The following is a 71,102-nucleotide window of genomic DNA, read 5'->3' on the forward strand; positions in this document are numbered from 1 at the left end:
GCCTTGGGTTGATTTACGGTGAATGACTTAGGCTGACCTTTGCTAGATGTGCTCGTGTTGTTTACTTCATTGTCTCTTTTCCTCGGGACCGACTTTTTGGTACTTTCTCCGGCTTCTATCTTGTCGCTCCTTTTAGTATTTTCGATCATTTATCCCGTCATTACTATATCAGAGAAGCTCTTGGTGGCGCTTCCCAACATATGAGTGATAAAAGGAGCCTTCAAGGTATTAATAAAAAGCATCGTTGTCTCCTTTTCTAGAAGTGGTGGCTGAACTTGTATGGCCACCTCCCTCCACCTTTGTGTGTACTGCCTGAAGCTTTCATTCGATTTTTTTTCCATATTCTGGAGAGTGATTCTGTCAGGGGTCATGTCTGTCACGTGATTGTATTGCTTCATAAAGGCCTAGGCCAGGTCCTTCCACGAGTTAATTTTAGAGCAATTTAATTGGTTGTACCACTTAGACGCCACCCTGACCAGACTATCTTGAAAGCAATAGATTAATAACTGATCGTTGTTAACATATCCCATCATTCGCCTGCAGAACATAGTGATGTGGGCTTCAGGGCAGCTCGTTCCATTGTATTTCTCAAATTCGGGCATTTTGAATTTGGGAGGAAGGACTAAATCTGGGACCAAACTCAAGTCTTTGGCATCAATCCCTTGATGATAATCCGCGCTTTCCATGGCTTTGAATTTTTCCTCGAGCCATCTGCATCGTTCTTCCAATTGTTTTTGCGAATCCATCCTCGCCTTTTCCTTTTCGGCAATTTCATCCAAGTCGGGAACGGGCGGATAGTTCGGGTTGTTGACAAAGTTAGAGCCTGAGCCGGTTTGGAAATTTATCGGTACCGAAGCTCCAGCCTGAACCTGCTGGGGCATGATCGTGACAGATGGTTTCGGTAAATTAATCTCGGGCTTCATCAGTACATGCATCGGAGTGAAGCCAGGGGGTATTGAGGATCCTCGTTAGTTTCTTCAACTTTGTCCATAGGGCCCTTTCCCTTATCCGTTCCTCTCAACCGCTTGGATAACTGACTCATCATTTCCCTCTAGGACTCCATCATTTGCTCTTTCATCTCTCGCTGAATCTTGGCTAGTTGCTCTTGCATCTGAGACTGCATTTGTTCTTGTATTTCTTTTTGCATCTGCTCCAATTTCTCGAGTCTCTTATCCATTGATTTTTTTCTTGTACCGTAGGGGTGTGTGGTTGGTTGGTTTTCGTTGGTTTACAGGTTACTGAAATAATTTTTAATTAATTAATTAGAAAACTCTTATGGCCTTTAATGCATAATGATATGATGCAAATGCAAATGTATGAATGCAAAGGAGACATCAATTTTTTAATTCAATTGCCCTTAGAAAGTTTTACTTGAAAATAAAATCTTTTACATAAAGTCGAGTTACAAATAAAATTTTGCTCTAACACTTAAAGTCTTAATTTTTTTAAGCAACGAGGCCAGCTCTTGTCCGCGATCCGACTCCAACTCATATTTCACGCTCAGTGTGTCCGCCTGAACCGCTAAAGTCTGCAAGTAGTCGGCTACCTCTCAAATCTGGGTTATGGCTTCCCCCATAAGATAATCTCTGTTTCTGACTTGGTCTTGCACATGGTGAAGCTGCTCTTTCCAACGATCCTCTTTTGCCTCGAAAAACTAGATCCACATCTCACAGTTCTGCAGTGATGCCTCTAACTCTCCTATTATTCCTTTCATTTCTTCTATCTTGCTCAAACTTGCCCTCAACTCTATTATGGTGTTACGATTTTGGTACTGATGCAAAGACTTCTCGAGTTCTGTTACTCTAGCCCTTAATTCACCTCGCTCGTTTCTATTTTCCGACAGACTCTTCTCCAAATCTTCGTTTCGTGCCTGAGCTTCTACGAATTTCCTTTCCCACCAGTCGGTATTGGCCTTTTCTTCTCGAATTTTATAGCGCCATTGTTCAGAAGTCTTACCTAAGCCCGCAGTCCTCATAGATAGGCGTAGCTTCTTGTAGTTCGTCTTCAGGCTGTCTAGGTTTTCTTCTGCCTTGGTTTTTTCTTTTCTCCACTTCTCAACCTCTGACCTCTGAACATCGGCGTCTAACCTTAAGTGCATCTTTTCTTTTTCCAATTGCTCGATCTTCTTCCTAAGCTCTAAACTCTTTTTCTCGAAATCTTGTTTTATAATTTCCAATTCTGATGGGGCGACTTGTAATTGTTCCCCGATAGGTCGAGCACTCTCTAAGTTTGGCCTAGGAATATTGTCATTAATCCTCTTCTTAAACCACTCATTGTTTCAGGCGTTACCATGGAACCAACGGCTAACCTTTTCATCCAACAAGTTTGCTTCCAAGCATCCGATAACTCCCGAACTCTCTTTTTATAATGAGCACCCTTAAAAGAGAATTCACTCTGAGCAAGTCCGTAGGTCATGGGTACAAACTGCCTCGACTTACATTGCCTCAAGGCTATCAACGGAGTATACCCGATAGCTCCTCAGATTCCTAACAGTGGCACCCACTCGAAGTTACCACATCGGTATATGATCTCGTCAAGGGCCATCCAATAAGCTCTCCATTCAATATCCCCCTCTTTGAGGTTTTGAAGAACATCCATCCATTTCTCCTCCGAGATATCCTCTCTCCACTGTATAGCTGCTTCTTCCTTCAAAGGGGAATAACCTTCGGAAAAGACTCGGTAGGAAACCTTGTCTACCTTCCAAAAGTGCCCATGAAACCATACCATCAATAGTTGAGCACATCCATTAAATCGCCCCTCGCCCGTCTTCCGACATGAGCTCAAAGATCTGAAAGTTTCGCCAATATCGCGCAGATTGGGTGATTCCCTTCTCAAGGCGATCAAACAAGTCGATGACCGCCTCGTCTACGTGCCTCAAAGCCTTAGGAAAGATCACTAATCTGTAGATACTTAAGGCAAATATATCGACCCTCTTTCTTTCTTCTGGATGAGTCAAGATCAAATCTCGCAAATTTTCCCAAGGGACACATTTGCTATCTCCTTTTTGCTGAATCCGAGCGGTGACCCAAGGCTCGCTCATCCCAGAAATGCTCATCAGTTTCTTCTCGAAAGCCTGACTACTAAAAACCTGGGCATAAGTCTTCTGGACCTGAATCTTTGGACACCTAAGTAGCGTAGTGTATTCCTCTATAGTAGGTACCAAATCCACTTCTCCAAAGGTGAAACACTTATATGCGGAATTCCAAAACTGCACCAAGGCTCGGAACAGATGCTTATCCACTCTAATGTCTAGTAGGTAGGATATATCACCAAACCTTTGATAAAACAACTGCTTGATCCTTTCATCCCAACTAGCCCAAATGTCTCTCAACTCTTGCAGCTCATTCTGTACTACATTGAAGCGAGTGAAATCCCGTAGCCCCGATACATGCCCTTTTGCCAAGCTATCCCCTCTCTCAGATTGTAGCCTTTCCGACCAAGCACGAATGGCCGCATTATCCTCGACTTTACTAAGAAATTCATTCTCCATGTCAAATTTTCTAACTTAGTAATTGAATGTAGATTAACGCCTCCTTTAGTATGCAATGTGTAATATCCTGATTTTGGGCCTAGTCGGAATAGTGGTTTCGTGACCACAAAATCCGATATAGAAATAATTATTTTATGATTATTTTAAGGTCTATGATATGATTGCATGATTGTGTGAAAATTTCATGAAGAAATTTTATGCATAAAGTGCTTAATTTGAAATTTGGGACTAAATTGAATAAATTGCAAAACTTGTGTTCTAGAAGTATTTTGTATAAAATTGAATTAGATTATTAATTAGAGGTCCTTAAAGAGTAATTTTACCAATTTCTAAGTCTATGGACAAAAAAATTGGACATGGATGGAATTTTGGAAAGTTTAGTAGTAAGGGCATTTTGGTCATTTAGGGGTAAAATGAATTAAAATACAAAATTAAAAGCCAATTTTGCTCATCTTCAACCCCATGGCCGAATATAGCAAGGAGAAACCATGGCTAGGGTTTTCAAGCTTCCAAGCTCGATTGTAAGTCCGTTCTAGCCTCGTTTTAATGATTTTTACGTTTTTGGAGTCCGTAGCTCGATTTAGCTTATGCTAGCAATAATTTAACCTAGGGTTTATATTTGGAAAAATACCCATAGGTGAAATTTGTGTATTTTGGTGTTTTATGATAGAATATGAGGTTTTAAATTATGTTAGACAACTTGTGCTACTCGGTTTTAAGTGAAAACGAGCAAAAGGGCTTAATCGGTAAAAATACCTAATAGTCATAAGTACATGTTAGAGTGAGAATTTGATGTTGCCATAGAAGGGAAAAATGATCAGCATGTCATAAAACATAAGAAAATAGGCTGAATTTTAATTTACGAGCTTTGGGGCAAAAGTGTAAATATGCAAAAGTTTAGGGGCAAAATTGTAATTTTTCCAAAATATGATTTTGGGTCAATTTGAATAATGTGAGTCCTAATTAGACTATATTTTAAATGATAGAGCAAGGAAACTTGAAATTCGGGCTAAAATGGGGAAAATACCAAGTTGTGGACGAAATGGTAAAAATAGCCATTTTCGCATACGAGGTAAGTTCATATGTAAATGTTGGTAACATAGTTATTATTTTAAATGTTTTAATGTTTTTTAAATGATATGATAATTATTATGAAATATTATACTTGTGATAATTGTTTGATAATATGTCAAATTATGTGATATACTTGGAAAATGTGAAATACTACCGAGTATCGTATCGGCATTCCGTAGAAGATGGTTGAGACACATGATTGGGAAAAAGGTCCCGTTGAACCTTAGGAATGGATTAGGATACAAGTGACATGTCACTGGGATATTTGGGCATCCGAACTCGTTGAGTTGAGTCCGAGTTCACTTATGGATGCGAGCGTCCGAACTCGTTGAGTTGAGTCCGAGTTCGTGAGATGTAACTAGGCATCCGAACTCGTTGAGTTGAGTCCGAGTTCACTTATGGATGCGAACGCCCGAACTCGTTGAGTTGAGTCCGAGTTCACTTATGGGCGGGTTACATGGTAGCTTGGCTACATATGTGGCACTTATGTGCAAACTTTCCATGTATCCAATTATATTCGATGTGTTCAACGGGTAAAGTTCTACTCAAATGGAGGAATACTCAAGATGAAAGGGACGATTGGTAAGTGTTGTAAAATGGATACTTTGAACAGGTATGTACTTAACCCTCGGGTTGAAAACTCAATATAACAACAATATGGTAAGATGATAAATGAAAAGGTGATATGAATGTCTTGGTGATGATTATGCAAATGATGTTTTATGTTTGCTTATATGGTTATGTTACTTGCTATTTGCATGTGAGCTTACTAAGCATTTATGCTTACTCCTCCTTTTCATTCCTTGTAGTGTTGACAAGCCAGCTCGAAATCGGAAGCGGTCGGAGGCACGCTCACACTATCCGTATACCATCTTGGCATAATGGCTTGTATATTTTGAGTATGGCATGTATAGCATTATAATCATTTTGTATATATGGTCTTATGATATGGTTATTGAGTGGTATGGAAATAGAAATGCTTGGTAATGATTAGCCATTGGAATGGCTAATCATGATCATATTTGGTATTATGTATGTCAAATTGCTAGCTAATTCATGGAAACCATGAAATAGGTAAAATTTACCATAAAATAGATTCAGACAGCAGCAGTGACGTGAGTTTAAAAAATCACTAAAAATAGTAGAAATGGAATTAAATAATGAATAAGTTATGGAATCGAAGCTTGATGAGTCTATTTTCATATGGAATAAGCGAAACAGGTATATGAGCTATATTTTATGAGATGTTTAAGTTTTTGTGAAACAGAACCAGAGCGATTTCTGGATCCCCTATTCTGACTTTGGAAATTCACCATAAATTTTACAAAGATAATTAGAAATCACACTTTATATGTACAGATTCCTTATTGAGTCTAGTTTTATTAGAGACAAACGGCATAGTCATTGAAGCTCTGTACAGGGAGATATCTGATTTGTAATACACAGAGGTCAGAGTAGTTGAACCCTGAAACAGGGAGACTTTAACTAATAAACTGTACTAATTGGCCCAACCAAAATTCTAGAAAAAATTAGTAGATATATATATGAGTCTAGTTTCAGGAAAATTTACGAATTGGATTTCAAGTTTCAGTAACTCGAGATATGATTTTTAAAGCGATCGTGATGCGTTAGCCACTTGTCCGAAATTTTAAAATGAATTGTATGAGTGTTTAATTAATGAATTAAGTCCGTTAACACCTCGTGTTAGACTCCGGCAACGGTATCGGGTATGGGGTGTTACACAATGTCATGCAAAAAAGACAATCAAAACAAAACATCGGTTAGTATCAAATAATAACGATAGAATGCAAGCACATAAACGGTGATTATAACACATATACAGGTAAGTACTAAGGCTCGACGCGGCCCCACCCAAGGATAGCTCCTAAGGTTCACTATATGTGGTTTAGTTCTAGGAAAAGGGCACCAACCAACAGATTCCTCAATCCTCACCCATTATAGGCTCATATAGATCGAGTTCGGTTCGGGGATACATTTCCCTATGACCATGCGAGATGAAAATCTCACGAAATCATAGGTACGGATGTACCCCGGAAGCAATCCACTAGCCCATGCGGAGGTGAAAACCTCACGAAAGCGTAGTTTCTTACTCCCACTTAGAAGGTGTGACCATAGTGACCATGTAATGAAATGCAGTGCTATTCTACAAGACCCGCACCAAAACAATCATACAATCAAATGCAATCGAAAGATAGATGATTTTTAACATAAATTTTTGGTCTTTTAACAAAAGGACAGTAGATAATCGATTTTTATGGCTCGACTCTCAAGTTCAATCCCCAGTGGAGTCGCCAAGCTGTCGAAACCATCCCTTTTTCGAATTTTACAATTTTAAATTTAATGAAAAATGGGGGAATCGACTTTTGAAAAAAACAGAAATAAGGGAGTCGCCACCGATCTTTTTGTTTTGGGAGTGATCGGATCACCTAAGAATTTGGTTATTTTAATAAAACATTTGCGATTTACTAAAACAACGACTCTGGTCTACGAAAATTTTAGAAAATGGGCTCGGGAGTCGGTTACGCATGAGGAAGGATTGGCACCCTCACTACGCCCAAAATTGGTACCAAATCAATTAAATACTGTCCTTATGTCTAAAAAAATGTTTTTGGAATGTGGCTCTTTTTAATAAATGTTGAATAACCCGAGTTGATTGTCAAAAATCTTTTTGTTTCGACGTCCGAAATTTTATAATTTGAAATTAACAAAAGGATGCCCAGTTATTTGGTCCAACGAAAAACCGAAACCCAGCACGGTAGGGCACGATTCCTCGAATTTCCGAACATTGAACATTGCCTTTCGAGTGAAATTTCGAAGGGATCTTCGATTGTTTTGAGCAGATGAAAAAGCGCAACCCTGCACGATAGGGCTCGATTTTCAAACCGCCAAACATCGGACATCGCCTTCTTTTTGAAAGGTTTTTAATAAACATGAATGAAAACCTAAAGGAATATTAGATTGTTTTGAGCAAACGAGAAATCACAACCCGGCTCGATAGGGCATGATTCCTGAATTGTTAAACACCGAATATTGCCTTCGTTTTAAAGGATTTTTAGAAGACACGGGTGAAATTCTAAAGGGACCTTCGATTACTTTGAGCAAACGAGAAATTGCAACCCAATACGTTAGGGCACGATTCCGCGAATTACCAAGTATCAAATATCGCTTTCGTTTTAAAGAATTCCTAATAGTTGTGAAGCTAGCTTAAAACACATTAGTTTGACTTGAAATATGATAGAATAATTAATTAGAATTTTTCAAAAAAGGAGGCTGAAAATTGTAATCCGACATTTGTAGGCTAAAGGGAAAATAGAACTTGGGGTAATATGCATACATAAAATGCAATACCAATTAACAAACTTATAACTGAGCATAATTGATCAAGAAAATATAATCAAACTCGTAAACGTGGTTGACAAACGATTTATATAAGAAATAAAACAATAGATAGATGATATACGCCAATAATAAACATGACACAATATAAGTCAATCAACGGATCATATACGAAAACAAAATGGAGTTTAGAGGTCGATATGGTATAAGACATTTTCAAAATAGATGGGTGAACACATGATATATGATATAAGATAATATATAAAGTAAATTTATGAAATCTTTATATACGATAAACATTGGGTATAATTATTGATAAAAGAATGAAATTAATATTGTATAAAAAAGAAGTAAACATATACGTTATATAATTAACAAAATATATATATAAAAAACATAAGGATAATATAAGATACAATAAATGATTTAAAAATATTATTCACATAAATAATTTTAAAAGAGGATATATATACATAGAAAAATATTTACATAAAGTTATATGAAAATAATAACATGTACCATAGCAAAAATAATTTAATATGTGCCCTATACAAGTGAAAAATGTAAGAAGTAAATATATGTCAAAATATCATCTAATTAAAATATGAATTATAGGATTAACCTAATTTTATCATAAATTATATACCTAATAAAATTTAAAAAAAACAATTAATCACAAACTTATTAAAATCTATATGTATAAGAATATTAAAACTTTACTAATGGATGCAAATTAAATATAAATACAAAATATTTGTTTAATAATAATTTAAATAATATACTAAATACCAAGAAATAATAATTCATGGTAAGGTATTGCACATATTAAATGTATTTAAAAATTAACCAATCGTAGAATTACAAGGCCAAATTAAACTTACAGTAAAAATAAGGAAGATAATTTGCAAATAAAGCAATTACAAAATGAATTAATGCTCAATGCACATAAATGTAGGAGGACTGAATTTGTAAATATCTCGCATCCACAATGCATTAATGAACCGCGGATCAAAATGAAATGATGCACAAATTAGCAGGCCAATTTTTAAAATACAAGGTAAGCCAATTGGGCACAAATTGAAGACTCAAGCAAGAGGGGATCTAACGTGCAAATCGCCATTTAACAAAATGGTGCAAATCCATTTCACTTTTTGGGCCAATGCGCAGACCTTTATCGCTATAAACAGTGCCGCTTGGCTTTGTGAATGATTTTAAACCCCCTTTCCTTCAAACATAACCTAATTTCAACCATTTTTTAGAAGTAACAGAAGCCATTTTCATTTGGCTAGCAGACGACGAGCCAATATTGGACTAATGGCCGACGACTTGCGATCAACAACCCAACCTTTGCCTGTGAAGATTGCAATCATGGATATCTGGTAAACCAATCCATCTCATTTCCTTTTTTTAAAAAAAAAAAACTTTAAATTGTGCTTTGCTTCTTTGAAAATCAAACAAAAAACAGAGAAGAAAAAGGTTGAGAAGAACATTCGACCCTCACCCAAATCTCTTCATTTCAGAGATTGTTGGGTTTTCCTTGGTGTCGATCCATAAATTAAAAGAAATCTAGCAAACCAAAAATAGATCAGAAAAGAAAGAGGGAAAAAAACTAGAGATCACCTTTATACTGGATTTTTTTCTTTTTTTTTTGTTTATGTATGTATGCATAAACGTATATTGTGCCCAGTGAGCGTTCGTCCCCTCCCTTCTATTCGTTTTTCATGCGATAGATAAATCAAAGAAAACAGAAACGAAATCGAAAGAAAAATGAGAATCAAATCACCTTGTGGAGACTTTTTTGTTAAAGCTTTTCTGTATTGATTTTTTTGTTTTTGTGTCTGTATTCGTAAAAAGAAAGAAGCCCTCCTTTACAATTGAAAATAGTAGGCTTTATATCCGAAAATGAAAAAAAAAAGGAAAAGAAAAAATAAAAATCCATTTTTATTCTTCTCCATTTGCTGTTCTGTTGTTTTGTTCGTGTTTGCTGCTATGTGGATTGTCCTTCTTGCAGGTAGAGTACGGGTGTCCGCTGGCCCTTGGCGTGAGGCCTACAGGGCTGTGTAGGCGTGGTTGCTGGAGACTGGAGCGTACGGAGGCGCTGAGGCTTGGCTGGTTGCGGCTCATGGGAAAGAACCCTAGAGTTCTAAAATTTCTGGGCCATTTGGGCCAATGTGATTTTGGGTCTCGGGTTAATTTGAGGATTGGGTATTGGTTGTGGAGCATTAGTTATTGGGTTTAGGTATTGTAAATTTGGATTTAAAATTGGGTTTTGGGTGATTTAAAGTTTTGTCTTGTGTTTGGGCTAGATTTTGATTAGGGCTGTGCACTGTAAATAGACTGTAAAGGGACATTTAATTTTTATTTGGGTTTTATACTTATTTTTGGTTTATTTTGTTTTGTTTTGTATTTGCAATGGGCCGGGCAAATTTGGCCTGCTACACTGAGTATCCGATACCTTTACATGTAATTACTTTTTGTCTCAATCTGCTAATTAGTTCACTGAACATTGAAGGTAAATTCAAAATTGTTAACCTTTCACTCACTATATAAACTTAAATATGTAGCCTTTTGTTTTCACATTAATTCATTTTTCAAGTTGTTTGCTAACAGTAAGTGAGCAACCAATTTTTAGTTTCTTGTAGTTTAAGTAATTAAGTTTGGTGTTGTTTTACATTGGGTTTTTGCTCTTGTTATTCAATTACATGTTTTAATCTCAAGAAATCAATGGCACCAACTTTAGCTTCAGGCGATCAAGCATTGAACAAAGATAGCTGGGATAGTGGACGACTAGCACGCAAGCGACAACTACTTATTGAAATTGCTTTGAGGAACAGGTTGATAGCTCTTGTGGTTGATGGTGTCGCGACGTGTCGGGTTCTAGAGTAGGGACTTCTTCGTTCTTATGGGGCTAACTCAAGGTGTTGACAATGGCAAGGGTGCAGTCGACCTCATTGCCTTTGGTGCCAAATTCCATCTCATGATGACCGACATGATTCTTCTTGTCCTAAATGGCCTTAAGGTAACCTTACATATAAAAAAGCAAGTGTTTCATGTTTTGTGTAGAATCAACATGTGTGATCATCTTATTTTTTTATTATTAATGGGCAGGCAACAAGGCTGATTCGTGAAATGAGGGTGCGTTGTTAGATGCCGGGAGTCACAACTTGCTCAGAAGAAAGTGGAAGACAGGCATTTCTGTCGACTAGTGTTGATGTGTTCGTTGACAAACCGTTGGATCCTGCGCATCTGGTTCCCATCTTGAGGGAACTCGATGGGTAGTGAGTGAAGATCCATTTTGGAACACAAAAATAAGGACTTTCCTGTTGTTGTAGTAGTTGACTACTAACTTTAATATATCTTTGTCGTTGTTTTTCATGTTATTAGCTTTGAACAATAATAATACTTTTTTTTTAAGTTTTTTCGTAGGCTAAAGTATATTTGTCGAGTATGATCCCATGGTAATATACTAGTAATGCCATGAATAAGATCCAACTTATATATATATATATATATATATATATTTTAAGCACGGAATATCATCAAATGGAAGTCTAGCATTGAATTTTCTATATTAAGTTTATCCAACTCGATAAAAATTGTTACGAATTTTAAAAATACATATATTTTGGAATATTATTTCGGAACATAAAAGTAAGAGAATTTTTTTATATAAGATCTTTCGGTATCCATTAATCACATTGTTACGTCTTGCTAGGAACCAACAAGCAATCACAGCCCAAACAACTCCTCGTGATGGCTCTCCTCAACTAACTACTTGCCAAATAAATGTGTTCACTCATTAGCTGTCCTACAGAGTTAGACTGAGCCATTTAAGATGCAAGTGGGACCACTTAAAGTTATCACAATGCCAACCTATCTGGCATGAAAGAATTCAATTATTGGCTTCTGACCTTTCACCTACTAATATTGAATCACCGTATGACAATTCAAAACAAGAGATGATTTGTATATAAGGTTAGTAGCTTGAGAAGAGGGGGAACACAACCTTTTTCCCTCACCAGACTCAAATTCCCATTTTTCCCTCCTTATATCTCCAATCACCATATACACTAACCCCTATAACACACCTAACCTGTATCCATCGCCGGAACCGGGTTACGAAGCATTACCGGAGTTTACAGAAATTTCAAACATTTCATGTCATATAATATTCAAGTCATAAACCAATCAAACTCATATATATTGTCCCTTATTGGAGCCTTTGAGACCCAAAATACGTGTTAGAAATAAGTCGAGACTAATTCAAAAACTCAGAAAATTTTTCGGAATACATTAAAAATTTTCAAAGATGCAGGGTTCACATGACGTGTGGCCAAGCTGTGTGACTCACACGGTCAAGAGACACGCCCGTGTCTTAAACTGTGTGAGCATTCGAAATAGGGACACACGGTCATGTCTCAGCCTGTGTCTATACCCATGTAACTTTTTGACTTGGGTCACACGGCCAAGCCACACGCCCATGTGCCAGGCCGTGTACCTTTTCGAAATGGCCTCGCACACCTGTGTGCTAGCCGTGTGTCTCACACGACCCAGTCATACACTCATGTGCCTGGCCGTGTGGACTCGAAATATACCTTAAACAACAAGTTTACCCTTCCCTGCAAGCTTGGAAACTAAATAATTCAAAAAACATTCATTTAACCAATTCGAAACACAATCAAACATATTCAAATCATATCAAAGCAATCATCCTAGGTGTATAACCAATGTACCCTCATTGGTACCACATTTATATCATCAAAACATATCATCAAAGCATTATTCAGGTCCAAATTATAAACATACCTAATTTAATCCATTTTACCTAGTTTATGAATATTTAAACATCAATTTAACATGCCATAATATAACTTCAAATACAAACATATATTCATATGTATATATCAACCAATATTAAACTTATAACCTCATTTACAATTAAACCACAAAATAATTATTACTTAGACACCTTAGGTACATGCTGACACAAAAGATAGACATCACCACATTTGAGTTCAGGATTATTGTTGGATGTTGAATTGGCGATCAAAAAGTAAAGTACCTAACCTACGCACAGAAAACAAAACCGTACACTGAGTAAAACTCAGTGGTATTTTTATAATCTGAATATTTAAATACAAAATAATATAATAGGCATAATTAAATATTAAGCATAATTGAATATTTAAAATCCACATTTATATATATAATAGCTTTAACAATTCAATACTCAAATAATAATTACATCATTTTATACCATACTCAATTCTCATCACTTGCTATATAATAGCTTTTCACAATTTGATCCAGAAATCATTTGAAATAATAATAATATCCAATTCATGAATACATAATTCATGTGTCTCATTTTCATGTTTCAATTCACTATTCCATTTTCAATTCACATACAACATCATCCAATATCAATCATAGTACTATTTTATTTAATTACCCCTATTAATACGACTCGGACTCGGAAGGATACACGGATCCAACCAACACACCAGTTTGGCACCCAGAGCATCATCGGATAAATCCAAAGTAATAACTGCGCCCAACGCTATATAAATTTGACACCCAGTGTCTCATCGGTTAAATAGAAGTAAATTGGCACCCAGTGTCTCATCGACTCGAAGTCGAAGAAATCCTTAAATTCTTCCAATCCTGTCGTATGCCATTTATATCCGAGTCAACACGATACAGTTAATAGGGTTTCAATTCACTTTCCAAATACAACCAATATCCAATATCCAAATTTCACATTAACACATATATTCAATTCAATTCAATTCAATTCAATTCAATCAACTTTAAATCAATTCAATAATCAAAGTGTCATATACTCACCTTAACCACTTACCATATACGTTAATTTAAAATACAACAATTAACAACTAGGTTCAGATTATAGAAATACAAACTAGAAATTTCGAGCTATTCGATGTCGACTTTATCTTTCCCCTTTTTAGTCGAGGATTCCAGTACGAAGTTAGCTACAGAATTAAAACAATTAAATTCACCAATACGACACAATTCAATTTCATATTGAATATTTCAATTTTGACTCAATATTTGCCTAATTTCCAATTTAGTCTCTAAATCGAGACTAATTTTTATTCTTCACAATTAATTATATATTTTCATACAATTTCTGCTTTAAACTAAATTTAACTCTCTATTTTCACTTAAATCCCTAAATTTCAAATTTTCACAATTTAGTCCCTATTATTCAAAATTTACAATCCATTTTTCAATTTAATCCTTTTTCATTTCTAACTAAAAAATCTATCAATTTAATCCCTAATACAAAATTATTCAACATTAACAACACTTAAAAACTAAATAATTGCTAAAATTTTGACATGGGTCGGGTAGTACTTAACACGAGGACTTCAAAAATATAAAAATTACAAGAAAAAAGACTAAATTGACTAATCAAGTGAACTTGAAAACTTTTGAAACCTCTAACCCTTGGATCTTATTGTTTCTTCTTTTCTTTTTCTTTCTCAATTTTGATTTTGCTTTTGTCTTTCCTTATTTCATTTACTTATTTGTTTTATTATATTTACTTTATTATTATATTATATATATTTACTTAAATATTAAGTAAAACATATTATAATATATATATATTTTAACTTTAATTTATTAATAATATATATAATAATTTTACACTTATGCTGCCTCATTAAAGAACAATGGCATAATTGCTTCTTTAGTCCCTAATTTTTATTTAATCAATAATCCAACTTTCACCCTTTATGTAATTTAGTCCTTATATCTAATTACTCTTAATTCATGCAAATTCACTTAACCAAAATCTAATTAACTACACAACTTTGTAAATATTTATTAAAAATATTTAAGAGTCTGATTTATGAAAACAGAGTCTCAGGAATGCACTTTCCGACACCCTTGACTATCGAGTCGTTACAACCTTATCTTAAATAGGGTGAATAAACCATTTTCACCACTTTCTCTTCTTTATATCAACACATATTAAAGTCATGAAAAGAATAGAATTATTATATTATTTTATATACTTATAATAATTTATTTATAAAAAAATAAATTATTATAAGCATATTAAATAAGCAATACTTAATTAATGTTAGTAGAAGAAGATTAGAGATTCAGAAATATTTTTCTATTCAAAGTTAAGGAAACCTGAGCTTGTCTGTATTTGATACTGTGAGCGCCACAGAATGTCTAAAACCAAAGAGTTCTTTAGTTCTTTTATGGTTCCAACTTTTGGCTGCTTCTCTTTCTGGCAGTATTTTTTTTTTTTGTCTTTAATTTACATTAGGTTTTGTCCTAATCTACCTTTATTTCAAAATTAATTATTAAAATATCAATTGTACAAAGAGATATAAAAGGTGTAAAATTAAAGGAGTTTTATATCAGTGTAAACAAGACCTCCCTAATGATAAATTTAATTTTTAAAGTCAATTTGGCAACTATTATTATTATTTGCTAAATTTGACTATTAATTTTTAAAGAAATAATTTGACCTTCAATCTTTCAAAAATAGTCAATTTGTGGTTTTTCTACAAGAAATAAAGATTAAAATATTAAATTTTCAAATACTGCAACCCACCATGGCAATTACATGTACTTCATGACAACTTTTTGAATTTTTATGATTTTTATTTTTCAATAAATAGTGTCATGTTAACATGAAGTACATGATAGTTTGCACTCCAATATTGTTAAAATATACATTTCTATTAAAAAATAATTTGATTATTTTTAAAAGATTAATAGTTAAATTTAGCTAACAAAAAAAAAAAGAAAGAAGAAGAATGAATAAAGGCCCAATTAACAAATTGTAAACATTAAGGGATTAATTTAGTTTTAAATATGCCAAAGGTCCCTGTACACTTTGAAATGAAAAATTTAGTCTCTATACTTTAGTTTTGAGACATTGAGCCCCTGTACTTTTTTTTTTAAAGTATTGGTTTCTCCGTCTAATTTTGCCATTAAAGTTAATAGTGTCGAATGTAAATACATATCGAACAATTTGTAAGAAACGTAACAAACGATAGTTAGAATGTGTTACATATAATAAATACATATAGATACTGATAAATAAATCCAATTAACTGCACATAGAAAAGAAAATATGGTTTCCGGATTATGCATCACTTCAGCTATCTCAACCATAAACACTTTCGTGAGAATCTCGTGCCTTTACTTCATATAGCATCCTAGCTTCTTTTACCGTAACATTATTAACTTTTCCATATGAAATTCATAACGTTGATGAATGTATAGACATAAAGGTGGATTGTTGAATTTAAAGGAATTATGAAATTTACAATGGATTATGAAAACCAAAAATATTGTAAATATCAAAAGTTATTATTGCACTAAAACAATTGTAAGAAATGTAATAGACAATAATCAGAACTCATTACCTATATATATATATATATATATATATATATATATATCTCAACTAAATCCAATTAATGACACGAAGAAGAGAAAATCTAGTTTCTAGATTACACAATGCTTCAACATATCTCAACAATAAATACTTTCCTAAGAATTCGATCCCTTTACAGCTAATTTTTTTGTCTCAATATGCAAATTAGTTCATTGAACATGGAAGGTAAATCCAAATTTTTTCACCCTTCACTCACTATATAAACTTGAATAGGCAGCCTCTTGTTTTCACATCAATTCAGTTTTCAAGTTGTTTAGGCAACAACATTACCTCTTAAAGGCATAGGCATAAGCATAGATTCTCTTTTTCTCTCTGTTGGTGAACAATTTGAGCAAAGTAGTTTTTAGTTTTTTTGTAGTTTATGTAATTACATTTGGTCTTGTTTTACATTGGGTTGTTGCTCTTGTTATTTAGTAACATGTTTTAATCTCAGGAAATCAATGGCACCGACTTTACCTTCGAGCGATCAAGCATCGGATCAGGATAATTGGGACAATGGAAGACTAGCACGCAAGCGACAACTACTTATTGAAATTGTTCTGAGGAATAGGTTGACAGCTCTTGTGGTTGATGGTGACACGACGTGTCGGGTTTTGGAGCAATTACTTCTTCGTTCTTATGGGGTTCAAACTCAAGGTGTCGACAACGGTAGGGATGCAGTCGCCCTTATTGCCTCTGGTGTCAAATTCGATCTCATCATCATCGACATGATTCTTCCTGTCTTGAACGGCCTTGAGGTAACCTTACTTATAAAAAGTAAGTGTTTCATGTTTTGTGTAGAATCAACATGTGTGATCATTTGGTTATTTTTATTATTAATGAGCAGGCAACAAGGCAGATTCGTGACATGGGGGTGCATTGTAAGATGCTGGGGGTCACAATTTGCTCAGGAGAAAGTGAAAGGCAGGCATTTCTGGCAGCTGGTGTTGATGTGTTCATTGAGAAACCTTTGGATCCTGAGCATCTAGTTCCCATCCTAAGGGAACTTGATGGGCAGTAAGTGAAGATCCATTTTGGAACACAAAACTGAGGACTTTCTTGTTGTAGTTATTGTTGGCTTCCAGCTTTAATGTTTCTTTCTCGTTATTAGCTTTGAACAATAATGATGTTTTTAGTTTGTTGATGTTTTTTAATAGGCTTTAGGTTGTTTGTCGAGTCTGGTCCTTTGGTAATGTATTGATAATGCCATGAATAAGATTTTCCTCTTTTATTAAAGCCTTTTATTTTACCCCAATATCTCTTCATTTACCCCATGTTTATGCTTACTTATATATATAACTGCAAAATAAATCTTGATTCAACTCAGATTTTTTTCTGTTTTAAGCATGAAATGCCATCAAATGAAATGTCAAGCTTCGAATTTCCTATATTAGTTTATTCAATACGATAAAAAATTATAATAATTTTAAAAAGAACTTTCAAAAAAATTATTCTGAAATATAAAAGTGAGAAAAAAATATTTTCTTCTCTTTTTGGTATGAGATCTTTCAGTATCTCATAATCAAATTATTACGCCTTGCTAGGACCCTCCGAGCAATCATAGCCTAGACAACTCCTCATAATGGCTCTTCTCTACTAACTACTTGCCTAAGATATGTGTCCACTCATTAATTGTATTATACAATTAGGTTGAACCATCTAAGATACAGGCAGGATCACGAGTCATCATAGCACCAACCTACCACACTTGGAAGTGTTTGGTTACTGATTTTTTACTTTTGACTCACTAATATCAAATTGCCACATAGCACCTCAAAACAAAAGATGCTTTGTATATAAGGTTAGCAACTCGAGAAGTGGGGGATACAACCTTCTTCTCTCACTAAACTCAAATTCTCTCTTCTCTCTCTCTTTATATCTCCAATCACATACACACAACTCTACCCTAAATAGGGTGAATTTACCATCTTAACCAGCTTCTCATTCTTATGTCGAACAAATTATATTTTGATGTTAAATGGAAGCCAACACTATCCCCAACAAGTATACTACAAGTAATAACACAATATAATTTCTAAATTTTTACATTATGTTTATTCTTTACATATTTAACCCTAATCTCTTCATGATTCAACATAATTGATCATTTATAATGTGTTTAAGTTAGATCCCACACTTGATTTGAGAACAAAATAACTCTAGTTTGGAGATGAGATTGAAGATCCACTTGAGGGAGAGGGATGATTTTTAAAACTTTAACTCCTTTTGCTTTGAAAATTGATTTGAAGAGAAAAGAGCTTGAGGGGGTTTTTCTTGAAAATTTGCTAGATAAAATTCTAGTGTTTGCATAAAATTGGTTATTTATAAAAACATATTTTATCCTAATTGAAATAGGTTTTCCTAATTTATGTAGACTTAGGACAATTTTAAAAGAAGGACTAGATTGGAAAAAAATAGTTTTTGAACTTGGGACCTATGGGTGGGCTAAAGTCTTAGCATTAAACCAACAAACTCATTTTTGTTAATTTTTAACATAAATAATTTTTAAGGCATTATAATGCTCTTACTATGTTTTAAAAGGGAAAAAATCTTAAACCTACCTTTAATCCGATTTCTTCTAGGCCCATTTTTTATATGTGACATTGAGCTCCTATACTTTTTATTTAAAAATATTGGTTTCTCCATCTAATTTTGACGATAAAGTTAACGGTGTCGAAGGTAAAATAATTTTATTAACTCTTAACATTTCTAGTTTTTGTCAATTTGGTCATTACCTTTTAAAAGAACATAAAAATTTTATAAATTAACTTTTTATATTTTAAATAAAAACATAAAAGCTAAACAATATTTTTTTACAAATTAAAACATTATGAAAAACTAAAAATCCTTAAAATTCAAAAATAAAAATAAAATGATTTTAAAATATAAAATAAGTCCAAAATTCATTGTTATCTAAATTGGACCATACTTGCCAATTGGATTGGGGACTGATTGGTTCATCGATCCAACGTGAGGTAAAAAACCAATTGACCTACGAACAGGTACGGACTAGTTGAACCAAGCTAAAAAATCTATTGAACCGACAATTGAACTAATTTCGAATTAGTCTTACCAATTGGTTCCTAGAACGACTAGTTCAAAGCAAATAAATTATTAAAAAATAAAAAATATAAAATATAAAAATTTGTCCAACTACTAGTTCAACTAATTTTACAATTCGATTCAACCAATCTGTTGATAGGTGCTAAAAGTAACATGTTTTTAGCCTCATTCTTAATGTGTTTTTTGGTGATTATTCGATATTAATGGTGAATTTTATTCTTCTAGTCTTTTAAATTCATGTTTTTATACTTATGAGAGCATTTGAGTGTAAAAAGAGAGAAAAACGAGTGAAAACCAGAAAATTGGAGTAAGGTATAGGGGTTACCTGGGCTGGACCATTCCACATGGCCTGGACACATTGTTGTGTGAGCCACATGAGCTACCACATGACCATGTAGCAGGCAGTGTCGATTTCGCAAATTTCACTTTGAAAAACGGAAAAACGTGTTTTTTAGGGTTTTCTAAGCATTCTAAGACCTATATATGACAAAAATAAGAAGATATGAGTGAGCAGTATAGAATACTTAAGAAAACAACTCAAAAAACACAATTGAACTAGATTCTGAAGCAAATTTCCATCATGATTGAAGATTCCCTCTTAATTTATTTGGAGATTATTATGAGTTTCTTTGTTTCTTTTGAATATACTATCTTTTGGATGCTTTTATTTTCAAGCATTAACTAATTTTCTAAATATCTAGGGAGATGAACCCTATAATGGATCCTGTCTTTCGATTTTTATTTTACATAATAAATATTAAATCTTGTTCTTAATTATGTGGGTTTAATTCTTGGCTTGATATTTCTAGACCATTAATCCAGTTTTGATGTGCTTAAATCAGAGGAGGAATAGAACCTGTTTAAGAGTAGATCTAGCGTAATTGAGTAGAGTTACATGCAATCCTAGAAATAGGACAACATAAATCTACCGGATTAGAGTCAAATTATAGCACCCCAAACCCAACCCAGAAGTTATGGCCGGATCCGGCATGCCACATCAAAAACGTAAAAAACAAATTTCCATTCTAAGTCTAGAAAATCGTACTTGATGTTCAAAAGATTAATTTCATTATAGGTTAAAGTGAATGGAAGTTGTGCACCAGGTAGGAAACTGGAAAAGATGTGGTGAGTCCATCGGATCGCTATACCAAGCTCCTTCGGATCCAATCCTGAGACATGCATACCGCCATTGCCACACCTTAACGTCATGGATATTTCTAGGAAACCGATTTGATTAAGTCATTTTTAGGAAAAGTGGTTAATTTTGGAAAATACTTTCATTGCGGAAGCTTTGCTTGTTGTCGTGTTATTTTGAAATCAACTGTTGTTTTTGAAAACGCGCCCTAAAGCTATCCAATTTCAACAGTTAAAATAAGTAATACCTATCTTAGTAATACATATTAAAACCATTAAAAATAATTAAACGGCCTTATTACATTTAAAAACCCAAAACTTTAGACGTAAATAAAAGGATTTCTAGTTCACCAGAAGAAAACCAAACTTTTAGAACGGGTGGCCACTCCGAATTCCCTCACAGCTCCAAGCCCACTATGGTTAGGGATTTCTGCGTGGATGAAAATAAAAGGGGTGAGTTTGGGAAACTCGGTGTGTAAGGAAACCCATTCAAAGCCCAAGTCAGCTCAAGCCTATTGGGCCTAAGCCCATTCAGTAATGATGGTATTGGGCGAGCCCTTTTCACAATAAAACGGGCCTTAGCCCTTATTCAGATAATGATGGGCCCATAGGCCCATTTCAAAATACATGCAACATCAATAACATATGCAAGCCCATTTGGGAGACTACTCAACCCACCAACCACTACACTCCACCCGTACCAGCCATACACTCCATGTGGGAATAGCTCAACCCACCCAAATTTAACACTCCACATTCTTGACCTTGTTTGCTCGCTTAACGATAAATTGAGGCAAAGCTTCCAAGACGTAGACAAGCCACTTTCAGTACTTCCTCCGTCAATATCCCAGTCCATGCATCAGATAATAACAACATGGCATGCAGTAAATAACAACAATCAAACATGCATTTAGGTCAATTTAACCCTAGGGGTATTTCTGTAATTTATCTCCTAGGGGTAAAATTGTAAATTTTCCACTTTTAAAGGTATTTCAGTAATTTATCTATTTTAGGGTTTTTTCATGCATATTCCTACCTTTTACGTACTAACAGAATCACTACCGAGGGTTCTTACCGAATTGGGCCCGTTGGCCCATCATTCCAATTTTGACCCATTAAGCCCAAAAATATCGAGGGCACAGAAATCATGTACTTTGTAGTCCAAATTTTGCAGCTTACCAAAAACATTAATCGATTTACCTCACGAGCATTCGCACACTCGCAAATCTACAAAATATCGGTTTTCAGCATTTCGGCTTTTCGACTTTTGCCGATCCAGACTAAGAAAGAGGGTGTTAGTTACACACCTGTTTGCGACGATATGCTGACGAGATCCACACACGAACCACCTACAATTGGATTACTAACATGTCAATCTAACTATTCAAATACAAACTACGTATTAACCCCTTACAATATTCGGCCAACGACACCTACAGATCATAGTAAGCTTATAAGAAAACAATAAGCAACTCATTAACAAATTTTTTGTCAATGTTTACCACATAATCATAATTTCACTGCAAGCTGTCTTCCTGAGCAACAGTCACTAAATTATTTATAACTGGAGCTACGAAACTCCAAATCAAGTGCCGTTAATTTTCCCTGAAAATAGACTCATATATCTTCTATCCATAAAATTTTCAGAATTTTTGGTTTAGCCAATAAATACCAGATTTTTCTCAAAGTTTCCCATGTTTCACTGTTTGACTAATCTGACCACTCTTCATTACGAATCAAATTTCTCATTGTACAGAATTCAAAATATGTTCTTGTTTATTTCATTAGAAACTAGACTCAATAAGCTTTAATTACATTATTTATTCAGCTTCTAATTCATCTCCCACAATTTATGGTGATTTTCCAAAGTCATGTTACTGCTGCTGTCCCAAGCAGATTTATTACCAAATCACTCTTTCACACATACCTTGCATGCATGTTATTTAAACATGTATATCACCAATCAATCATCACATATCTATGATTTTACTTAAGAATAATCTCCATTTCATCATTTTAAAGCACAACATGTTAGCTGATTTTTCCCTTTAACATCTAAGGCACATGCATGCTCATTTGTTTGGCTCAACTTCACCTATCGTCCATTTTTTTCATCAAAAGAACATGAAACAACAACCATTTCCTTCATTTTAATTCATGACTAAATGCTCACAACACAACTAAAAATCAAAATATACTTCAAGAGTTAAGGTAGAATCAAGAAGAACTCATGAACCTCAAAATAGAAGCAAGATACCAAGAACTTACCTTCAATTTTCCTCCTCCTAATGACCGAATACTCAAGAGCTTTCTCCTCTCCTTTCTCTTCTCTAACTTTCAGCTATGATGAACAAAGATGGACAAAACTTTGTTCTTTTCACCCTTTTTTCTTTTAATAAAACTTCATATTTCATCCATTTAATTCTTTAATACAAAAGACATGAAATTCTTATCATGAAACATTTACCTAACCCATTATCATGAAATATTTACCTAACCCATTATCATGGAACATTTACCTAACCTATTATCAATTTGTATCAATTTGTACCATAAATTATGGATATCAAGTGCACATTTTGTCTACAACAACATGATGGTTGGCCACTTCATGTAAAATGGGAGGTTTGTCATGCAAATCCTCCTATTTTGCACTCCTATTTATTTGGCCACTTCAATTTAGCCTATAGCATTTTCAAACATTTTCACATAGGTCCTATTTCATAATTTCACTCCCTTTTTCTTATGGAACAAAAATTAACTAAAATTACCGGGTTCTATCTTAAGCTTGGGCCTTCTAGAGGCCCACTAACATAATTAAACCTATGCCAACATTCACAGGATTCCCGAAAATTGGGGCGTTACACAAATCTAGTGGGAGAATCCAGAGGTCGAGTTAATGCGATAATAAGGTTTTAATTAAAAAAAAATTCAAGTAATCAACCTAGAGTCATTTGCTCTTATTCTTGAAGAGAGATATTAATTAGCATAATTTAGGATTTTTATAGAACAAGATACTAAGTGAAGAAAATGTGTAATTTAAATTGATATTGATAGATGAAGTCTAGGTGAATTATTTCATGGGTATTGTTTCACTTATTGGTTGTTAATCGTTTATTTTCCTAAATTATTTTTTGTCATGTTCGTAGTTAATTAATTTAGTTAATTTTTTTAATCAATCACTCGAATTTATTGGTTAAATAATAGAAAGACGGCAATTACTAGTACTTTTAGTCCTTGTGGGAATGATATATTTACTCACCGTAGCTATACTATTAATTGATAAGTGCACTTGCCTTAGTCGAATTTCTATTTAGTTTATGACTACACCATCTGTACTAATTTGTGGGTTAACCAGTTTTTTACCTCTCATCGGATCATATCTCAATTGGTTCTTAATCTAATCTATGCAGTCTGGTTCAGATAACATTGAATTTTAGAATTTTTATATATAAAAATATTTTAAAAATCTTCTTTTATTTTTGAATTTTAATGAGTTTTATTTTTTCATATTTTTAATTTTTAAAAATTTATGTTATTCTCTTAAAATAAGAAAAAAATTATTTTTTTAAAATGTACATACTTTTTAAGGGTATGGACAGATTAACAAAAATTATAAATGTTGAGGGCTAAATTTTTTTTTAAAATTTAAAATTCGATTGATCCCCAAACTAGTATTGACTAATTGAACCAGACTAGAAATTCAGTTGTACTAGCAATTAACCGATTTTGTTTAATAATTTATTTGCTTTGAACCATTCAAACCAGTCGTTCCAAGAGCCAATTGGTTAGAACAGTTCAAAATCTATTCAATTTTCTGTTTAACCAATTTGTTTAACTCGATTCAACCAATTCATATTGGTTTATGGGACACTAATTTTTTACCTCTCACCGGACCAATACTCTAACCTGTTCTTGGTCCGGCTAGCCAATCCAATCCAATTTAGATATTATTGAATTTTGAATTTTTGTTTATATTTATATTTTTATTTTTATTTTTATTTTTATTTTATTGAATTTTAAAGAGATTTTTCATAATTTTTTAATTTTAAAATTTTATTTTTTATTTAAAATATGAACAAAAATATTTTTTTAATTTTGTATTTTTTTAAAGAGTAAGGACCAAATTGATAAAATGTAAATATGAAGGTTAAAAAGTTATTTTACCTTTGATATTGTTAACTTTAACAGAAAAATTAAACTGAAGGACCAAAATTTTTAAATTAAAAACTATAATGAGATAATGTCTCAAAATTGAAGTATTAAAACTAAATTTTAAGGTTTGAAAGAGTATATAAAGACCTTTAACATATTTAAACCATAAATTTATCATTATGCCTGTATTTTATCATCTCTACTTTTCAAATCAAGTTGGAAAAATAAGTAATAATAAACAACATTTGAGGACACAGGCACATAGCTATTGTAAAGGCTTCATATAGCATCCTAGTTTCTTTTACCATAATATTTTTTTAGCGTAGTAAATATTAGCTATACTATGTGAAATTCATAATGTTGATAGACGTATAAAAATAGAGGTTGATTGTTGAATTTAACAAAATTATAATCAACCATGGAAACTAAAAAAATAGTGTAAATATTGAAAGTTATTATTATACTCAACAATTATAAAAAAATGTAACAGACGATAACTAAAATGCATTACGATAATAAATATATATAGATCTTGATAAATAATTCAATTAAATGAAATTTTGATTTCCAGATTATGCATTACTTCAATGTATCTCAACCATAAACAATTTCTTGATAATCTCATACCTTTACTTAATATAGCGTCTTAGTTTCTTTTACCATAATAGTTTTTTAAGGGTTAAGTATAAAATTAGTACTCGAACTTGTTCACTTCTTCCAGATTGGTACTTATGATTTTTTTGTCCCAAATTGGTACCCGAACTTCTTTTCTATCCATTATATTGGTACTGGAGACTAACAGTGGTAATTTTTGCTGATGTGACAGCACTAGCCAATCGCACGCTACCACCTAGCATCCTCTCATACCTCTTTTTTCTTTTTCTTTTTTTGTTTTCCCTCCTCTTTCCTTTTTCTTTTCTTTTTTCTTTTTCTTTTTTATAGGTCTGTTTCTTTGTAACATTCTAAAAATCGAGTTAGAAGAAATTGAGTTGTGAAACGAAAAGTAGTTATCTCTTGATTTGTGAATTAAGATTTCAGAAATTTTGACAAGTAAGTTAATCTTGTTCGGTGGTTAAGTGTTGTGTTTGAGCATGCGAGGCTCTAGGTTCGAACCTTGTTTCTTGAAATTTTTTATTTCTAATTAAACTCCTACCTCTAAACATTTGGTTTATAGGTTAATTGTGTACAATTAATATCAAGAAGAAGCTTGTTGGTTCAATGTTTAATCGTCTATATACCCTTTGGTCTTGTGTTTCAATCTTGCTGAAAACTATGGAAATGTTTTTACTGAACAACCTTGTGGGGTAGTTTCATTTTGTTAGTTAACTAAACTTGCCCCAGAAACTTCCCTTGCTTGGATGTTCATTTCTATTTTTTTTTCTATTGTTGTTCTTTGTTTTCTTCTTCCTTGTAATGATTTTGTTTCTTCAAGTTACCTTTCTTTTAGCTATGTTACATTAAATTGATTTCGTGCAGAGCGGGACTTCTCATTTCTGGTTCAATTCGTTTGCCGGTAAGTTTTGATTTAAGGTTTTATGTCAAAATTTCTTCTATGTAACTTTGATTTTGGACGCTAACCTTAGGGATTTGATTGTGAATAAGTTGTCTAAATTGTCGTTGTAATGTCATGTTAGGGACAGAAATTTATCATTATTGCTTTTGCATCAAATCCGTATCAGGTGGGCACCAGAAACCCAAATTTTTGTAATTTGCAAACGTCGGAAACCATGGCCTTCGATGCCACACGGTCATATGTCAGGCCATGTGGTAGGCCGTGTGTGCCATACAGTCGTATGTTAGGCCGTGTGAGGCACTGTTTAGGGTCACACAGGCTAGGAATACGAGCGTGTATCCAGGCCATGTAACTCACTATTATGGGTCACACGACCATGTGTCAGGTTATGTGTTGGGTCATGTGTAATAATAAAAGAGCATACGAACGTGTGCCAGGCCGTGTGGATCTACACAGGTGTGTCGATCAAGATTTTAGAATTTTCTTTAGGGTTGTGATCGTCGTTCAGATCGAGCGTAGGACTACGTAGGGTCTGTATGATTTGTATTAAGCTATAAACCTCGGTATTTGTTGATTTGTTAGTGTATAATCTGCTATCGGTATGTATGTCTATTCTGATATAAGCTAAGTAATGATGACTTGCTAATGTATAATGTGCCTCTATTTAGATGCGGTAAGGTATGTGCCTTACCTAGGTACGTTTCGTATTCTGTTAAGTTTGTTGGTACACCTCTGCGTCGCTCAGTTGATTAAGAATATATGATATTTGAATGTATGAAATTGATTGATAATGATTTCGATTTTCATTCATAATCATGCATATGACTTCATGGCAAATCTAATATGATCTGTTGAGGTTCAATAAGTCTGTTTTACAAAACATGGACTCTCATGTCTACTGGTTCTGTTATTGAATGATTTATGACTTATATGCTCATCACTCTGATTCTGTATATGCATGCCATGACACATTTTGGGTTGATGTGAAAGGAGAAATTTCTGGCATTTTAATGATCTGCATTATCTGGTGGTTTATCCACAATTCAGTTCTGGCAACTTGGCTGTAATATAGTGGCTTGACCGCATTTATCTGGTCTGGCAGTTGTGACTGCATATTTAGGTGGCACTGTCCACAGTTATCTGTTGATGTAATTTGGTTGAACGAGTTCAGGGGAATTCTATTTTGGTGTCTAGTGGAGTTAGGTAGGATATTTTCTGATAAATCTATATTCTGAATTGTTTTGAAAATACTGCATCGATATAAATATACATATTGTATTCTATGCTGTTCTGCTCTGTTCAGTTCTATTTTGTCCTGTTTTGGTTTTGTTCTGTTGTACTATCATTATGAAAATCTCTGAGATATTCCAATTTGTTCTCTTTTGGTTATACGATTTGTGTCGTTCTGGTTATGTGATCTGTGTCATTCTGGTTATATGATTACTATTAAGTTCTTTGCGTTATTTCAATTTATATGTTTTTGTTCTCTTTATTTGTATTTGGGGTTGGTATTACACTGTGCTTTGTAACTCACCCCTTTGTCTTATTTCTGTCTGTTCAGGTAAACCTTTGATTTAGGACCAAACGGCATGTAGAGCTTGGATTGTTTTACATTGATATAAAAATGTTTTGATCCTTTCAATTTATAATACGTTTCTGAACTTGTCTTGGTTTTGATAATCTTGTCAATAGTTGATAATCTTTAACGTGAAACTACAAAATCACTTAAGTCGACTAAATGGATTTTGGTTTTCAAAATTAAATCCCAAAAAGATTTTCTGTTACCAATCAAGTAATAGTTTGAATGTTTTTTGAATATTTACTGAAATCAGTTTTCAATATGTTGGGATAACTCTTCCAGATTCAGCTTAAACTTCTAGGTTAGATTTGGGGTATTACATTCTTCATCTTTATTCTTTCCTAAAAAAACCGCCCAAAATTTTCCCTCACTTTCCCGCCATCTAATCACCACCAAAATCTCATTTTAGCTATTGTGTGCTCTAATTATATCCCATAAATTAAATTCAAACATTCCAAAATTTTCAAAAACTTTCGATGATTAACAATAGAAAAATCGAAAGTATGCAAAAAAACTTACTTATCCAATGCTTCAAGGTACTTCTACTTTCTAATCTCAAAAAAGATTTTCATCGAATTTCAATTATCATCAACCAGATAAGTATTTCTCAACTTCATCCCAATTTCCATTATGTACCTCATTCTCAAAATATTTTATATTAAAGAAAAACCAAGATTCCTGTTCAAGCCTATTTAAATTCAAAGTAATAATCACATTTTAAATTTTATCTGTTAACAACAAAATACTAATTAAAATCAAATGTCATTTAATTTTCAAAAAAAAAAAAACCTGTGAATAGTCTCTTTAAACTTTTCCTCATCTAGAAACTGTAAGATCAAGAACACAAGCTCTCTACTTAGAGACGATGTCATATCCATCGGATCCACCTCCAATTTCAGTTCCCAACGATGAAATAAAAATCACCAAATAAAAACACTAGATCTACAAGAATATTCCCATGATTTAAAAAAAAATCAGCTCAAAATATCTTAAAATCCAAATTAAAAAACCCCCCAAAAGATCATTCAACCATCTTCAAATGAGGAAGAAAAACAAAGGTAAATTAGGGGAATTTTTTTTTTTTGGATAAAAGAAAGGGGAAAACAACTTTATACCATAAAAATAAAGCAAAAGACAAAAAAAAAAACCTACATATCGTAAAGTAAGAGATTATTAAACGCAAAAACAGGAAACATTCCTTAGAAGATGATGTTGTCGTTTACAGAAAACAGAAAACCAAAGAGAGAAAAGAAGAGAAATCGAGAGAAAAAGATTAGGGAGACTACATTTTCATTCTAAATTTTCCATATTATTTTACTCAGCCATTGGGAAAAACATAAAACAGTAAACGTTGCCATTTTATTTACTACTTAGAGGATGACTCGTATCATAAGTTTATCATCTGAGATCGATTTTCATACGATAACAAAAAGAGGATTTTGGTGGTGATTGGATGGTGAGAAAGTGAGGAGAAATTTTGGGTGGTTTTTGGAGGAAAAATAAAGAAGAAAGATGCAGTAGACCCCGAAAAAGAGAATTAAGGAAAAAAAGAAAGAAAGGGAAGAGGAGGGGAAATAAAAAGAATAAGAAAAAAATATATAAGAAGAACGCCACATGGTAGCATCCAATTAGCCAATGCTGCCACATCAGCAAAAAATTAACGTTGTTAGACTCATGTAACAATATAGTGGATGGAAAAAAGTTCGAGTACCAAACGGGGACAAAAAAAAATCATAAGTACTAATTTGGGAGAAGTGGACAAGTTTGGGTACTAAGTTTATATTTAACCCATTTTTTAATGTTGCAAATATTAGTTATGCCATGTGAAATTCATAATGTCAATGGATATATAAACATAAAAGTCGATTATTGAATTTAAAAGAATTATAATGAATTATGAAAACAAAAAATATTGTAAATATTAAAAGTTATTATTATACTCGAACAATTGTAAGAAACGTAACAGGCAATACTTAGAACGTGTTACGTATAATAAATATATACATATACTGATAACTAAATCCAATTAATGACAAAGAAAAGAGAAAATCTAGTTCTAGATTACGTAGTACTTTAACATATCTCAACAATAAACATTTTCCTGAGAATCTGATACCTTTACATCTTTTTTTGTTTGTATCAATCTGCAAATTAGTTCACTGAACATGGAAGGTAAATCCAAAATTGTTCACCCTTCACTCACTATATAAACTTGAATATGTAGCCTCTTATTTTCACATCAATTCAGTTTTCAAGTTGTTTAAGAAACAACATTACCTCTTCAAGGTATAGGCATATATACTTTCTCTTTTTTCCTCTATTGGTAAACAATTTGAGCAAAGTAGTTTTTAGTTTTTTTTTTTTTTGTATTTTATGTAATTAAGTTTGGTCTTGTTTTACATTGGGTTTTTGCTTTTGTTATTCAATAACATGTTTAATCTCAGGAAATCGATGGCATTGACTTTACCTTTGGGCGAAGCATCGGATCAGGATAAGTGGGACAATGGAGGACTAGAACGCAAGCGACAACTACTTATTGAAATTGTTCTAAGGAGCAGGTTGACAGCTCTTATGGTTGATGGTGACACAACGTGTTGGGTTCTGAAGCAAGAACTTCTTCGTTCTTATGGGGTTCAAACTTTAGGTGTCGACAACGGCAGGGATGCAATCGACCTCATTGCATCGGATGCAGCATTCAATCTCATCATCATTGAAAAGATTCTTCCTGTCCTGAATGGCCTTGAGGTAACCTTATTTATAAAAAAACAAGTGTTTCATGTTTTGTGTAGAATCAACATGTGTGATCATCTATTTTTTATTATTATTAATGGGCAGGTAACAAGGCAGATTTGTGAAATAGGGATGCGTTGTAAGATGTTGGCGGTCACAGCTTATTCGGGAGAAAGTGAAAGGCAGGCATTTCTGGCAACTAGTGTTGATGTGTTCATTGAGAAACCTTTGGATCTTGAGCATCTGGTTCCCATCCTAAGGGAACTCGATAGGCAGTGAGTGAAGACCCATTTTGGAACACAAAACTGAGGAGTTTCCTGTTGTAGTTGTTGCTGGTTTCCAGCTTTGATGTTTCTTTCTCGTTGTTTTTCATGTTATTAGCTTTGAACAATAATGATATTTATTAATAGGCTTTAGCTTGTTTGTCGAGTCTGGTCCTTTGGTAACGTACTGGTAATGCCATGAATAAGATTGTCCTCTTTTATTAGAGCCTTTCTTTTTAGCCCAAATATCTCTTCATTTACCTCATGTTTATGTGTATATATATAACTGCAAATAAATCTTAATTCAACTCAAATTTTTTTTATGATTTAAGCATGAAATACCATCAAATGAAAGGTTAAGCATCGAATTTCCTATATTAGTTTATTCAATCCGATAAAATTTGTTAATAATTTTAAAAAGAATTTGCAAAAGATCATTCTCAAATATAAAAGTGAGAAAAAAAAAGATTTTCTTCTCTTTTTTGGTATGAGATCTTTCAATATCTCATAATCACATTGTTACGTCTTGCTAAGACCTTCTGAGCAACAACAGCCTAGGCAACTCCTTACAATGACTCTTCTCAACTAACTACTTGCCTAAGAGATGAGTCTACTCATTAGTTGTATTATAGATGAACCATCTAAAATACAGGCAGGATTACGAGTCATCATAGTACCAACCTACCACGCTTGGAAGTGTTTGGTTATTGATTTTTTACTTTTGACTCACTAATATCAAATTGCCACATGGCACCTCAAAACAAAATATGCTTTATATATAAGGTTAGCAACTCGAGAAATGGGGGATACAATCTTCTTCTCTCACCAAACTTAGATTCCCTCATCTCTCTCTCTCTCTCTCTTTATATCTCTAATAACCATACACCTGACTCTATCCTAAATAGGGTGAATTTACCACCTTAACCACCTTCTCATTCTTATCTTAGTACAAATTAAATTTTGATATTAAATGGAAGCAAGCACTATCCCTATAAGTATATTACAAGTAATAGCACAATATGATTTCTAAATTTTTACATTATGGTTAAATCCAAAAGAAATATGAGGGATTTTAAATGAATTTCTACATTATGATTTCCTAAATATTTTCTTTTGAAAAATGATTTCTTAAACATAAATAAATATTCAATCACATAAATTCCTTTTATCTTAGTTTTTTCTTATTCTTTTCTATTATTTAATTGTGATTATTTTTAAAAAATTTAATTGCATTAGACATCCCCAATCTATGGTGGTTATTTTAAATTAGCTCATAATTTTAAAATATTTTAATTACATTTTAACCTATCGATATTATATCAATTAGTTTCTTTCGTTCTGAAACTGTTATGTTATAACATTTTATTTTATAATATCAATATTTTATCGTTCATTTTATCAACCTATCGATATTATCAACCATAAATATCAACCTATAGTTCATTTTTTATCAACCATAAATATCAACCTATCGATATTATTGATATTTTATCGTTTATTTTTTAAGTTATTTGACAACATTTTATTTTTTAATTTAAATTTTAAATTATCACGTATAAAATTTGACATATCATTTAATTATTAAATGATTTAAAGTTTGGGACTAATTTAAAATGAGGGTAATGGTTTGAGGATATATGGTGAGATTATCTCATACCATTCTATCAATTTCACTAATCAGAATTCAATGTAGATTTGAAAATCCGAAGTATGATCAAAGAAATTTGTAAAAAAAGAAAGTCCAATCCTAGCTTCATCTGCAATTCCCTTTCAAGTTTCAATCTTTGGAATCTTTCTCTCACATTGCCAAGCCAGCCATGTCTGCTCCTTTGGATCCTTTTTGTAAAGGTAATTTCACCGGTTCTTTTCGAATCCCTTTCTTCATCTCCTCGTTAAATTTGCTCTAATTTAAAAATCTTAGAAGCTTCACATTTGGGTTGCGTGTATCTGTAAATTCCGGTTAGGAACATCATGTTTAGATGTTTTGATCTGCTAGTAAGCTATTAGATTGTTGCTTCTTCTTTTCTGGTTCACATTTCAAAATTCATAGCTCTTGGGCTATTAGCTTACTTATTTCGACAAAAGATTCACAAGATTAAGTAATTCAGTTCAATTTAAAATGTCCCAAGTGTACTGTATGTTGCTGTAGCGATTTATTGCTTTTTCTTTTTCATCTAGGATTGTATTATTTGTGATTCAAAAGAACTGAGATGAGAGCTTATAATAGAGTCTTTAATGGGAAGTGAGGAAGCTAAAGACCCATTGAAAGGGGTTGATTGGAAAGCAATTGGTAGTGAGTTGCAGAAGGACCCCAGTGCCAGTAATAAACCTGTTGTAAAGAAACGACTTCCTAAGAAGATTAGACAAATTCCGGACTGTTATTTCCTTCCTCGAATGTCCATGCCTTCCGCTATTGCCTTCTATGGAGCCTGCATTGCTGGTGGAATCGGTGCTGGGATGCTGCTGGAAGTCTGGATAAACAACAAGATTAAAGGTATATATATGCACACAACATATATTCTATGTGTTTATGTGTGTTCCTTCTTTCATTTAGAACAAGTGAGGTGAACAATCTATTACTCAGTGCAAGGAAAGTGTCGGTGCATGTCTTGTTGCAACAGAACAAGCAACAACTTGGTTGATTTTTTGTTTGGTTGCCGATTTTGACATTGTAATCTGTTTTAGACTGATTTAGATGCAGCAAATTAGGTCTTTTAATTGCATTAAGAAAACTAGACGATTTAGGCTTTTGCTTGGTAGAGTGGAAAGATGGAAAATTGAAGGGCTACATAGAAAGACAAAAAATATAAATTTTCTTTCCATAGGTATGTGCTTGGTAGGAAAGACCAATGGAAAGAAAAAGTATTTCATTTTCATCCATTGCTTGGTAGGGTTGAAAAATGAAAGGAAAGAAAATAAGTCATTTGAAAATTGTATGATTTTGAACTGACATACACATCTCATTTTCTTTTCTCTCATTACTCCAATTTGTAAGGATTGATTTTTATCCATTAGGATGGAAAATGATCATATTTCCTATTTTCTTTCCTCTCACTTTTCTTCTCTACTAACCACATTCAAAATTTATTTTCTTCCACTTTTCCACCCAACCAAGCACACCTTAGAGTTCAAATAATTCAGAAGATCTCAAGACACTAATCGAGGAGATTAGATTGAGTGGATCAAGGGATTTTACTGCATCCTCCTCATTGAGATTAAGTCAACCTTATTTATCCCACTTTTTATGGAGAGTGACGATTAGCCTGAAAGTATTAGTCTCACTGGCCAATAACCTTAAGAAGCTAGTTGTTAAGAGTTCTATGTTGGCATTCAGGATCCAGGGTTCAAGCCCTAGCAATAACATCCCCCTCCCCCCAATTTGTAACTTACCGAAAAACACAGAAGTCTCACTGAGACAAAAAAATGTAATGGCGAGCAGTCTCCAAGGACTGAGGCCAATACGGAACTCTCTTTGTTCGATGATATGGTAGGCAAGTGTATCTTGAGAAAATAGGGAGCCCAAACATGAGCTTAAAAGGACTTGAGAAAAAAGGGAAGGTGTTCAGGCTGCCTCACACCTTATAGGCTTATACCACGGGGAATATGAATCATGAGAGGGATTTCCTTCCTCAAAATAACTCCTTTTTCACAAAAACGGTGAGAGGGATTTTGTATTTTGTGGAAGTAAGTTTAAGGGGGTGACTCATGATCTGCACAGGCATGCATTTTTGCAGATTGAGATAAGGAAAAGATTATTGCTAATGTATGTTTTTCCCTTTAAAATTGCAGAGGATGGAGGTTTTATATGGGAGTTTGACAAATAAGGTATGGTGAGTTTCCCCATCGTTCTCTTGCTGGCACTGTTTCAATATAATAAATTTATACATATACTGGTAGCTAAATCCAATTAATGACAAAGAGAAGAGAAAATCTGGTTCTAGATTACGCAATACTTTAACATATCTCAACAGTGAACACTTTCCTGAGAATCCGATACCTTTACATCTAATTGTTTTTTGTCTCAATCTGCAAATTAGTTCACGGAACATGAAAGGTAAATCCAAAATTGTTAACCCTTCACTCTATAAACTTGAATTTGCAGCATTTTGTTTTCACATCAATTCAGTTTTCAAGTTGTTTAAGCAACAACATTGCCTCTTCAAGGCATAGGCATAGCTTATCTTTTTTTCTCCATTGGTGAACAATTTGAGCAAAGTAGTTTTTAGTTTTTTTGTAGTTTATGTAATTAAAAGAGGGCAATCTTATTCATGGCATTACCAGTACATTACCAAAGGACCAGACTCGACAAACAACCTAAAGCCTATTAAAAAACATCATTGTTGTTCAGAGCTAATAACAAACAACGAGAAAGAAACATCAAAGCTGGAAGCCAACAACAACTACAACAGGAAAGTCCTCAATTATGTGTCCCAAAATGGGTCTTCACTCATTGTCCATCGAGTTCCCTCAGGATGGGAACCAAATGCTTAGGATCCAAAGGTTTCTCAATGAACACATCAACACTAGCTGCCAGAAATGCCTGCATTTCACTTTCTCCCGACCAAGCTGTGACTGCCAACATCTTACAACGCACCCCTATTTCACGATTCTGCCTTGTTACCTGCCCATTAATAATAAGAAAATAGATGATCACACATGTTGATTCTACATAAAACATGAAACACTTGGTTTTTGTAAGGTTGGTTACCTCAAGACCATTCAGGACAGGAAGAATCTTTTCGAGGATGATGAGATTGAATTTGGCACCGGATGCAATGAGGTCGACTGCATCCCTGCCGTTGTCGACACCTAGAGTTTAAACCCTATAAGAACGAAGAAGTTCCTGCTCCAGAATTTGATACATCGTGTCTCCATCAACTACAAGAGCTGTCAACCTGTTCCTCAGAACAATTTCAGTAACTAGTTGTCGCTTGCGTTCTAGTCCTCCATTGTACCAGTTATCCTGATCTGATGCTTGATCGCCCGAAGGTAAAGTTGGTGCCATCAATTTCCTGAGATTAAAACATGTTATTGAATAACAAGAGCAAAAACCCAATGTAAAACAAGACCAATGTGTTTGTTTACCTGTAAAATATTTTACAGAAAACATTTTCATTCTTTTCCGCTGTTTGTTTGGTGGAAAATGACTTCCTATTGTAAAATCATTTCAAAAACACGGGAAAAGAAGCCCTTTATTTTAGGAAAACGTCTTACCGTTTTCATTTGTTAAGACATTTTCCAAAAATTTTCTCTTCACCTGCAAACGAATCCCCCTTCATTCCCACCCCGATTTAATGCTTGCCGCCAGCCAACAACAGTTTTCAGCACCAGTCGCCGGTGTGGATCTTTGATTTACCCCTTTTCACCTTTCGTTGTCGAAATCTGCACTGACCAGTTGGCGCTGGCGTTCATCTTCATCTCTCGAAGGTAAGAAAGACTGAAACTTTCATGGATAGTTTACTGGAAAAAAAAATGAAAGAAAAAAAAACCAACCTAGAAGGCAGAAGAGGCCGTCCCAAAAATGAATCCCTTTGGGAAACTGGCTCTGCTAATATTCTGTGAAGACCCAGCCTGGATTCCCAAAGCTAGTAACAATGTAATAATTGGCAAAGCAATGGCCTTTAGCACCAAGTCTTTAATTCGACTATTACAGAAAATTGATATGAGAAAGAGTGAGACAGAGATATATACCTTTTTCTAAGTATAATGTTTTCTTTTTCGCCAAGTTTTTCTTTGATGAACTGAATTTATGGCACAGGCACTTGTCAATGTGATTAGCAACCCTGTCAATTCAACCGTTCCAATTGCAGCTGAGGTTTTCAAGAAGGCAAGGACATATGATGAAAAAAAGCTGTTTGGCGTCACTACCCTTGATGTAATTAGGGCTAAGACTTTCTACGCTGAGAAGGCAAAAGTAAACGTTGCAGGTTTGTTCAATCCTATGCTTATCAAAGGCCTCTTATAACAACCTCATTGGCTGGAATATACTGCTATAAAGGGGGAGAACAAAGGAAATAACTAGTTCACCTCTCTTCAATCACACTTTTTTTTAGAATTGCTGTTTCTGAAGAATAAGCGAAATTCTTAGTTGAGGTGGCCCAGAAATCAAGTGTTTTAAGTAGATTTCTTTTCTCCTTTATGAAAATCGTTTTTGTCCAAAGTGCATAAAATAAAGAAAGAGATTATTAAGAAAAAAAGAGAATTTAATCGTTGATTTTAGCATAAGTTTACGTTTGTTTGTTGGTCTGTAGATGTATTTTGATTCAATTGAATAGTAGTGTTTAATTTTGTGTCCTAGGTAATCACTCCCCTTTTTCATATGTTTTTGGATTAAATTTCATGCCAAACATGTCAGCTTGTTTTTCATGGCCTAATCTGCAAATTCAAACAGAGAAGGAAAAAGATAATGAAAAAAGGAGGGTTATTTGTCATTCCACTTTAATTAAATGTTACTGGGTCTAGATATTCATATACATGGAGGAGTTTAGTTCAAGAAAATGGATGGCATGTATTGCTTGATGCAACTGCATTAGGTGTTAAAGAAATGGAGACTTTAATGCTTTCATTGTTTGACCCTGATTTCCATATTTGTTCATTTTTCAGAGTTTTTTGTGAAAACCCATCAGAGTTTTGCTGCTTGTTTATCAAGAAATCCATTGGTTTATTTGTTTTGAAATGTTCAACCACTAATGTTGGGATCGTGAGCCTTGTTCCACCATTGAAGCTTGAAGCACCCAAAGGAAAGGCACCATTGTAGATTCAAGAACCGGCAACACCCTACAATGCAAGGCCTTGGACCATGCAGATTCATTAGGTCTTGTACTAATAAAAGTAGCAGAACAAGGAGCTTGATTAACTAGTTGGTCAATGCATTGATGAGTCTCCAACATCCACATTCAGAAACTGGAATCCATGCTGTCAAAATCTATGGTCCAAAAGTAATGTTTGATCGAGGTCCAACAGTGGCTTTCAATGTATTTGATTGGAAAGGGGAAAGGATTGATCCTGCATTAGTGCAAAAACTGACTAATAGGAACAATATTTCATTGTGCATTGGGTGTTTACAACACATTTGGTTCAGTGTTAAACATAAAGAAATGAAGGAAAAAGATGAGTTTTAGCCTGGGATAGATGCTACAGCTACAATTGGGTTCCTTACTAGTTTTGAAGACATTTATAGGCTTTGGGTATTTGTTTCAAAGTTCTTGGATGCTGATTTTTTAGAGAAAGAGAAATGGAGATATAAAGCTATTAATCAAAAAACAATTGAAATTTAGTCCAAGAACTTGTTAATTCTTTCATTCTTTATATATTATTGTCTGGTCTGAACTTTATTTGTATATTATTGTCTGGTTTGAACTTTAGTCCAAAAATTATGATCAGGTATCAAAATTTGTAATATTAATTGTGATTTATCTGAAAAAGTGTTTGACGTTTATCTGAAAAAGTGTGAATAGACTTTGGTTGTTTTCAATTTATGACGGTTAATATTTTAGCTTAATAATTAAGTATTATTATATATTAAATTTGATTTATTTATTTATAAATAAATCATTGTAATATATGTAAAAATAATTTAAATAAATTTATTAATATATATAAAAATAATTTTTCCGAAAAATATTTTCAAGAAATCTGCCAAATAATAGAAAATATTTTACACAGATTCATCTAAACACCAGAAAAGTAAATCATTTCTAGAAAAGTAAATTATTTTCTAGAAATCATTTTCCAGAAAACATTTTACTGGTAAACAAACGGAGCTAAAGTCTTTCATTTTACCCCAAATATATCTTCATTTACCCTATGTTTATGTTTACTTGTATATATATACATAACTGCAAATAAATCTTTATTCAACTCAGATTTTTATTTTTATTTTCTATTTTTATTTTTATGTTTTAAGCATGAAATGCCATCAAATGAAACGTCAAGCATCGAATTTCCTTTATTAATTTATTCAATCCGATAAAAATTGTTAATAATTTTAAAAAGGATTTTCAAAGGATTATTCTAAAAAATAAAAGTGAGAAAAAAAATTTTCTTCTCTTTTTTGGTATCTCAATATCCCATAATCACATTATTACTTCTTGTTAAGATCTTCTGAGCAATCACAGTTTAGGCAACTCTTCAGAATAACTCTTCTCAACTAACTACTTGTCTAAGAGATAAGTCCACTCATTAATTAATTGTATTATAGAATTAGGTTGAACCATCTAAAATGCAGGCTGGGTCACAAGTCATCATGGCACCAACCTACCATGCTTAGAAGTGTTTGGTTACTGATTTTTTATTTTTGAATCACTAATGTTTTACTTTTGACTCACTAATATCAATTTGTCACATGGCACCTCAAAACAAAAGATGCTTTGTATATAAGGTTTTCAACTCGAGAAGTGGGGGATACAACCTTCTTCTCTCACCAAACTCAGATTCTCTCTTCTCTCTCTCTTTATATCTCCAATCACCATACACATGACTCTATCTTAAATAGGGTGAATTTATCATCTTAACCACATTCTCATTCTTATGTCAACACAAATTAAATTTTGATATTAAATGGAAGCCAGCACTATCCCCAACAAGTATACTACAAGTAATAACATGATATATTTTTAAATTTTTATATTATGGTTAAATCCAAAAAAAAAAAATTGTGAATTTTAAATGAATTTCTACATTATGATTTCCTAAACATTTTCTTTTGAATGAATGATTTCATAAACATAAATATTTAATCACATAAATTCCTTTTTATTTTGATTTTTTTTCTTATTCTTCTCTATTATTTAATTGTGATTATTTTTAAAATAAAAAATTAATTGCATTACACATCCCCAACATTTGCAAGTAAAGTGTTGGTGCGGATGTTTGTTATCTGCGTCGTTGCATGTCTTGTTGCAATAGAACAAGCAACAACTTGGTTGATTATGTTTTGTTTGATTTAGATGTAGTAAATTAGGTCTTTTACTTGCATTAAGAAAACTAGCAAGTGGAAAGATGGAAAATTGAAGGGCTACAAAGATAAATATAAATTTTCTTTCCATAGGTATATGTGTTTGGTAAGAAAGACCAATGGAAAGAAAAAGTATTTCATTTTCATTCATTGCTTGTTAAGGTTATTTGAGCTAACATACACATCTCATTTTCTCTTCTCTCGTTACCCCAATTTGTAAGAATTGATTTTTATCCATTAGGAAAGAAAATGATCATTTTTCTTATTTTCTTTTCTCTCACTTTTCTTCTCTATTAAGCATATTCAAAATCTATTTTCTTTCAATGGCCAATAACCTTAAGGAGCTACTTGTTAAGAGCTCTGTATTGGCATTTAGGGTCCACTGAGGCTAATATGGAACTCTCTTTGTTTAATGATATGGTAGGCAAGTGGATCTTGAGAAAATAGGGAGCCCAAACATGTCCTTAAAAGGACTTGAGAAAAAGGGGAAGCTGTTCAGGCTGCCTCACACCTTATAGGCTTATACCATGGGGAATATGAACCATAGAGAGGGATTTCCTTCCTCGAGATAACTATTTTTTTTTTGCGAAAACGGTGGGAGGGATTCATGATCTGCACAAGCATGCATTTTTGCAGATTGAGGTAAGGTAAAGATTATTGCTAATGTATGTTTTGCCCTTTAAAATTGCAGAGGATGGAGGTGTTATATGGGAGAGTTTGACAAATAAGGTATAGTTTACAAGAGTTCCCCCATCATTCTCTTGCTGACACTGTTTCAACATGTTATATGTGTCTGGTAATTTTGGTAGTGTCCTGTGTCTGAAACACAATGCTCTTCTTATTTTGCTCTGGCTTTTAACATTTTCTTGTGTCATCTAAGTTGTAATTACTTGATTTGCATATGGAAAATTCATTATCAACTCCCTGTATTGTGTTCTTATATTTTATCATGTCATAATTCAAGAACAAATCATACTACATGGATTTGAAACATTAGTATATTCATGTCATATCGTGTTTTAATTACTTTATTCCTTTGTCTAATATTGTTATGTCTTTGATATTTGACATACAGTCCATCTACAGCTTGGCACTGTATCCATTATATGACAAACAAATAGAGCCAAGATTGCCCATGTAACAAATTGCATGGTTGCCCATGCTAATAGTTCCAATTATTTGATGGTTAATGCATAATTTTTTTAATTAAAAACCTTATAAACTAAAGGTGGGTATAGATGGGTGGGAGGTAAGTGTATTTACGGTTAGTGTAAAAATAGTGGTAGTAGTAAGATTAGATACTGTAACGATATTACAACATAAGACAAAAAGCAAGTTAAACGTACCACACCGCACTCCACCACCCATCCAAATTTACCTTAAGGCTCCAACCAATCTCTTCTTTCTCATTACAAAAATTACAAAATTAAACGAAAAAGAGAATAAATGTTTTACATAATTAACTTCAAAAAAATACTATATAAGATTTTCTTTATACATATATATATATATATTAATAGATGCTAGACTTGGACGATATACACGATTAAATGAAGTCCTTTATAGAGCTATTCTAACAAGTCAATTAAACACTAACGTAATTAAAAAAAAAAAATTTCTGAAAGGTTATGATAAGGTTTAAACTTCGGACACATGAATAACAAACTTTTTACCTTTGCCATTACACTAAAGCATCATTTAATCTTGGTTAAAATATATCATAGGTCCTTATACTTTTCACAAATTTAAAATTTAGTCATTGTACTTTTATTTCTAAGAGTTTAATCTATTTACATTTTTAAATTTCAAAATTCAAGTTTAATGATTAATTCTATTACTTTCTAATTTTTTAATTTATTAGTGTGGCATTTTGAAATTTTAAAATACTCATTTAATAGCAATGTAACTAAAAATAACGTTGAAATGAATTTAAATTTAATAAAATAATTTTAACTACGTTAATAATTAAACTTAAATTTTAAATTTATAAAAATAAAAAAATTCATAATTTTTTCACTTACCATAAGTTTAATAAATATAAAAAAATTTACCAAATTTAATCAACACACAAGTGGAGACAGTTAAATGCATCAATCATTGTTGTTAATGCACATAGGCATTTATAGTTAATAGATCCCATTGTCTTTGATACCTCCCTTTTTTTTCTTAATGTTTTGTAAATTTGATAAATCTAGACTGTGTTCTGATCAAGTGTATTCAACATCTCTTGGCACACGATTGGCATTGGCGATTTCGATATGCCCCTAAACAGGTCAACAAAACAATTGGTTGTACGATTAAACTGAACATGGAAGGACAAAACAACTTGCAGGTGTTCGATAAGCTTCTAACGGAGATGATAGCTTTCCTCCAATCTGATAAAGTAAATGGGGTTTTTACCTGTTTTTCTTCTTTTCACAAAAAAAAAATGGTAATTTTCATCAATTAAATTATTTGAAAACTTAAATTTGGTATATTATCAATAAAATTTTTAAACTCTATAAATAAAATTAAGGGTTGACAAGTGTTTTATAAAGTACAAAATTATTTATAGAATAAAAATAATATACTGCTAATGTATCAAATTTTAACCCTAAAATAATACATATAAGGACCAAATTAAAAAAAAAAAACATAGTTACATAGAAATTCTAAAAGTGTAGTTTTACTAAGTGAGTCCTTCAATTAAAAATATATATTTATAAAAAAATACATTTTAATTATTTTATTTAAAGATTTGAATATAATGATATTTATTTATTGATTATAAATATTTAAAGAAGGAAATGAGAAAATAAAACTAAAAATAATAAATAAATGAAGGTCATATGATGTGCCCGAAAGTGAAGGGACAGTGCATATGAGGAAGATATCTTTTTCTATTCATTCACTAATCCATCCCAACTGCCCTTATTTTCAACCACTCTCATTCATTCATTCAGACTCATTGGACTCTTTTTTTTTTTTTATATATATATCCAAAAAAAAACCAGTGAAAATATCTGCCCTACAAAATAAATACACATACATCATCATAATTCATATTGTTATGATTTTTTTATGAATTTTATAAAATTTGACAAATTTATAATTATTTTATGATTTTTATATTTTTCTATTTTTAGTAAATTTTAAATATTTTTATATTTTTATTGAAATTTAATAATTTTTATTGATTTTTATTTTTATAATTTTTTGTCACATGTGATGCAATAGTTGTAACACGGGGTAGCTTTAAATGGAAAAAAATTAAGCACAGTTAACTTTAATAGTCAACTGTTAAAGTTTACAGTCAAATGGCCTTTTTAATGCATTTTGGCAATTGAGTGCAAAAAAAAAAAGGGTTTAATTGCTTTTTTTGAAAATTTTTAAGGTCTTTTTTTATGCACTTTGACAATTCAAGTACCCAATTAGGTGGAAAAAAATGAAGGGACTTAATTATTTTTTTTTTGAAAAAGTTTGAGGGTGTTTTTTATGCATTTTAAAAATTCAAATACCCAATTGGATGTAAAAAAAAAAAAACAATGGCTTAATTGCTTTTTTTAAAAAAATTTGAAGGTATTTTACACGATTAAACCTAATTAAATCTACTCCTTTTTAACAGTTGTTTTTCTTTTTTTCATATATATGAATGGGATTTTGACAAGGATATTATTTTTTTATTTCTTAATATATTGTTTTTATATATATTATTATACACAAATATAATATTATTGATCTCATAATTTTATATATATTTATTATCCACAAATGTAATGTGAGTGGAAGAAAATATAATATTTATATTATTAAATCTGATTGAATTGATGTTACGAGTTAATTAGGCACCAATTCAATTAATAAAAAAACTGAGTATCCACCAAACTGGAGAGGATGACAATAAAATCATCACTAAAATCATTTGCAAAAGCAAGACTAAAAAATATGCTACAAAAACAAACAAAAACTTCTAAAAGTGAAAACTTATTAAACAACATAAAGCAAACAAAAAATATATATAAAAAAGTTAAAGACAACATTGGTCTAAACCAAGACATAAAATTATTTATTATTCTAAATACTCTCATAACAGGACATATTAAAAAGCCGACGGAAAGGCACCCATTTTTCAATAAAGTTGGTGGCTGGTGGAGTTTCAACAATGATAGATATTATCATCTACTCATCATAACTTGTAAATATAACAAATATATCTATAAAATAGATATGTAAATTGAAAAGAGAGAAGACCCGTAGAGTGAATGAGAAGAGAAAAAAGAGAGAAAAGGTTGGAGGAGGGAGAAAAAGGTCGATGGTAGTCAGCTCGGAAATTAGCACCACTGTTGGATAAAACAAAAAAGAAGAAGCAAACGACTTAGAAAAAAAAAAATTCGAGACGTGTAACTCTTAAAAGTTTATAAAGTCTAAAAAATTCACTATAATGCATCAAATAATTTTCTCAATTTAAAATATTTTGTAAAGTTAATTGATATAATATTTATTAATAACAATATCTATAATCTATACTACTACATACAAAAATGACTAGTGTTCTTTTTACATTATCAACATAATGAATAAATTTTAACTTTGGTCCTTTATTTTTAGATTGTAGAAAAATAGTTAAATTTTAATTTCAATCCCTACACTATACTCAAATTTGAGATTTAATATTTATCTTTTAATTTTTTTACATAACTTGGTTCCTCAACATTTATAATGTCATTAGTTAATTTAAATATTTTATTCTACTTAAAATGCTAACACGGATTTTAAGAATTGTTAACTATATAATTTAGCCTAAAGATAATTAACCCAATACGACGCATGCATCGAAAACCAAACTAGTATATTCTACCAAAATAATCAAACAAACTAGTATAGAGTTTAAAATATATATATCATTTATTGTTTAATATATTATTGATTTCATAATTTTAAATATATTTTTATTATTTATAAAGATTTATCACATTTATACGTAATAATTTTAATCATATTAAAATATTTGGTTAATTAAGCTCGGTTTGATGAAATATTAAAAAATTCAATCAATTAAAATTAATATTTTCAGCAATTTTTTTTAAATACGTTTGATAAGCGACATGATTAGTCTTTGGATACGACAATTTTAGAAAGAACAACTATAAGCCCTAAATATGAATCATAAAATGAGCATGAAAAATACTAAAAATCATCTTCATAAATAAATTTTTAATAGAATATGAATAAGAATTCTAATTATGTTAAAAGTCATTTATTTCCTTTTAAGTTTTAAAGGACCTTTATTAAATATTTTATATAATAATGTGTAAAAGATTACATTTTATATTAAAAGTAAAATATAGTATTATTTGGTTTAAAATATATATTTATATATCCTAATATAGTATAGGTTAGGCTTTGGTGTACTGACAATAAATATATTTTAATTTTATAAGCAGGGTTAAAAAATTTGTCATATGTTTAGACTTAATTATGGGTTAGGTTGGGTTGGTGTAAAAAATTTTAAGCTTGTTTTTTAGGCTCGGGTTCTACTCAGCCTATCATCACCCATGTAAATAGTGTAAGTTTTTTTGTTAGATTGACAATATGATAAGACGTGACATCATTTAAAGGCCAGTGAATGACTCTTTCGTGAAGTGTGGAGGAACCTCTTTAGGGTATTGGCTCAAATTATTATTTAATAATTAATACACATTATTTATTTAAATTTATATCTATAAAATAAAATATGAGTTTGATTTTTAAAATTGATAAAATACTTTTTATTATTTAATATATTATTAAATTGACATTAGAATAATATTATATTTTTATTATTACAAATTGAATGTTTAAAAAATGAAATTGTAATTTACATACATATTAAATTACACTTTTACTATGATTTAAACTACTTCAATTTTAAATATAGTATTTGATGAATTAAAAAATACACATAAAATTAATAACTTTATTCAAATCTAATTGTTCTATTTTCCTTCTCATATGTCAATAAAATAATATATTCAAATTGTTAAATATAATTAAAATATATTAACTCTTTTTACTATCAAAATGCTACATCAATAAATTTTAAAAATAATTAATTAAATATAATTAAAATTAATCTTAATTTCCTTTTATAAATTTTATTTTCCTTTCAATGTCTTGACACAAAATTAATTAACTTTTACCATTACCTTTTTATCCCTTATATCATTTTACATAATTATAGATTTTACCTTTTATCTCTTAATATTGAAGTATTTAAGAATATAGGGTTGTTTAAGATCGAACTCAAGTTCTCATGCTTACAACATAATACTCTTGTCATTAGGCTAAAATGTTGTTAATTTTGCTTATTAATAAAGTGATGATATGTAAGGGTAAACTATCAAAATAATTACTTTTGTTTACCTCATATTACATTTTAATCATTTATGTTTGAAATGTTACGTTTTAGTCGCTTACGTTAATGTGTAGTAACATTTTAGTTACTGAGTCGTTAATTGTTATTAATGGTGTAAGGATAAGTTGACGTGACATGTTAAATCATTATTTCAAACAAAAAATTTAGGTTAAATTATACAATTGGTCCCTATATTTTTTCATTTAGAGCAATTTAATTTGTTTCTTTTATGTTATTTTAGCTTTCTTTTTTTCTTTGTTTTTCATTTTTTTCTACTTCTCTCTTTGTTTTCCTCCCTTCTCCATCTCCTTTAACGTAGTTTTTCTATGTTTTCCATTTGTTAAAAACTAGTCCCTATACTTTTATTTTTTAAACAATTTATTTTTTCTTTTTATTTCTTTATTTTTCTTTTCTTCTTCCCTTTAGTTTTAATAAATGGAAAACATGAAAAAAAACCTACATTAAAAGAGATGGAGAAGGAAGAAACCAAAAGAAGAAGCAGAAGAGAATAAAAAATAAAGAAAAAAAGAGAAAAGTTAAAAGAATATGAAAGAAAAAAAATTAAATTACTCAAAACGAAAAATATGAGGACCAATTATATAATTTAATCTAAAATTTTTGTTTGAAATGATGATTTAATATGCCACGTTAGCTTACTATTACATCGTTAACGATAATTAACAGCTCAATAACTGATTTGTTACATCACATAACATAAGTGACTAAAACGTAACATTTTAGATATAAGTGATTAAAATGTAACCTGAGGTAAATAAAAATGACTATTTTACTAGTTTACCCTAATATGTAATTAATTGATGGTGCAGATAACTTATATACGATCAATATCTACTCCTTTAATAGGCTTATAAAATACAAAAGAATAGTTATTAGGCTCGTTCCTATAAATACCTTGAATTATAATGAATATTGGTATAATTTCAGCTTTAATAAAATTTTCAGTATTAAAATTTAACAAATAAATAAGATATTATTATAATATCAAATTTGTAATATAATAAATATATAATAATTTATAAACTATAATTTAGAATGTAAAAAAAAAAAAAAAAATCCATTGTCTTTTGCTTCATATTATTCGGAGAGAGAAAGCCTTATCTTTGAGTGGCTGCAAAAGACATTTAACCCAAAAGGAGAACAAGTACAAATTCTTCCCGAAAAGAAAAAAAAAAGGAAAGAAATTTTTTTTCTCCTTTCTTAACACTGAGAAGAGAGGTAGTAGTAGAAGAGAGCTTTTGTTCCTTCACATGGATTTTGATTTTCAATTATATTCTCCTTTGTCGTTAGGGGTTTATGGTAGTCAATTTCATCATCTGCAGGAAAGACAGGTCCCGCTCAAACATCAACAAAAATAACACTCCTTTTATGTATTTCTTTTGGATTTTTCAAAGAAGTAGAAACAGTTCTTTGATCTTAACAGCTTGAATCATTCAATTAGGCGGTGTGTTTTTTTTTTTTTTCCTTTCTTCTTTTTTGCACTTACCCTAGAAATTTTTTTGTTTCTCTTTGGTCTAATCTGATTGTGTTAATTGATTTTGTTTTATGTTAAGAAAGATAGTAGAGGATGAATCACTGCGTTCCCGATTTCGAAATGGAAGACGATTATTCAATCCCTTCATCTTCTATATTAAATCGCGCTAAAAAACCTTCCATGTAAGCTGCTGACTTGCTGCTGCTTGTTCTTCTTCTTCTTCTTCTTCTTCTTCTTAGATTGAAAATGTGTTTTGATTTGAACTGATGAAATAGGCCAGAGGATGGAATCATGGAGCTGTTGTGGCAAAATGGTCAAGTTGTTATGCAGAGTCAAAACCAACGATCTTTCAAGAAACCATCGCCGTTCAAATACCTCGACGCCGGCCAATCAGCTCTCAGAGAGATCCGATCATCATCTCACCATCAGCAGCAACAACAACAACAGCAACAGCAATCCGTTACCGATCATCTGTTCATGCAAGAAGATGAAATGGCTTCGTGGCTTCACAATCCTCTCAGCGACGCCAACTTCGACCACGATTTCTGTGCTGATCTCCTCTATCCTTCCTCCTCCACTGCTGTTGCCCCTTGCGTTACCTCCACTGCCACAACTTCCGCTCCTCCTCCGCCTCCACTCGGAAGAGTTCCTCAAGTTTCGGCTTCGGCTATGGTGCCTGCTTCTAGGCCCCCGATACCGCCGGCGAGGAGGAATGAGTTGGAGTCTACTAGGATCCAGAACTTCAGTAGCTTGTCCAAGGAGCAACCTGGACCGTCGAATTCAAAGAGTGTAGCGAGGGAAGTGACGGTCGTTGATTCCAGCGATACTCCGGCGGTTGCTCCCGAATCGGGAGCCTCTCAAGCCATGCCGTGCAACACCGAGGCAGCATCTGGCGAGGACAACAACAATGCCTGCGCCAACATGAGCTTTGCCGCAGTTGCCTACACGCAATCAGCTGGTGTCAGCGTGGGTGCCAGCAAAGACAATATAGCCACGTGCGAAGCCACGGTTACATCATCACCTAGCGGCTCCAGTGCCAGTGCCAGCGCCGAACCGACGGCTCAAAAAAGGGGCCCAGCTGAGGACCGGAAGCGTAAAGGAAGAGAACCGGACGACGCCGAGTGTCACAGCGAGGTTAGTTCATTGGAATTTTTTTTTCTCTCTTGGTCTCGGCTAAAGTGCGCCGGGGCGGGGTTGACATCGTTTAACGTGAGCACCCCTTTGGCACCTGGGCGTATAATTTCGGGATTGTACACGTGTCAGAAACATCAAGTTAAAAGATGCCACGTGTTTGACATAATTGGGGAGGTTGACACTTGACACGAATTTTATTATTGGAGGAGGGATGAGGTCGGCAGTGTCAAGTGGGAGAGAATTTTCTTTTTTGAATTTTTCGTAAGTGGGTAACATTGAATTTGAAATTGATGTGAATTGAAAATTTAGCCGCATGTTTTTATTTATTTAAAATTTTAAATTACATATATACTACAATTTTAGTATCATTATAAATATTTTTTTTGTGTTTGTATTATGATCCATGTTCAGGTTTGTAATTGTCCTCTCGATAATGTCTTCTATAGAATTCAAACTCATTTCTTTCCTTGAGAGTGTATTGTATTGGTATATAATTATTAATACTAATCCCAAATGAGGAGGGATACACTTACATTTTATATTTGAAGTAAATTAAAATTTTCTAAAGTTTTATGTAAAAGAATTTTAACTGATCAATAAATATTAATATATATAATATTTTAGATAATTATATTGATAAAATCAATTATTGAATGGTTAAAATATTAATCTGAAGAATGTGTGATAGGCTTGAACACTTGTTTTCTTGTTAGTGGTTTAGCCGGTTTTTATTTTATTTTTTTGGGGTTCTCCAAGATTAAACTTGGGATAGTTGTCAATTTTTTTTTCACTTGATTCAGTTGATTCCTTTAAAAAAAGAAAGAAATTGAAAGATTTTTTTCTTTTTTTGAATTTTTAGATATAAAAGCATGATGGGTGAATTTAGAATGGGAAATTTTTTGGATGTAAGGCGTTTATTACGGGACTGGTTTCCTCGTCCTCATCACACCAGCTTTTAGATAGTCTTTGTTTTGGATTTTTTTTTTTTAAATTTCTTAAAACATTCTCCACTGTTTAGCAGTTCTCGTTGAGCTTAATGGTGGCTTCTCTAATTTTTTACGTTGAGTGCATGGGAATTCTGAAAAACGTAATCAGCCTTTTTGCAATCCTAGGTACTAGGATGTATAAAACATTATTTAAGGAATAATCCGGTTAATCAGTGACTACAAGCACATGTTAAAAATTATTTAATAATTTTTGCTAGCAAAGTGTCATAACAGTATTATTCAATTATTATTTTATAAACTTGTTTGTCTTTAATGTATTACTTTTATTGAATTGGACAGAAAAAGGAGGACATATTGGTGTTTTCCTTTCATTGTATCAGTTAATATTTCCCTTGAAGAATTTTGCTAAAGATCAATGCTCTAAGATTTTCAAGAACTTATAAGGATAGTCAAGTTCAGAAGTTTTTGTCCCATTGTAAACATGTGAGGGTGTTTAAACCCAAAAACTCCTTTTAGAAAATAGACAGTACTCCATGTTGAGATTTAGGATGGTACCATATGTTTTAATGTGTTAAAAATGGAAAATCAATGACTTCATTCATCCCTTTTCTTTATATTAAAATTTATCATAATCCTCACTGGTAATTTAATTGTTGCCAAAGGATGCTGAGTTCGAATCCCCTGAAACAAAGAAACAATCTCGTGGATCCTCATCTACGAAAAGGTCCCGTGCTGCAGAGGTTCATAACCTCTCGGAGAGGGTCAGTATTTAATTGGTATTATAGTACATGGTCTTCTGCTTCTATATAATTGCATCCTTTTAGATGCCTGACATCTCATCCATGTGCAGAGACGCAGAGATAGGATAAATGAAAAGATGAGGGCTTTGCAAGAACTTATTCCTCGTTGTAACAAGGTTTTGTTGAGGATATTTCCCCAATTTGGATATTTTTCTCTCTATGATTATTAACAATTTTCATTCATATTTTTGAGTCTCAGTCAGACAAAGCTTCAATGTTGGATGAAGCAATCGAGTACCTAAAGTCACTTCAGTTACAAGTTCAGGTATGTCTTTGCTTATGGTTAATGAGAGATGTATGAGATTATATAGCTAGCCAAACATTTATTTTCTAACAACTGTATATAAAAAGTAGTAATTCAATGAAGTGATATAATTGGGTTATTGTCTTTCTGTTGCACCATCATTGTTTAAAGCGCTAGCCAACAATAGAAGTTGTCTGTTTTACATCTGGAATCCATGTTTTTGTAACATGCGACAATCATGACTTAATGTAATAGCACTGAGCCCTTAATCAACAATCTTTTAGCCACCTTATTATGAATGTTTGTGTAGCTGTTAAGCACAGGGACTTTTGCCATTTTAGTGAAAAAAAGATAATAAGGTTTCACCAAACACCGCCAAGGTCAAGAGGCAAGATCTCTATTTGGGGACATTGTTTTTAGTCACTAGATGTATATGAGTAGATAAATTTTGAATTTTCAAGCTTTTTGTGTTCTTTCTTTTCCTTATAATCTAACACTAAGAAATGTAGTTAGGTTGTTCTCAAAAAGAAAGTGCTTTTGCATTGTTTATTGACAATTTTAGATTTTAATGTTCCGCAGATGATGTCCATGGGTTGTGGCATGCTCCCAATGATGTTTCCTCAGCATTACATGCCAACAATGGGGATGGGAATTGGGATGGGCATGGTCATGGATATGGGATTAAGTCGGCCAATGATGCCATTTCACAATGTTATGGCTGGATCAGGTTTACCAACACCAGCTGCTTCAGCTCATTTGGATCCAAGGTTTCCCATGCCAGCATTTCATATGTCACCACAAGTTCCAGTTCCTGATCCATCAAGAATCCAACCGAACAATCAGTCAGATGCTATGTTGAACCCACTTGGCATGCAAAACCCAAACCAGCCACGGATCCCAAGTTTTGCTGATCCTTATCAGCAGTATATGGGTCTTCACCAGATGCAATTACACCCTCCACAGGTAATGTCTTATCATGTCAAACCTTTTGTATTTATGCTTATAATAAAATGCATGATAACTTCATTTTTGAAAATTTTGAAAAATACCCATATTCACAGCTTTTCTGAACTATTTCTAGCCTTGAGTTTATTCACTCTTGACAATATATTGAAAGAAGGTTGGCTTAGAAACCTACAAATCTAATTTTTAACTTTATCATGTTTATTTTCCTCAATAAAATTTTCTTCGGACACTGATCTAACACCAACTCAATCACATTTTGGCATACAATTTATTCTGGAATATGAAGTATTGATTATAAATTTCACCTTTTATAGTGTCAAGCAACGGCCCAGCCGAGTTCCAGTAAACCAAGTAACAGTAAGGGAGCTGAGAATCTTGAAAATCACCCATCAGGTTGGTCCACTATTTTCAAGTTTCACATTATAGCATGGGAAATTAGAAGAAAAATACATGCCATGACCATCTCTAATAATTTCCTATGATTAGGATCTTGCATGGCATTTACAGACTTTTAAGCATTTGGCATGAAAAGAACCTTTGCTTAACCAAACGTTCTCTGCTTTCACATTGAATAACATGTTTTTTTCCAATTATATGGAACTTCACTTGTACATTGCAATCAAGTTTAAAATGATTATCTATTCCAGTTCAACGAGGAATGAGACATATTTATTAGCACTTGATTAAAAATTGTTACTTTGCCGTGTATGATTTCTGATTTAACTTCTTTTGGTAATATCTTGAAGGTGATATGGCACGATAGCACTAAAATATTGGCTGGCTATCCGAGTTCTGGACAAGTGTTGCTCGTGTATTCCTTTTAATCTGCAACACACAACATTAAAGATCTGTGCATTGCAGGTTGACAATTCAAGCGAGGATCATTCCCGAAAGGTTCTTACTTAAACCTTTCTACAGTTTTGTAGTGTAAGAGAACATCCTCTCTCAAGAGAAACTTCTTTTTTCCCTTTCAACTAGCTAATTTCTTATAACATGTAACACATCTAACATGTGATTATTGCGCCATCATAAAAATAGTTCAATACGTTCGAGTTTCACTCTCTTTTGCCATTGTGTCCCCCTCCATTATACATATATACTGCAGTTTGTTTTTTTATTTGTTTGGAATCTGAAAGAGGCATTTAGGCTTGACTTGGTTAGTGAAATGATAAAAAATTGAAGTAAAAACAGAAAGATAAATATATATATTTTTCTTTCTAGTAAAAATGAAAGTTTGAAGAATGTATAGTTTATTTTTATTTATTATGATGTAAAATGATCATCTATCTTCTTTTTTCAAGCATTTCTTTTCCTACTAAGTATATTATATTTTCATTCTTTTTTATTTTCTCTTTTCGTCCTTTTACTTTTTCAATAAACCAAGCATATCTTTAGAGAATAGAATAGGGGCCAAAAGTAGCCATCTTAAGCTGGGTGTGGAGGCTGTTGGAGGGATGATATTTGCTTTTACAACCCCACCTCCACCCCCTTTCTCCCAGTCCTAATCTATTAAGAGTGGTAAGCCCAAGTTGAAGAATTGAGAAAAATGGTATCCAGTTCAGTTCAAAAAAAGGTGAAAAGAAAGTTTGTCTTCATCCATGAGCTTATTCCTGGAATTGTGGTCCAGTAATTATATAGCTTTGAGTTTCTAAGCACTACTAAGGAATATGATGCAAAGTTTTCAAAAAAATATAATATATATTTATATTTATATTTATATTTATTGATGTAAAATATCACATATTTTTAATCAGGTATTGTTCTTTTTAGACGGATGCCACTAAGCGACATAAGGTTTTATCCATTGCTATGTAGAAAGCAAAAGGGCATCTCTTGGTTACACCAGATTTATGTTATGTTTAGGTTTGCAACATGAGGGTTGTCATGGTCTGAAAAACCTTATAAAAGTGCAAAGAAAGAACGGAGGGAGGAGTCATTGTTCCTTTTGCATTGCCCTAATTCAGAGAACCTTGGAAAGGTGTGGTTAGATATGATGAGGAATGGTCTCTTTTCAATTTTTTAAACTGCACATGTTATTGAGCGCTTTGCAGCAGTGTTGTCCAATTAAAAAGAAAGGTAAACCATACCTAAAGTCATTAAATTAGTAGTATATATTTTGGTCTCTAAACTTTAAAATGTTACAAAATGGCCATTAAACTATTCAAAAGTTTTAATTTAAGTCATTGGTTGTACCATCTACATCAATTGAAAACTTTCCTTTTCATTCTCTTCTACAATTTAATTTTTTTTCATGAAATAATTTTGAACGTTGCATATATGTGAATCAAAATTCAAACAATTTTATTTTTTGATCTTCGACAATGGTCATCAAGTCGACTTGAATTTAAAATATATTCCTCTACTTGTTGATGTATACAAATCCACCACACTGATCGTTGTTTGAAACTTACTAGTCGGGCTTGTAAAAGATAACACTTAGTAGCTTAATAATTTAAATGAAAACTTTTAAAAATAGTTTACTGATTTAAATAAAAAATAAAAATTTTCGAATAGATCAATTATCATTTTGTAACTCTTTTAAATCAAATGATCAAAATGTAAATTTACTATTAATTAAGTGACCTTGAATGCAATTTATCCAAAAAGAAGCAGAGCATGCATATTGCCCACTAACCAAGGGAATGGGGACATGATTTAATAGGGGGGTATATGAGGAGGCGACCATATATGCTGAAAATAATGTAAGAAGAGTAGGTGGTGTGTCCCCCCCTCATTATTATTCCCTAACACCATTGTCAACAATAAGAAAAGAATAGTGTTTGGACAGTGATTGAAACTGAAAATGGCCTGGCTTATAGGTGCAATATGTTAGTCAGATACAGCAAATGTTGAGGTACGAAGGGGATAAGGATTCGGCACTTTGACCAACGTTTTGCTTAAGATAAGATAAGGGAGAACGACTTCTTACTGCTCAAACCCATAAAAATAAAGTGAAAGCAAAATGTTTACATTCACCTCATTCTCATACATGAACAAATAGGATTGTAAATGACCAAAAATAAAAATAAAATAAAATAAAAAGAGAGGGAGAGAGAATAATTTGTGACTATCTTCTGCTTCAACTCATTTCATATCTGGATTCATTGATGGATTAAATAAAAAATGGCAGTTGAATTGGTGACAATAATTATACATTGTTAAAACTGTTTTGAATGGGTAAAATATGTTTTTTTTAAATTTTAACAAAAAATTTGAATTTCTTCATTATGTTTTGGTTCATTTTTATATTTAATTTTTTAAACTATGATTTTCTTAATTTTCTAAAAATACTTTTGGATTTCTTTTACCACTTTTCTAATTATTGTTGATTTAATTTTTTAATTTTAAAGAGGTTGAGTCAAGAATTAGGTCTAATTTGTTTAACCTTTTATCTAATTTTTACAACATTTTATTAAACTAAACAAATAATTCTAAGAGGAAATTTAAGATTGATTAATTAAAATATTAATAAAATATATTTGTCAAATATCTTTTAACAAATGCCATCTTATTGCTCGAACAGTCATGCACTTTCTTCACTTAAGATCCCTTGTGAGAAACTTGATTAGTAATGCTTGATAAATGGCCTACTCATTAACTGTTATATTAAATCTTAACCACCATATTCTAAGGTCACATCATAACACTACTAAGCTTATAATACTTATTTCTAACCCGTTAATACTAACTCAACATGTAGCACTTCATAACAAGAGACAATTGAAATATAAAATGCCAAAGGCCTAATAATTCGATATTGATACCAGTACCAAGAGTAACAAAAATATTAAAATTGTGATTAATAGTTACTAATAATTGATAAAATGGAACTTTTTTATTCCACAATTTCTCAAGATTAAAAAAAAAAACCCTTTTGATTGGATGAGACATCGTATACCGAATCTAAACTTTGGTTCTTCCCAGAATTTGTGCTGCTATATAATGCATACAAGGACAATACATGGATCATAACAATATAATTTCTTTTAAATTTTAATGGAAATAGGAACATTAATAAAAACAAGTAGAAACGGCCTTTAAGTGTGACATATTTAATTTTTGTGGATGATAATCTAATTTTGATACAAGAAATGTTCGAGACGGAAATTTCTTTTCGCAATTAGCAAATTGGGTAAAGTTTAGCATTGGAAGACCTTCAAAATAGGCAAGAAATCATGTCAATGGCTTGGTAAATCATAATGAGGCAGAAGAAATAGGGGGGCAAAAAATTAAAAATCTTTGTGTACAACAATTGAAACCCAGAATTAGTGAATAACATGGATATCTTGAAATTCTACTACATATAAAGTCCTTCTGGAACGCCTTCTTTCTTTTTGAACATCACCTTTTCCTTGGCCTTCTTAAAGTCCGCATGCGTCACCTATAATGCAACTCGATATATAGTAAAATTTCTATGAACAATTTGAATCATCAGCTACATGTTATTGATGCCACACATTAACACATATTATCACTAACAAGTACAAATGACTACAGAAAACAATGAGGCATAACAGATTCTCCTCTAACACCATCAACACACTAACACAGACAAAAAAAAACTGTAGTAGGCATCATATTAGCACAAAATCTGTAGGTTATCAAGGAAGATACCCTACAATTGAAGAAAATGAAGCATTCTACTTGCAGAAAGAAAGACATTTTCAATACTGTATCTTAAGGTTTTTTTTTTTTTTTTGTCTTGCAGAAGGACAAATTTTGACACAAGTTTTCAGTTTATTCATTTAAACTGTTGTTTAATTCTAAATAAAGGGCAACCAGCATCTACTTCTTAGGAATTGATGGTGAGAATACACCACTAATAAATCCTTTTCTCGCTAACAACGAGAAATTAGTCACCTTACGGAAAATTAAAAGCAAAAGGAGATTTGCATGCATGTATTTACGGGTATTTGCAAAGCATTGCTGATTCTAATTCCTAATAGTCTGGTTGGAAACTAGGAATTCTAATGCCTATAGACCCAGAATATAATCTAGTGCAATAAAACTTGTATATATTCATGTAAAGCTATCAATCCGGTTTTGATTCTATTATCTACGGGTCCAGGATGAAATCTTGTAGAATTGAAATTATATGTTACAAATATAATTACATATATTATAAGAGAAGAGAAGCATGAACTTTCTTTATTAGGAATTTATATGAGTCTCACCTTCATGCGCCTCTCCCTTAAAGCAAGCAAGCCAGCCTCAGTACATATTGCCTTTATATCAGCTCCGGAGAACTCATCTTTTGTCATAACAAATTCTTCCAAGTTCACATCATCAGCCAAAGTCATCCTTGATGTATGTATCTGTGGTCCAAACATTTGAAAAGTGGGTTAGTACAATGAAGCAAGCTTTAAAGACACAAACTATTTATAAGAAAACGAGAAGAGAGAAACATATCTGAAATAGTGTTTCAATACATCATGAGACAATCACATACCTGGAAAATGCGCCTTCTTGTTTTGATGTCAGGTAGGGGAAATTCAATTTTCCTATCAATTCGACCAGGGCGAAGCAAAGCTGGATCAAGACTTTCAATCCTATTTGTCGCAAGAATTACTTTGACATCTCCTCTTGAATCAAAGCCGTCTAACTGGTTCAGTAACTCCAACATGGTCCTCTGAATTTCACGTTCACCACCAGAATGGGCATCATACCTGTATGGGTATTGATGAGAAATATTTAAAATATAATGAATTCCAGGTACAACTGTTTCACTAACTTACCTCTTAGTACCAACTGCATCAATTTCATCAATGAAGACAATTGAAGGGGAAAGATCATCAGCAACTCTGAAGAGTTCCCTAACTAATTTGGGGCCATCTCCCAAGTACTTCTGAATTAATTCACTTCCAACAACACGCAAGAAGGTTGCAGATGTAGAATTAGCCACTGCCTGAAAGAATATAAATGACAAAAAGCTTAGCTATATTTTATATAGCAGAAACAACCAGAATAACCATGTGATACTAGTGTAAACAAAGAACCATGACCAAGACAAATAATATTAACAACTGCATATTATAAGCAAAATCACATATTTCATCCACGATATCCCTCTACTCCAATTTTGGAAGATTATCGTGCTTGACACCTTGCACTGATGATGTCCAGACATGACATGATTTGTCTTCCAATCAAACAATTTGAAGCAAAGGGGTCGGAAAGGAAAGTTATCACATGCAAAAGCATTAATTATCATAGACATGCGCATAGAAAGAAAAATGCCTTGCTGCAGATATAGGAATACACACCTTAGCAAGCAAAGTCTTGCCTGTCCCAGGCTCTCCATACAAGATAACTCCTTTTGGAGGTTTGATACCAATGTCCTCATATAATTCAGGGTGAGTCAGAGGAAGCTCAACTGCCTCTTTAATCTCCTGTATCTGAGAATCCAAACCTCCTATATCAGCATAGGATTCCAATGGAGCCTTTTCAACCTTCATCACTGATACCATGGGATCAACTTCATCTTGCAGAAGCCCAACAACAGAAAGAACCTAGGAATATACAATAAGCAAGCATAAATTTCTTTCGAAGAACAAAAGAATGAGATGGAACATAATGAAGATGCCAACAATCGATAGAAAGAATAGATGCAAAATCTTTAAATGGAAGAAGTTTCCTATCTACCCTTTCAAGATTTATACTAGCATTTTGGATTAGCAAAAGTGTGATACAAGTAGAAATATGCCCAAAGACTTGAATATCATCAACTTTAATAGCAAACTTGATAAGCAAATACCCCATCTAGAGCTTGCTTATTCAAATCTGGTATCACGCCTCGCTCGCATTTATTTGAGGTAACCTCTAGCTTGAGATCTACAGAATGGCTCGAACTTGTTTATGAATTTAGCTTTGATTAAAAGTTCATATTTCAAAGCTCATCAATCTAAGCTAAAGTAAGAAATCATGGTCAAAACACAATTATTTATTCAAATTTCACAAGAATTCTCTCACGTATGATAATTTAGCAACCACTAGTTTGACATAACATTCTATCAGCTGCATTCTCAATGCACCAATTCTAAATGCAAATCCAAAAATTCATTGCTCTTTAAGTTCTTATATCATATCATTTCAAAAATTTAAAAAACAAATCCTAAAACTAAAGCAAAACCCATAAAGCTTAAGAGTTCAATTACCTTATTGTGCATCAAAATAGCACATCCAGGCTCCAACTGATCCTTATCAACGAAAGATAAAATCCCCACATAATACTCCGGCCCAACCGACGATGAAACAATCGCATGGTTCTCATCGATAAGCTCCTCCAAGTTGCCGACACTCATCGGCGACCCTCTCAAATCATCTACTTTAGATCGATCCTCCTCGGCTTTCTCTTCCTGAGGCTTGAGCCTTTCCTGGTTAGCCACAAACTCTTCTTCCATCAGTAAATAATCCTTGATCCGCTCCAGCTTTAGCAACCGCAGCTTACACTTCGTCAACGGCGTTACAGTCGGAAGCCGAGCCGCGGCCTCAGATCCTTTCTGTTTTCGTTGCTTGCGCCCCACCCTGGCTGGGGGCGCCGCTGGCTCAAATTTCTTATCCTTCTTATCAGAGCCATCGGGTTTCCGGTCCCCTGGGAAACCTTGCCTATTCATACCGCCCGGTGTTCCCTGACCCATCGTTTAGGGTTCGTTTTCAGGCCTCCGACACTCGGCTCAGATTATGAGATGGCTGTGGGATCTTTTGAAAAGAAATTGTGCTATGGATTTGGGATCAAGCAACCTCCTAATTTTTTTTTCCCTTTATTGTATTGAAAAATGGAAAATGGGCTTTGAATTTGGATCTATAGGATTAATTCTTCAGCTCTTTTGGGCCTTCTTTTGATTGGAGACCCCAGATTTAGTTGTAATTGGGCCTTTTTGTTCTCATCTTTTAATAAATTTCAGTATTTTTTAGTTAAATTTAAATTTTTTCGAGGAGAAAATTCTAAAAATGAGGAGAAAAATCTAATTTATCACCGTATCATTTAAAAGGGGTAGGATCACGTAATCGCTAGACAACACAAGCTCAATGTTTGAGGCATTGGAGATATGAATATGGAATGTTTTGCCACAGATGGCAGATTCCCAATCACCCTTATGACTGCAACATTACTTAGCTACTACACTTTTTTGAGCAATGTAAGATCACAATGAGCATTCTCGAAAACTTATCGATGGTTGTCCATATTCTTTAATTACCTTTCAAAGGGATTTAACACTACATAGAAGAAGCAGTATATATCATACGGTTTGAGTGAATTTTCAACTCTATTGAGAAAAAAAAACTAGTAAAATGCAACTTCAATAACACTATTAACCACCAAACATGGTTGGCGATAAAACAAAAAAGAGTACTAACAAGTCAAAATCCTAATGTTGTGTAAAGTAACAAATATGATCGGAAGCTAGAGCTTTACGAGTGCGAAGCACAGCAGGTAATTCACCCGGAAAGACCAGAGCTGCACCATGTCGCCTTTTTTGAGTTGGTTGTTCTTCAAAACAGGGTTCCACGTGTTAGTGAGGACATAGAGCGAACTTGACCCCATAACCCACTTGTTAAAGGTAATATTTGTTCCCTTCATGGATGGGTCTAACAACCACACCTGCATGGGGTTTTTGTCATCTAACTCTTTAGCCTCTGCCTCGTTGAGAAAGTCATGAGTTTTGACTTGCGAGAAGGGTATGGAGAAACGACTGGCAGTAGGGTTTATGTCGGAGAAAAAGATGGTCTTTTGTATGACCAGAACCAAACCCCTACCACCCATATCTTCAACTATAAGTTGTCTGAATTTGGGAGGCAAGTTTGTTGGTGGGATTGGGCAAACGGATTTCTCTTGCTTCCTTCTTTTCTTCGGCTTCAGTTTTGGTGCTACCCAATCGCCATCGTCTTCCTCTTCTACTGCTTTGAGATTACGTTTCCTTTTCAGTCCAACGCTGTTGTTGAACTTGAACCTCAGCTTGAAACCCGTATGGTCTTGTTTGCAAAGGGTTTGAGGTGGTGGGGGTGCATTGTGGCTTTTCTGCAATTTCAGTTGGTCAACATGGAGTACGTACAGCAAGTAACCAAAAGGACCCCAATTGGGATCAATCTTTGTATCCTTAAAATCATCACGACTGAGAAGCTCCATCATCTTATCGTTTTCACTGAAACAAATTATTTTCTGTATTTGCTTGAAACTGGGAATGCTGCTTTCTTGAGATAAATGTAATGTCTATCTATCTAGTGTATATAAATAGGAAAAGGGTGCTTGAGATGAAAGTAATAGTTCTTGAAATATGACCGTTAAACTATAGTTTCCCGGCGGGGCATTTGAATGGAGTTGTTGTTTACTGGCAGAAAGGCGGCAAATAATGGGCAAAGGTGTAAAAAACCCAAGCCCCCACGTTTGTGTTTGCAACTATTTTGTTCTGTTTCTTGATATCTATAAATAATATCAACGTTAAAGTGGTGGTCAAAGGGGCTTTCCCGGTGGTCAATGGGCTTCTCCGGTGGGCTGCTCTTTTTTTAAAGTCTTTGGAATTTCTTTCCCCTAAAATGGCTAAATTAAGAAAAAGAAAATGAAAGTGGGGTAGTTTATTTAATTTATTTAATTACATGTGATATTTGATAAAACAATAGTTAGAAATTTATGAGTTTAGCTTGATTTTTTAGAGTTTAGGATTTAAAGTTTATTATCAGTGATAAAGTTTAGGATGGATTTAGATTAAGTGTTTATTGGTTTTTATGGTTTTCGAATTTGATGGTAAAAATATAAATTTTTTACAAAATGTGATCATTTAAATAGTTGAAACATACCCATCTTTGATCTTTTTGTTGCATGAATGAATATAGGTATAGAATAGCTTTTGAGTTTTGAAATAGTAGAATTTCATCATTCTTGATATGTATTAGTCGCTTTTCAAATTATTATTATTATATATATATATATATATATATATATATATCCATGAAACTTGTGTAAGCTTTCGGATTGGAAAGAGAAGAGTTTTCAAAACAAAAACTAAATCGAGTAGAGTTTTGTAATTCAACTTATGATCGGGTTTAGATATAACAAAATTATCAAAGATTAATGCATGATTACGGTGAAAGTTAAGTTTATAAGAAGTACCAGGTTGTTCAAAATATTCCACACTACAATGGAATTATGCATTGTCACATTATAGATTTTACCATTATCAACACCACGAAATCCTTTGAAGAGAATGTGAGACAAATCCAAAAATGTTCAAAAATTGAATAACATTCCAAACTTTGAGGCTAATTTAACCTACGTGAATCAATGCAATTTCAACTCTTAACTAGATTCAAATCTAATATCAAAGAAAATGTTTTTAGAACTAGATCGATGATTAAATTATCGATTTTTTATTCAATTAGTTTATCTGGTTCGATTGAATAAATTATTAAATAATCACAATTTTTTTAGAAGAATATATATTAAAAATAGATAAAATTAATTCAATCAACCTTTATTCTAAACCAGATCTTAGTCTTATTGGCTGGATCCACCAATTTGGTTCGGTTATGAAAATAGTGCTTTTAAGGATTCAATTTGTTGTGGCTAAGACTTAGAAAAAAATAAAGGTTAAATTTCATTATTAGTCCTTATATTTTATTTTGGTCATATTTAATCTTTGTATACTTTAAATTTTAAAATTCCAATCTTTATTAAATGAAAATTGTTAAATTCATTAAGTTTGGTGATTCCCATAATCTTATATTAACATATTAATCACTAAAATTCAATTAATCATTTACCAATTGCGTCAAGATTGAAATTTAAAAATTGAATAATATAAGAAATTAAAATGATACAATTGAAGAATATGGACTAAATCTACACTTGTATGCATATTACAAGACTAGTAATTGAATTTAACTAAATGGGTTCAAGTACCACTATTTGGGTCATGACTAAAATTTCAAAATTTGAAAAGTCCAAGACTAAAAATACAAATTCTAAAAGTATAGGACTAAATTTATAATTTTTGTAAAGTACAGGGACTAATATCAGAATTTAGCCAAAAATTAATAATAAAAAAACCGATAACTTCAATCCGGCTTTTGTATCACCAATCTGGGTTGGGCCCTATTCCCCATTCTCTGTGAGGTGGAGATGAAGTGTCAGGATTCTGGACGACATAGATTTTCAACTTCTCACAGTTTTGAGTATTAACATTCAAATTACAACAGGGAAATTACAGAGTTCTTGATTTTTTTCAGAAAGATAAATATCTTGCTAAACAATATTGAGTATGGCTTCCTCACCTATGGTTCATTACATGTCTTCTGTATCACCACACTCTCCAAAATGTTACCACAATAACCAAACCCTAGCTCTCCCTCACTCTAATTTCTTGTCTCCCACATCCTTTTTAAGGTTAAAGAGGAAAACCCTTTTCTCAAATATTCAATTTAACAAGCCCTTAGCACCAAGACCCTTGGTTTATGCACTTCAGTCCAACTTCTTCAAAGGTTTCCTTTTTGCTCTCTCTTCCTTTTTAATTCTTCGGAATAAGCATTGCCTTGTTGATGGATATTCAAAAATGATATTACTGAGAATTGGGTTTGTGATTTATGTTTGTTTATCTCTATTCCTATTGAGCTAATGAAATAAATCAAAATGTTAGTAACATAAATTGAAACTGTGATGTAACGTAGGTCTTGTGATTAGTACGGTCTTTGCAGATAATCATGTGATAAGCTGTAGGGTTCATGTTGATTCAAGCATACAAGGTTCATTTTCTTGTTTTCAATTTGTACTAACAACCATTTTGAACTTTATTGTTAGTTATTCAGACAGTATGGAAGGTTGGGAAGGATGGAGTTGAAGCTGGAACCAATTTAGTGCCGGTAAAAGTTCAATCTTTTGCTCCTGTGATTCTAGTGTCCGGATAAAAGACATTGTTGAATATACTTGTCCCTATATTTTTGAGTTCAGGACTCTGTCCCGAGACCAATCGCAAGGATCTCTGTTTCAGTTGTCGCTCTCTTTGTGACACTTTTTGTACTCAAGTCATTCCTGTCAACAGCTTTCTTTGCGCTGGTATGTTGTATTTCTTACTTTCTTTCCATCTATAGGAATATATGATTGATGATTTTGTATTGATTTTGCCGCAGTATGTTCTTTATATGCCTTTTTTCAATGAATGATTTACCGGTGCCAGTTTTAGTGTAGTCACTTTGGTAATCATCGTGAAATGCTGCGCATTTCTTCCAATTATGAATTACATATGTATTCAGGAAAGGCTTAGATAGCAGCATAAATTCAGTTCTAGAAGCTAAATGCATCAGTAGGAACTGCAAGCTATGGCTTGTGGAATTGTAAAATACTTATATTTTGCTTCAGTGGCACAAAGTGGGCCTATTGTTTCTTAAAATTTAGAAGTGAGGAGAGAGAACAAGCCCTAGTGGACAGCAGACGTTTGCTACATACAACTACAAGCAAATAAATCGTGTGCGTCTCATCTTTTGCACTTACATGGTTAGAGCGTCTTTATACTTAGAATTAACATGCAACCTCTGTTGCTCAAACTCTTCATTGTTCTTGAGGTACTCATGTCAAAGAGATATCAAGACATGGGTGCAAAGGTACAACCCTCATTCGAAAAATTGAGCATATCCATGTAGGACACATAACTAACTGTTCCTGGCACTCACTCCTGCTCCTACAATCAAATAATATAGTCTATAATATATAAGAATGTTATCTACATGTTAATCTGAGTGTGATACATAAAGAAACCTTACTGCCTTGAAGCCTTAGTTGTTTGGTTACATCTTCAGGTCTCCCTTTTGAATACCTTTACGAAACTGTCACAAATATCAAGTGTTGTTACTTAAATCTGAATCTAATTATAGAACCACATCATCTCTGTGCTGATAGGCCAATAAAACTTGAACCAACTTTTACTTGGTGAAATACAAAATATAAAATTTTATCTGGCAGCTTTAGACAGTTGTATTCGGCTCGCTACTGTCAGACAATGGCTGATCGCCAGTGACTGTTAAAAACGTGGAAAACATTCTTATGAATCACAAGAAGAAACACGGACAACATAAATCAGAACCTTCACTTGTTGGTTTGCTTGGATACCTGCAAGTGCTGAAAGTCACCTAATTTTCATTCTAAGAGTAAAAAATTCAATGTCTATGCTTGAATCAGGTACCAAGTAGAATTTGCATTTGTGAACATCAGATAACTTAAGAGTCACTGGCTTAGTTGTTAATGATTCGAAAAGCTATTGCAAATCTAATTTGACTGTTCGTTTATTTTTCCTCAAGGAATATGGCAAACCGTTATCCTTGTTGCTCATCTGCTAGAAGATTTTAACTGCATGCCTATGTATCTACGTTATATTTCGTTTTTCCTCGTCTTTTCAGTTGTTAAAATTGCGGGTCTGTCACTAAAAATAATAGTATTTTGATTTCTAGATTATTTATCTGAACTTTAATAACGCGTTCTTCTGGATGAACAGGCCACAATGGGACTTGTGTATTTCGTATTTATTGCCTTGAACAAAGATCAAGGACCAAGAGGAGGCAGTGGCAGTGAATCCATGGAGGACCCTGTAGAAGAAGCAAGAAAAATAATGGAAAAGTACAAATGACAAATGCAAGATCATGATAATGGTCTATCATCCAAATTTTGTGTTACACTCTTATATAATTTGTGGGCATGCACTGTAAAGAAAGAAGAAACATCCTGTATGGAATATCTATAATCCATAATCTACAACTAAATATTAAAAAAAGATACATAAAGTACTGTAGAAGTTAGGCTTTTGAATGCTGACACGTTAGCAGTTGGTTTTTTTTTTCTTCATTTGGGTGAATGAGAAATGCCTAATTACCCCAGTCCCTGTACTTTTTGAACTTCTGGATTAAGTCCCTCTACTCGCTTTTAATTTTAGGAATTTCATCCATTGAAAATTAAAGTTAAATTAATATAATTATTAATTTATGTCTATAAATTTGAATATGAGTTATCAATTAAAATTTAATTTTAAATAGTTCTATTGTATGTTTGCATTATATTCAAATTCAGTCCATTCAAGAAAATGTTTATTTTAGGTTTTACTTTAAATAATTTATTTAAAATGATTGACCCAAATTCACACATCAATTTAATATGTAGTTAATTTTAAATGATTATTAAGTAAATTTAATCTTCATAATTGAAAAATCATATTATATTAATAATATTATTACCATCAAAAGATTAGTAGATGATTACTTTATATAATAATTAATTAATTTTAATGAAAAACAATTAATTACTTAAATTAATAATTTTTTAGTTTGAAATTAATTATTATTTATTTAAATAAATTATTAAAAATATTAATCCCGCTGCGTTAGCTGGGGAACTAATGCCAGCATATATAATATACACTTTGTCTCTTCACACAATTTCATCAGCTTGGTTCTATTCGATCGAAACCTGTCCTCTTGCGTCGAGCAAGTTTGGTTTTTAAGGTAGAAAAAGTAGGGGCATTAGGTTTAAAAGTGCAATAGCAAACCCTCCTCCTTAACCATCAGCTCAAAGGCCTTGTTGATCTCGGATAAGGGGACCCCATGAGTTATGAATTTATCCATCCACCTTCTGCATGAAAACCCATAAATTTTTTACAGTAAATGGTTTGTCCATATCAGAAGCAAAGCTTGAAATTAGCTTGTAAATGCTGAGAGAATGTGTTAATGGTTATGTACCTTGTTCATTTGATACATGATCATGAACATTGCTCCCTTGCTGGGCACTTCAACAAGAACAACTACACTCCACCCCTGCAGTTATCCAAGGACAAATATGGTACATGATTTAATTAGTAAAACTTAAAAGAGTCTGTTCATTTTGATATCCACACTAAACAGGAAAAGCTAGAGGGACTAAAGGCATCAACATATGCTTTAGCTAAGTAGATTCAAGCTTCAGACAGATGAACTCATTATTACTAGAAAAACATAAATGAAGCCCTTTTCAGCATACAGGGCAATAGCCATTTCAGGGATCTATTTCCATTGATATATGATCATGAAAATTCATATTAGCCTTTTCTAAAGAAAGCTTTAGTTTCAATGGAAATGAAATTAGTGTACCTTTACAGGGAATAACATGGCCCGCAGTACTCGACACGTAGACCAAGCAGCCTTGTTTGTGTTGTAAGAAAATGAGGAGATTTGTAAGAGAATCGATCACTTTCTCGAACAGTGTCGAAGCTTTCCGCATGTGATTCATATGTTTATACTTTTACGTATGTACAGTCACAAACACATCTATCACCATGAAAACCCTGCAGTTGTTTTTTACCCTATTTATAAAAAAAAACGTAAGCTCTCCAGTTCTTATAGTAATGGCTTTGTGTTCAGGAACAAGCCAATGCGCATATTTTAATAAAAACTGTGTTGTGAGATGTTAATAGCAGTAAAGCATTTTATCAGATCATCAATGTCAGCTAAACAAAAAAGGCAGCATTTTTTTTTCTTTGTGAAAAATGCCACCCAAGTGAACCAAACCAAGCTCCTTTCAACATTAGGTTTCTTTTATAAATATCTGCACTATAATAGTAAAGATCTGACTCAAGAAAAAGAATGGCCTGAAAAGGGGCCTTATTGCTCCTCTGCTAGACCTATCCAACTCCATTTCCATTATTGTTTTTATTCATCAACGTCATCATATCATTTGCAAAACAAAGAATGCAGTCATCATAACTTTTTTATTGTAAAAGCATGTGATAGAAGAATAAAAACAAAACAATAGTAAACTCCTCTAACCAAAAAAAGGGCTTATCATCATTCTCTCTTAATTCATAAATGAAGAGATAAGTCTAGCTTTTGATCTCTATCCGTATGATCAGCACTCCCAATGCCTTGATTATTATCTTCCACCATTGTTAGCTGTTGAGTGAAGTCTCCACTGCACCTTATGCTCCTTTGCCAATTGAAGTTATAACTTTGCTGGTCTTTATGATCAATTTGATGATGGTGCTGGTGATAAACATTGTTACCCTCACCATAAAACACTAAATTGTTATCAAATCTGGCTGCACCATTCGACCCGAACCTGTGGTGAGGATTTGGGAGATAATGGAAGTTGGCAGCATGCGCTGTTATATACATCGGAGAGTGTAAAAAGCTTAAATGGTGGTGACTTGCTGCAGCTGGTGCATAAACAATTGGTAACGTCGGAGAAGATGAAAAGTTGGTGGTTGGTCCATAATCTGATGACCTTTTAGCCTTCCTTGCAGCAGTTCTTTCTCTCTTGTGAGCATTTTGATGACCTCCCAAAGCTTGAGAACTGTAAAACTTTCTTGAACAGAATGAACAAGGGAAAACCCTTATTGTCCCATCGTCTACATTGGGTTGATGAGACACTTTCTCTCCATGATCATCTTCCATACCTGTGGATCAATACAATGGTCATCAGTTTTCATGCAAATATATATATAAAATAAGACAAAGAAATGGTAGGAATCTATTGAAAAAAGTAAAAACCTTTGAAAAAGAGAACAAGAAATGGCAGGTGTTTTTAACAAGTACTATAATAGAAGAACTTAGCATTTGGTGGGTTATGATCAGATAGGAAAAGAAAAGGGGAAAAAAGAGAGAGTTCGGATTCAGAAGCTAAGTTCTGAAGAGTTGGAAAACGTGAAGAGTGAGAACATAAATAATTAATAAATGGAGAGTTGTATGTATGGGCAATGGAACAGAGAGATAAAGAGATAAGTGGGGAAGTATTCTCCAATAGGGTTGTGGAAGCTGAACATGAAAGGGAGTCATTGGTGAGAAATGTTAAATATTAATGGGGTTGGAAAATGGGAAATGACTTGAATGGAAGTCAGAGTATCAGAGAGGTGAGCTTGGAAGATGAGGATGGTGATATTCAATGGCCAATATGGAAGGATTGGGATTGGGTGCCTTAATTAAAAAGCTATAAAGTCAGTCATGCACAGTCCCCACTTGATCTGAAAACTGAGTGGTGGCTGGCTGCTGCTACCCTTTTCTCTTTCTCTTTCTATCTGCTCTGCATGCAAATTGGCTCTATTGTGCTGTTGCTGCTGCATTCAGCATTGATCTCCCAGCTTCTTCTTTTTTTTTACTTTAAAAAAAATGGTTATGGGGCTGACAGCAACAGCCACTAGTGCTGCGTTTTCCACCGCCAATCCCATGCAATTTGGCGTTTTTGGGTCCATGCCTTGTTGCATCTTCATGTGGAGATTGGAGAACCCAATGCTCTTCTTCAACTCGTCTTGGTCATTGTGTTTGCCCACACACCGCATTCCTCTTCTGTGTTTTCTTTTTTGGCAATATTTGAACTCAACCATGAAAATATTTAGATATGCATGGAATTAGGGGGCAAAATCAAAGAATTATGTAACTTGGGGGCAAGAGAAAGCTAAGGTATATATAAGTGAAACTGAATAATTTATAAGTTGAATTGTTTACAGCTTAGGTGGTTCATTTAGTGTGTTACCTCTAGTTTGGACCGGATTTACTTCCATAAAATTTTTATTTTTCGAACTAATTTAATCCGACCCAAATTTAATTTAAATAATATAAATATGTTTTAATTTGTATTAGCAGTATATTATTTAAATATTTTTAGATATATTTATAGTATAATTTCTATTTTCTTGATGATATATATTATATATGCACGTATAATATTCCTCAATTTGATGCGTATATAAAATGTAATTTTATATTATTAATTAAGTTAGATAATTCAATTAATGATTTAAAATTAAATGTTAATTTAAAATATCAAAATATTGTATTGTTTTGTGTTGGGGATCGAATTCGATTAAACAACGAATAAGTAAAAAATAACGGAAGAAATTGTGAAATTGAATACACAAATTTAACATGGAAAAATCCCTCCAAAAAGGATAAAAAACCACAGGTAAAAATAATTTTACTATAATAGCAAAAGAATGAATAGTACAAAAGAAAAAGATAAAAATTAAACCCCAAAACCCGAAAACAAAGAACCCTAAAAAGGTAAACACAAAATTCTCTAAAAGTGTTATGAGTTTTAATCTTTAATGGGTGTATTTTTTAATGTTGTAAAAAAGCCTATTTATAGGCTAAATCCGTAGGTCAAATAAATTATGCTAATGAATACTAAATATATTATACTAATAAATACTCAATCTTTTAGAAAGAAAATATATTTTGTTTAAATTGACTTGCAAGCAATCTCTTATTTTATTTAACAGGAGTTTGGGTCATACAACTCTAACAATACTCATCTTGACACGAATTCTCACAACGCCATCTTTGTCAAAGCCTGCCACGGGCCTATCTTGAACTATGTCTTGAACTATGCAGGAAATTAACTGAGTCGAATTTATGCTTAAAAGCTGGAGGACTTCTAGCCTTTGACTTGTGCACTGCCAAATCAAAACTAACTCGGGTCTGATTTTCATGTACACAATGGCCTAACTTTTCAAAACTTGCATCCAAAAGAGTACATCTCTTCAACGAAATTATCATACATTTTTCCCTCCTATGACCAAGTTGCCTCCGCTCCAAATGAGTTGACTCTGACTCCATAATGGATGAGGGACATTCGGTTTCACCAGTCACTGTAGAACCTTCCAGGATATAAAGACTGTTGGTCCTTTTACCTTTTAACAAAACGAGAGCCCCATAAGACACCTTAATGTCGCTCGACTGGATGTTGATTATGCAACTTTTCGAGTCTAAAATACTTAAGGAGATGTGATTCTTTTGTAAAGCAGGTACATACTTGACATCTGAGAGTGCCCTAATCGTTTTATCGTGCATCCTAATTTTAACAGTAGCAACACCGATTACCTTAGTAGATGAATCGTTTTTCATCCATACAACTTCACCTTTAACCTAACTGTATGTGGAGAACCATTCTCTGTTGGGACACATGAGTAACACCCCAAACCCAACATAGACATTTATGGTCGTATCTGGCAATGTTACTCGATAGTGTTTTTGAAACCTCGTTGTTACAATGAAAATATTCCATGTTATTATCTTTAGTAAACCTTTGTTAGAACTTAGGAAGTCATCTTTATTCATTTAAAACATTTTTTTTGAAACATCCCTCGTTGCAGAAGCTTTAACAGAACAGTCTAAGTGATCATGTGTTTAGAAAACACTTTAACTTTTTGAAAATCGAATTTCCTACGACCAGCAGGTATAAATCTATAAAGTAAAATAAATAAATAAAAATCTAAATATAAAACCAAAGTCCTAGAGGGTCCTTAAATTACAACCCAAATAATCAACAATAATCAAATTAAAAATTGTAAATTGAAAACCATGAGGTCTAAAAATTACTGTGGTCACCGCTGAGTCCGCCGTTGCATTGATCAGTCTAAGTCTGGGGATTACCTATGTACATTAAACAAAAAGGGTGAGTTTACG

General features: G+C 32.8%; 7 protein-coding genes, 1 long non-coding RNA gene and 2 pseudogenes across 17 annotated transcripts; 6 read left to right on the plus strand and 4 right to left on the minus strand.

Annotated features, from left to right (window-relative positions):
• The first annotated feature begins 16,576 nt into the window (after positions 1-16,576).
• On the plus strand, positions 16,577-17,585 carry LOC108484646 (two-component response regulator 24-like). 3 transcript variants are annotated; one of them, XM_017788518.2, is made up of 3 exons: positions 16,577-16,706; positions 16,804-17,107; positions 17,197-17,585. In XM_017788518.2, exons 2-3 carry the CDS (start codon positions 16,811-16,813, stop codon positions 17,368-17,370), a joined length of 471 nt encoding a protein of 156 aa, XP_017644007.1. In that variant the 5' UTR covers positions 16,577-16,706; positions 16,804-16,810; the 3' UTR covers positions 17,371-17,585. The 3 variants fall into 3 exon arrangements, with proteins under 3 accessions (XP_017644007.1, XP_017644015.1, XP_017644022.1); XM_017788526.2 differs by having other exon boundaries at positions 16,598-16,649; XM_017788533.2 differs by having other exon boundaries at positions 16,599-16,684.
• Positions 17,586-21,715: 4,130 nt separating this feature from the next.
• Positions 21,716-22,971, minus strand: LOC128295241 (uncharacterized). Its single transcript, XR_008285584.1, has 3 exons — positions 22,815-22,971; positions 21,854-21,895; positions 21,716-21,773 (listed from the first exon to the last, which is right to left on the minus strand). It is a non-coding gene; the product is annotated as an uncharacterized LOC128295241 (long non-coding RNA).
• A 6,927-nt stretch (positions 22,972-29,898) lies between these two features.
• On the plus strand, positions 29,899-31,032 carry LOC108485282 (two-component response regulator 24-like). Its single transcript, XM_017789112.2, has 3 exons — positions 29,899-30,079; positions 30,238-30,538; positions 30,629-31,032. Exons 2-3 carry the CDS (start codon positions 30,245-30,247, stop codon positions 30,800-30,802), a joined length of 468 nt encoding a protein of 155 aa, XP_017644601.1. The 5' UTR covers positions 29,899-30,079; positions 30,238-30,244; the 3' UTR covers positions 30,803-31,032.
• Positions 31,033-32,379: 1,347 nt separating this feature from the next.
• Positions 32,380-38,071, plus strand: LOC108458498 (uncharacterized). Of its 4 annotated transcripts, none has more exons than XM_053031323.1 (5): positions 32,380-32,634; positions 33,014-33,280; positions 34,576-36,213; positions 36,545-36,713; positions 37,390-38,071. In XM_053031323.1, the coding sequence occupies exons 1-3, from the start codon at positions 32,604-32,606 to the stop codon at positions 34,608-34,610; spliced, it is 333 nt and encodes a 110-aa protein (XP_052887283.1). In that variant the 5' UTR covers positions 32,380-32,603; the 3' UTR covers positions 34,611-36,213; positions 36,545-36,713; positions 37,390-38,071. The 4 variants fall into 4 exon arrangements, with proteins under 4 accessions (XP_052887283.1, XP_017613526.1, XP_017613581.1 ...); XM_017758037.2 differs by having other exon boundaries at positions 34,576-34,616; XM_017758092.2 differs by having other exon boundaries at positions 34,576-34,611.
• Positions 35,234-35,805, minus strand: LOC108458412 (two-component response regulator 24-like; annotated as a pseudogene).
• Positions 36,308-38,071, plus strand: LOC128279352 (uncharacterized; annotated as a pseudogene).
• Positions 38,072-47,164: 9,093 nt separating this feature from the next.
• LOC108455453 (transcription factor PIF1-like) lies at positions 47,165-53,935 on the plus strand. Of its 5 annotated transcripts, none has more exons than XR_001866811.2 (10): positions 47,165-47,577; positions 47,691-47,789; positions 47,883-48,741; positions 50,351-50,449; positions 50,539-50,604; positions 50,688-50,753; positions 51,312-51,695; positions 52,013-52,091; positions 52,445-52,592; positions 53,453-53,935. XR_001866811.2 is itself a non-coding variant. In XM_017754018.2 (10 exons), the coding sequence occupies exons 3-10, from the start codon at positions 47,701-47,703 to the stop codon at positions 52,459-52,461; spliced, it is 1,659 nt and encodes a 552-aa protein (XP_017609507.1). In that variant the 5' UTR covers positions 47,165-47,351; positions 47,456-47,577; positions 47,691-47,700; the 3' UTR covers positions 52,462-52,756. The 5 variants fall into 5 exon arrangements, 3 of the variants coding, with proteins under 3 accessions (XP_017609507.1, XP_017609500.1, XP_052886662.1); XR_001866812.2 differs by having other exon boundaries at positions 53,562-53,935; XM_017754018.2 differs by lacking the exon at positions 53,453-53,935 and having other exon boundaries at positions 47,165-47,351; positions 47,456-47,577; positions 52,445-52,756.
• Positions 53,936-55,805: 1,870 nt separating this feature from the next.
• LOC108454996 (26S proteasome regulatory subunit 4 homolog A-like) lies at positions 55,806-59,466 on the minus strand. Its single transcript, XM_017753630.2, has 6 exons — positions 58,853-59,466; positions 57,962-58,207; positions 57,434-57,603; positions 57,148-57,364; positions 56,873-57,013; positions 55,806-56,079 (listed from the first exon to the last, which is right to left on the minus strand). Exons 1-6 carry the CDS (start codon positions 59,333-59,335, stop codon positions 55,996-55,998), a joined length of 1,341 nt encoding a protein of 446 aa, XP_017609119.1. The 5' UTR covers positions 59,336-59,466; the 3' UTR covers positions 55,806-55,995.
• A 636-nt stretch (positions 59,467-60,102) lies between these two features.
• On the minus strand, positions 60,103-60,828 carry LOC108480146 (B3 domain-containing protein At1g05920). The gene has a single exon (XM_017783040.1). The coding sequence runs from the start codon at positions 60,826-60,828 to the stop codon at positions 60,103-60,105; it is 726 nt and encodes a 241-aa protein (XP_017638529.1).
• A 1,955-nt stretch (positions 60,829-62,783) lies between these two features.
• LOC108481756 (uncharacterized) lies at positions 62,784-65,671 on the plus strand. The gene is made up of 4 exons (XM_017784842.2): positions 62,784-63,173; positions 63,490-63,551; positions 63,640-63,744; positions 65,177-65,671. The coding sequence occupies exons 1-4, from the start codon at positions 62,954-62,956 to the stop codon at positions 65,306-65,308; spliced, it is 519 nt and encodes a 172-aa protein (XP_017640331.1). The 5' UTR covers positions 62,784-62,953; the 3' UTR covers positions 65,309-65,671.
• Positions 65,672-71,102: the final 5,431 nt, after the last annotated feature.

Source organism: Gossypium arboreum, chromosome 7 (genome assembly GCF_025698485.1).
Source record: "Gossypium arboreum isolate Shixiya-1 chromosome 7, ASM2569848v2, whole genome shotgun sequence".
Taxonomy (NCBI): domain Eukaryota; kingdom Viridiplantae; phylum Streptophyta; class Magnoliopsida; order Malvales; family Malvaceae; genus Gossypium; species Gossypium arboreum.

Excerpts from the sequence above, each read along its gene's own strand:
- LOC108485282 (XM_017789112.2), top strand. The coding sequence starts at position 30,245 with ATGGCATTGACTTTACCTTTGGGCGAAGCATCGGATCAGGATAAGTGG. Across the intron at positions 30,539-30,628 it reads CTGTCCTGAATGGCCTTGAG|GTAACAAGGCAGATTTGTGA; the intron begins GTAACCTTATTT and ends ATTAATGGGCAG.
- LOC108484646 (XM_017788518.2), top strand. The coding sequence starts at position 16,811 with ATGGCACCGACTTTACCTTCGAGCGATCAAGCATCGGATCAGGATAAT. Across the intron at positions 17,108-17,196 it reads CTGTCTTGAACGGCCTTGAG|GCAACAAGGCAGATTCGTGA; the intron begins GTAACCTTACTT and ends ATTAATGAGCAG.
- LOC108481756 (XM_017784842.2), top strand. The coding sequence starts at position 62,954 with ATGGCTTCCTCACCTATGGTTCATTACATGTCTTCTGTATCACCACAC. Across the intron at positions 63,174-63,489 it reads TCAGTCCAACTTCTTCAAAG|TTATTCAGACAGTATGGAAG; the intron begins GTTTCCTTTTTG and ends CTTTATTGTTAG. Across the intron at positions 63,745-65,176 it reads CAACAGCTTTCTTTGCGCTG|GCCACAATGGGACTTGTGTA; the intron begins GTATGTTGTATT and ends CTGGATGAACAG.
- LOC108455453 (XM_017754011.2), top strand. The coding sequence starts at position 47,701 with ATGAATCACTGCGTTCCCGATTTCGAAATGGAAGACGATTATTCAATC. Across the intron at positions 48,742-50,350 it reads ACGCCGAGTGTCACAGCGAG|GATGCTGAGTTCGAATCCCC; the intron begins GTTAGTTCATTG and ends TTGTTGCCAAAG. Across the intron at positions 50,605-50,687 it reads TTATTCCTCGTTGTAACAAG|TCAGACAAAGCTTCAATGTT; the intron begins GTTTTGTTGAGG and ends TTTGAGTCTCAG.
- LOC108454996 (XM_017753630.2), bottom strand. The coding sequence starts at position 59,335 with ATGGGTCAGGGAACACCGGGCGGTATGAATAGGCAAGGTTTCCCAGGG. Across the intron at positions 57,365-57,433 it reads GATGCAGTTGGTACTAAGAG|GTATGATGCCCATTCTGGTG; the intron begins GTAAGTTAGTGA and ends ATACCCATACAG. Across the intron at positions 57,014-57,147 it reads CAAGAAGGCGCATTTTCCAG|ATACATACATCAAGGATGAC; the intron begins GTATGTGATTGT and ends TTTGGACCACAG.
- LOC108480146 (XM_017783040.1), bottom strand. The coding sequence starts at position 60,828 with ATGATGGAGCTTCTCAGTCGTGATGATTTTAAGGATACAAAGATTGAT.
- LOC108458498 (XM_017757991.2), top strand. The coding sequence starts at position 32,604 with ATGTCTGCTCCTTTGGATCCTTTTTGTAAAG. Across the intron at positions 32,635-33,013 it reads TTTGGATCCTTTTTGTAAAG|AGTCTTTAATGGGAAGTGAG; the intron begins GTAATTTCACCG and ends AGCTTATAATAG.